The sequence below is a fragment of the Plecotus auritus genome (assembly GCF_963455305.1).
Source record: "Plecotus auritus genome assembly, chromosome: 11".
Lineage (NCBI taxonomy): Eukaryota > Metazoa > Chordata > Mammalia > Chiroptera > Vespertilionidae > Plecotus > Plecotus auritus.
In genome coordinates this window covers 37,624,146-37,686,102 of record NC_137777.1, presented here as the reverse complement: position 1 = coordinate 37,686,102, position 61,957 = coordinate 37,624,146, and the positions used below count along the sequence as shown (strand labels likewise).

Below are 61,957 nucleotides of genomic sequence, written 5' to 3'. Positions count from 1 at the left end.
GAGAGCTAGAAACATCGATGAGAGAGAAACATCGATCAGCTGCCTCCTGCACACCTCCCACTGGAGATGTGCCCGCAACCAAGGTACATGCCCTTGACCGGAATCGAACCCGGGACCCTTCAGTCCGCAGGCCGACGCTCTCTCCACTGAGCCAAACCGGTTTCGGCGGAAGTCTTTATTTCTTTACTGTGTGCTCTGCAAAATGCTTGGTTACCTGTTTGGCTAAGAGCTGAGAGTTGCTAATTCTGTTTCTCTCTCCAACCTGGGAGCTCTGCAGATCCACCCTCTCAAAGGTGCTGAAGAAGTCCTCTCTGAGAAGTTCCGTAGGCTTTAATGTGCATGGGATCCACTGGGGATCTTGTTAAAGTGCAGATTCTGATTCCACAGGTCTGGGGTGGGCCTGAGAGACCGACTTTCTAAGGACCTCCTGTGAAGCCCTCCTTGCTGGTCCCAGGGTGCACAGGGCGTGAGAGCAGAGAGTTCAGGTAAGGAGAGTAGATGTTCCTGACCTGGGTGCATTAGAATTATGAGGCACTCAGGTGCCTCCACACCCACCCCAGACTATTTAAATATGATTCCCTAGAGCCCAAGCCTATGTATAAAAAATACTCCTAGTGATTATAATATGCAGGTAGGGTTTAGATAGAGTGAAGTGTTTTTCAAATTGTCCCCAGACCGCAGGTCAGCAGCACCTGGCAACTTGTTAGACAGGCAAATTCTCAGCTCCCTGCCCTCCAACCACAACCAGAAACTCTGGGGTAGAGAGCCCAACAATCTGTTTGAACAAGCTCTCCAGGGCTTCTGAGATTTGATAGAGATTGAGAACCACTTCTGAACAGAAGAGGATTCTTGACGAAGTGCTCCTCCAAGAATTGGGTATGTGGTTCTTAAGCCTGGCTGCACATCAGCTCTGCTAAGCAGCTTGATAAACACCCCATGCCTGGGCCCTACACCCTGTTCCTTCTGATTCTGAAGACCTGGAGTGGTTCCCAGGAGTATATACTATACATGGCTTTAAAACCATCGGGCTGGTTAGTGGCTGAGCAGAGGGGCCTTCAATGTGAATGGTGGTCTGCGGGTTCCTGGCTTGCACCTTGCAGTGTTCACCCATTCACAGCACATTTATAAGATTCATCATGTGCCAGACACTATGCGGATAATTTACTGTTGAATACCTATTATGTACCAACCACTTTATAGATTCGTCCTACAACAACCCTGCAAGGTGGGCCTACTACCGTTTTACAGAAAATAGTCCCTAACCCGGGTTAGTCATGACTCCAAAACCTGGACTCCCCTTCATGCCACAGTGCTAGTCTTTGCAGACTTGGGGGCACCAGACTGTGGAGATACACTTGTAATTTTAGCAGGTATAACATTCAACTTCCAGTTCGTGTGTGTGTGTGTGTGTGTGTGTGTGTGTGTGTGTGAGAGAGAGAGAGAGAGAGAGAGAGAGAGAGAGAGAGAGAGAGAGGTGGTTTCGATCTTTAACTTATGCAAAGTGATGTTCTTTGTGGGTGAAGAAGACTCCTTATATGAGGGCAGGTGCTTGGAGTATAGGTAGTCAGATAGAATATACATTACCCAGTTAAGTTTTAATTTAAGAAGAATAGAGTTCCTAGTATATGTATATCTCAAATATTGCATGGGGCATACTTATACTAAAATTTATGTTGTTTGCTGAAATTCAAATCTAATTGAGTATCCTGTACTTTATGCTAAGTAAGGCCTCCGAATTGACCTCCTTCTTGATTCACTGGAGGGTGGCCACCTTGGGAAGAGGCGTGATCTGGGCAAGGTGGTTCTCCTCAGTGGAGTGATGTTGGTTTCTGAAAAACCACAGTAGGTGTTGCCTGATCTCCCTCTGAAATGTGTTGCTTTCCTGTTTAGCGAGGATGGCTTATTTGCCTTGTTCAATGCTTGAACTGTTGTGTGAGCATAATTTTTTCTTTTTCTTTAAGAAGAGGTAGAATTAGGCAACAATGCTAATGCAAGTTCCCATTTTCTAGCTTATTCAATTTGTAAAAACTTTTCATTCTGAATACTTTTAAACATATACAAAAGTGAAGAATCCTATATAATAAAAGGCTATATATGTAAATTGTCCCCTCGACTGGGAGTTCGACTGGCAGTTCAACCAGGGGGCGGGCCGGCCAGCCAACCATCCATGGCCCCTCCCCTGGCCAGCCCAGCCCAATCGGCCTGATCGCCCAATCAGGCAGGCTGGCTGGATCCCACCCATGCACAAATTTGTGCAATGGGCCTCTAGTATAGTATAATAAACCACAGCTTTCCATAACTCATTTTTATCAATGAGCAACTGATGGGCAACCTTTTTTTCCTTTATATCTTGACTTACTCCCATTTTATTTTAAAGCCAACTCTAGACATCATATATTTCATCTGCAAATATCTGAGCATCTGAAAAAGTCCCTTCTCCCCCAGATAAAGTCATTGGTGTTTAATACAGTTTTTTGTTTTGTTTTTTTAATAACTTAGAAAATGACTCTTGGCTGCCCTTGCTACCTCTGGTTTCTTGGTAAGATCCAAATTGCAAATCAGGTCTCTATGCTCAACATTATGGTAAATTTTTAGGTATTTAAACGGCTGGCGAGTTAATGACATGAGCAATCAAAGTTGCTATTAGCTCTTGATTTATGAAGCCACATGTTCAGCTTGTATGACGGATGTCCTTAACATCAGGCATGGTGGGTTCATTCATGTGTCTCTGCCCAGCGTTCTTCAGTCATGACCGTACTCAACAGATGGGGAATTTCATGGCCACAATGGAATTGTTTATCCTCTCATTGTTCCTATGTCAGCAATCAAACTAAATCCATTACCCACCAATAAAAAGATCAGCCTGCTGCCAGTTCAATGGGAGCAGTTGAAGCGATGTTGAGGGGATTTTAAGTTTTAGAGAGGATAAAAAAGAAATAAGAAGCCACATAAAAATTAAGATCAGAGAGAAGAATTTGAGTCTCTCATTTTAAAGCTGAAGGTTTTAAGGGAGTTATAAGGGAAGGCCTAGAAATTCAATCTTTTCTTTAACATAAAATACACTCTAAAAACCCCTGATTATAAATATTGCATAGCTTTTATTGTGTGTTGATGGCTTTATTATTTCATTTTCAAAATGAAAAGCACTCAAACTGGGCTTTGAAGAAGGAAATGTCAGATTCATAATGGAAAAGCTGCTAAGATGTTAATACATTACTACTGGTAGAAAGATTTTCTTTTGTATGGATAAACAGTTGTCTGTTTTTTATAAAGTTGTCCCTCATTGGCTCAGCTAGGGGGTTCTCTCTGCATTGATCTGTAAGAGGAAGCTCCTAAGTTCTGTGAACCCCCAGGCTGCCCTCCCAACTTTCCTAATGTTCCAGGATTTTAAAAAGTAGATCCTAGAACACTTTTTGCTTTTTTGCCTTTTGCCAGGTTGTTTTTATATTAGGATATAACAAGTAAGGGATGTTAGTTCCAACATTCATTGGTTATAACTAAGGATTTAGGGATGCAGGTGTGGCATTTATTCACTCATAAAGTTTGAGAACTTGGCCAATGAAAAATCAGATTGAATAGAAAAAAATCAGAATGGTTGTTTCATTTTCTCCATTCCTTTCTATTCTGCCAACTTCTGGATAACTTGCAGCAGCTTCTACATCAGCACTTGCTGTATTATATTATTGATTTCAGAAAGGAAGGGAGATGGAGAGACAGAAACATCAGTGATGAGAGAGAATAACTGATTGGCTGCCTCCTGCATGTCCCTTTCGGGGGATTGAGCCCACAACCTGGGCATGTGCCCTGGAATCGAACTGTGACTTCCTGGTCAATGCTCAACCATCGAGCCATACTGCATGGGCTCACCTTGCACTTTTATGGAGACTGTTTCTTTCCTTAAACATCATGAACCAACCTCTGCTAGCTTCAGACATTTCTTCTGCAGCTCCCTCACCTTCCCAGCCTTCATAGTACTAAAGAGAATTAGGGCCTTGCTCTGGATTAGGGTTTGGCTTAAGGGAATATTATGGCTGGTTCAATCTATCCAAACCACTAAAACTTTCTCCATACCAGCAATAAGGCTTTCTTATAATTTATGTGGTCACTGCAGTAGCACTTTTAATTTTCTTCAAGAACTTTTCCTTTGCATTCACAACTTGGCTAACTGGCACAAGAGGCCTGCCTAGCTCTTGGCCTATCTCGGCTTCCAACATGCCTTCCTCACTAAGCTTCATCATTTCTAGTTTTTGATTGAAACTGAGAGACATGCAACTCTTGCTTTCACTTGAACACTTAGAGGCTGTTGTAGGCTTATTAATTGGCCTACTTTCAATATTGTGTCTCAGGGAATACGGAGGTCTGAGGAGAGGGAGAAAGATGGGGGGACTGGACAGTCAATGGAGAAGTCAGACACACAACATTTATTAAGTTCTCCATCTTATATGGCATGGTTCATGGCACCCCAAAATAATTACAACAATAACATCAAAGACCACTGATCACAGATCACAGAAAATACAATAATGAAAACATTTGAAGTATTGTGAGAATTACCAAAATGTGACAAAGAGATATGAAGTGAGCAAATGCTGTTGGAAAAATGGTGCCACTAGACTTGCTCAACCCAGGGGTACCACAAACCTTCAGTGTGTCAAACTGAAGCGCAATAAAGCAAAGTGCAATAAAATGAGGTATGCCTGTATTGTTATTGTCTTTAGTTTATTATTGCCAGTTGTAATAGTACCCTACTAAATAGACCTCTGTGTTTCATAAGAGTTGATTTTTTTTTTTTTCCTTAAAGAGAGGAAGGGAGAGAGAGATATAGAAACAGACTGGTCATGGCCCGCACGGGCTCCATTGGGGATCAGCCCGCAACCCAGGCATGTGCCCTGAGCCAGTGACCTCCCGGTGCACAAGTTGACACCCAACTGAGCCACACCAGCCAGGCAAGAGTTGATATTTTTAAGTGTCAATAGTTTGGTTAAAAATACTACTATATGTCATGTTCCTGTAATTATTCTCTAGCCTCCTCCAAAACATCCCTGCCTGCAGAACCCCAATTCTCCTCCTCTCCCCAAATCAATGTTTGGGAAACGACTTTTTAAAGTACTGAGTTTATTGTAGTTGTTGAGATGTAAAAAATGAAAGAAACTATCCTGTTCTTACTCAGGCTGTCATTTCAGCCTATTTTTACCATTTGGACATCTCTTCAGTTATATACTACTAGAGGTCCGATGCACGATATTTGTGCAAGAGTAGGCCTTCCTTCCCCCGGCTGCTGGCACCGGTTTCCCTCTGGCACCAGGGACCCGGGCTTCCTCGTCCGGAAGGATGTCTGGTCTAATTAGCATATTACGCTTTTATTATTATAGATTTTACAAATATTATTTTTTCATATGCAATGCTTAATATAAAGTTCAGATTGGTCCCCAGTAAATGTTGCCAAAGCCACCATGGGACCACTGTGCCCAGCTGCAAAGCTTTGAGATTTTGGATTAGAGAGCAACTTAGATCCTTGGAAGGGATTTTGTTGGGGGGTGGGGTGGGGGATGGTTGTTTGGTGTCACTCACCTCCCTCTCAAGTGCAGCAAAACTTTCACTCACAGGTACAGATGATTCTAGAACATCCTTAGAGAAAAGGACATTTATATTTTCATGTGGCTTCCTTGGGTCTTTTTTCTTGGCCAGCAAAATTGAGGACCATGAATGTAATAACACAGATCATAGACTTAGGGGCCCACAGAGGGTCCTAGAAAGAAAAAAAAAAGTAAGTGACCAAGAAAAATAGACTTGGTGATCTATATATAGTTTCACTTGAGTCAGTAATATAACACTAAAGTAAGCTTCATAATTTTATTTGAAAATTTTAATTTGTTCATGTGAACTGTTAAACTATGTTGACATAATAGAAAAACCACAGCTGAAATGTGCAGGTCTACCTGGTCCTTTGTGAACTTTGTTTCATTACTTGTTGTTGTTGATTTGTTCATTTAAAGTTTTTTTAAAATATATTTTTATTGATTTCAGAGAGGAAGGGAAAGGGAGAAAGAGAGATAGACACATCAATGATGACAGAGAATCATTGATCGACTGCCTCCTGCATGCCTTCTGCTGGGGATCGAGCCTGCAACCTGGGCATGTGTCCTTGACTGGAATTGAACCTGGGACCCTCCAGTCCGCAGGCTGACGCTCTATCCACTGAGCCAAACCAGGTAAGGCTAAAGTTTTATTTTAGATTACAGTTTACAATCAATATTATTTTATATTAGTTTCATATGTTCAGCATTATGGTTAGACAATTATATATTTTATAAAGTGTTCTCCCTGATATTTCAACTGCCCACTTGGCACCATACATAGTTATTACAATATTATTGATTATATTGCCTATTCTGTACACTACTATTGGTTTTGTTTTTCTTTTTTTTGTTATTGTTATTTTTACACTACTATTGGTTTTGAAGAGAAGACTGAAGGATAGGTAAGCAGCATGTAAAACAATAGTGAGGTGTATATAATTTAACAATATAAATCAAGAGCCATAAAAATGTCCATACTCTAATGTAAAATTTCATTTGGGGATGAATTAGCTTCAAATTAATTTAGAGTCTGAAAAAATCTGTATACACAGTATTCATTGCTATGGTATGGAGAGGGTAAAATTTGAAAGCAATCTTGAAGCCCTATAAGAATAAATTATTAAATTCCTGTTCAATAAACTATTATGCACCTTTTAAATAAATGGTTATGAAGATTATGTGGCAACATAGAAAATACTGAAAATGTTAGTCCTTAAGAGCTAGATTACATCACCCAAATGAAAAAGATGGAAAGGAAATATATCAAATGATAACAGCTGTGTTTGGATAATGGCATAATGGTAGTTTTTTTTCTCATTTTCGCTCGTGCTTATTTTAATTAGTTTCCAATTTTATAAACTGTAAAACCAAGTAAAAGCACCATAATGCAAAAGCTAATATTTAAAACTAGAATGAATAAGATGAGGCTATTTTAAAGTTAGCTGTCCTCCTCATAGCTTCCTGAGGGATTTCACATGGGACAAAATCACCAACAGGATTTCAATTTGTGGGGCTTATGCATTTATTCTGAGAGTTGGTGGGGTGGTTGGAAAGACAGTGGGATAATAGCATGAGAAAGTAGACCCTCCTACCCGCAGCTGCCAGTAATTCAACCTAGGGCTTCAAGAACCAATTTCTGCCCAAAGGGTGGCTTTTCCTGGTGCCGGCCATTGTGATGGTGATGGCTGGGACGTGGCCTGGCCTCCTCAGCAGGTCTCAGGGGATTATGCATTTAATGGAGGAGCCCCAGCCCAGGCAGCTGTCTCAGACTTGGGTTGCTGGTCATCAGAGACACAGCGGCCTGTGCGGTGTTGACCCAGAGGTGAACAGTCTCCTCTCTCATACCCACTCCCCAGAGGCAACAGTCCCTCATTAGGGTACAGTTTCTAATCCAAACAACCATTAATCTTTCTCAGGGTTAAAAGGCCAGAAAAGCAATTATTTCTTGCTCTCTCTCTATTTTGATACTGTACCTGTCTGGATTTTACAAGAGCAGACTTAGTTCACTGACCACTGAAAACACCCCACAGCTGTGTCCACAGCTACGCAAACAATGCCAAGCCCAACACAGCACTCTCTATGCATAGAGAAGGGACAGGAGTGCAAAACCAGTCAGTTATTTATTGTGGCACTTGACAAAAACTGTAGAAACATGACTCATTTGAAATAGGTTAGTATTTTGTATCATGAAATAAATTTGGATGTGCATGTATTTTAAGTGACAATACCACCATAGAGGATAGTTTTTTAAAAAAAATATATATTTCATTGATTTTTTACAGAGAGGAAGGGAGAGGTATAGAGAGTTAGAAACATCGATCAGCTGCCTCCTGCACACTCCCTACTGGGTATGTGCCCGCAACCAAGGTACATGCCCTTGACTGGAATCGAACCTGGGACCCTTGAGTCTGCAGGCCAATGCTCTATCCACTGAGCCAAACCAGTTAGGGTGAGGATAGTTTTATAAAAGTAATATTTCACAAACTTTTGAATACTGTTCTTTAATGTTCCTTGCCCTTGCAACTAAATTAGTCCATATAAATGGAGTGGGAGACCTGAGGACTTTTTGATTTTTTAATGAAAATTAAAAAAAAAGGATTTGATTTAGAAAAATGCACTCAATTGTCTCAGAAACATCAAAGTGTTCGGTTTATGGAAATTGGCTTCATCTCCTACTTCACACTCTGTTAATAGCTGGTAAGTCAAGAAAGATACCTTTTTCATATACTTAAATTGTGAGGACCAAAAATGATCGGTATTAAGATAAAAAAAATATGAAGGCTTCCTAAGTCTGTTTCTTCATGCTTGACCTTTAAATCCTTCCTTTAGAGTCATCACCAATATGAATAACAAACACTCCTCCTGGTGAGTCACATTTAGACATCTGGCTGCCGGTAGTAAAGGCATCGAACACTTAAGAGAGATAGAGAATGCATTTTTATATCTCAAATTATTTTACAATGAACATTATTTAAATGTTATTTTCAAAATCTCAAGGAAAAAAAATCTTTATAGAGATAAAGTGGGTCTGGGAAGGTTGAATGGAACAATGATGCCCTGATGCAATTAAATAAATAGACATTACTTAGGTGATTATAACTTTAATTCAATTTAAAACGTGAATAATTCCACATGTACACTGAGATCTAGACCCCAAAGCTTGAGCAGACAGACCTCAGTGTGGGAACCCTAGTGGGGAAAAATGAGCCACAGAAGTTTCTGCAGGTCGGGAATAACAGGGAGGCAGACCATCACGCTCCTTAGATTCCATCTGCAAGGCTATCATCTGCAAACTACAAAACTGCTTGCTCTTGAATTAACTTATTCTGAGCACCAGGAACATTTTTCCAAAGAGGTAATTACCATGTAAAATTTTAGTGTTTTCTAATTTGAAAAGTTATGTGCACCGCTATGTTCATTGCAGGATTATTTACAATAGCTAAGATATGAAAACTCTTTTAAGTGTCCATTGACGGATGAATGGATAAAGAAGATTTGGTACATATTTACAATGGAATACTACCGAGCCATAAAAAAGATGAAATATTGCCACTTGCAACAACATGAATGCTAAGTGAAATATATGCCAGCTGGAAAAGTACAAAAACCATATGATTTCACTCATATGGGTACTATAAAACAACAAACAACCAAAACAAAACAAAAACAAATTCATGGATACAGACTACAGATTGGTGGTTACTAGAGGGAAAAATGGAGGAGGGGAAGAGGGCAAAATTAAAGCAGGTCAAATGCCTGGTGACAGATAGAAACTAGACTTTGGGTAGCAAGCAAGCTATAGTGTACACAGTTATTTAATTGTAACGCTGTACACTGGAAACTTATGTAATGTTATTGACCAAAGCTACCTCAATTAAAAAAAAGTTAGTGTTTTTCTCAAAAGAACATTTTCTTTGACAGAAGATCAGTCTCTAATATTTTATCCCTTTGTATTTGTTTTTACCTTTTAAATATTAGTTACTAATATTTTTATAAAACAAGATGAATCTGACCTAAAAGAGGAACGTGGTATTTTTCTTTCTTTTCTCCCCCCTCCTTTATGCTTGTTGTAACAAATCCAAACAATATAGACGTTTATAAAATAAAAAGTGAAAGTCTAAAATATAAAGTATTTTCTCTTAAGTCTCTATACCTCAAATTGTATTTCTCCAGTGATAACTTTTAGTATTTTGATGTGCATCCTTCTTTTCTATGTATATATAAACATATCTTTACATGTAATTATAAACATAAAACCGAACCATACTAATATATAGTTGTTCAGCAACTTACTTTTTTCCAACTTAGCAGTATATCATGAACATATTTCCAGTCATTTTACTTCATTCTTATTAATGGCACAATAGCATTCTATTATTTAATATACTGTAATTTATTTATCAATATATTATTAATGAATATTTAGGTTCTTTCAAATTTTTTGTTAGAAAAAAATGCTGCCAGAAACATTTTTGCCATATTTCTTTACACATTCATGTCAGTACTTTTACAGTATAAATTTCTAGACATGGATTACTGCACATAGGATGTGTACATTGATATTTTTGATAGTGAGTTTTTACCCATTTGATACACAAAGCAGGGACAGTATTCAGAATATAGGGAAGGAACACAAACCAGGATCCAATACTTTTGGGCATTTGTCTAACCTGTATTATGGAAGTAGCTTGACTTTTGAGCATCATGGAATCTTCTGCAGGGTAAATTTATATCACATTCAAACTGGTAACAGATAAGTTATGTGTGGAGCTCTGGCTAGATCCACTTCGATTTCAGAACTATCATAGCCAATTCTTTCAGTGAAAATGAAAATTAATACAGTTTCATTGAAGCTTCAAATAGGGCAGACAGATCCTCTTCTGACTGAGGGCGTGGTGCAAGTTTGGTGACCCTTTCCTGAAACAGTAAACAAAAGGAGTTACTCAGGGCTTTGAAAAGGCAGTTTGTAAAAGCTACTAGGTTATGCAAATTAACTTGGGCACAAGAAACAATGACTTTATAATAGTTCTATCTTTAAAGGTCATATTTCTTGTTTGCTTCATACTAGTTGACTCCCAACTCAAGAGTTTATCAAGTGACGCCTCTTTCCCACAAAGCTTTCTTATTTTATTTTTCAATTGCAGTTTACATTCAATATTATTTTGTATTAGTTTTAGGTGTACAGCATAGTGGTTAGACAACCATATACTTTTCAAAGTGATCCTCCACATTTCAAGTACCCACCTGGCACCACACATAGTTGTTACAATACTATTGGCTAGGTTCCCTGTGCTATACAGCTTTCAAATGCCTATGTCTTGCCTAGTTGTCCTTGCCTTATGCCCTGCCCATAGCCTTCTCCTCAAATGTACAGAACTAAACCAACCTCAGGAAAAACACCTCCTATAATGACCAAACCGTTTTGGTCAGCAACCTTGGCCAGTTCTCTGGGTGCGGAGAACACTGTCCCAGGCACAGCAAAGAAAACAGAACCAGGTCATCCCTGACTTCAAAGACTGTATATTTTGCAACTTGGACTTCAGGGATAGTCAAAAGAACTTCACTAGGACATAATTTTCAGGCTATGGGCAACAAGGGACTCCTTTTAAAATATTAACTAAGGCCAAAACCGGTTTGGCTCAGTGGATAGAGCATCGGCCTGCGGAGTGAAGGGTCCCGGGTTCGATTCCGGTCAAGGGCATGTACATTGGTTGCGGGCACATCCCCAGTAGGGAGTGTGCAGGAGGCAGCTGATCGATGTTTCTCTCTCATCGATGTTTCTAGCTCTCTGTCCCTCTCCCTTCCTCTCTGTAAAATATCAATAAAATATATTAAAAAAAAATAAATAAATAAAAAAAAAATAAAATATTAACTAAGGTTTTCTCTCTACCGTTGCAAACGAATTTGGCGACTTGCTTAGTTTTTCCATTGATTATTGAGACAAGTCAGCAGAGCTAGCCAGCACATGCTTTTGCTATTTATACTCTCATTGGTGGCTCCTTGATTTCTCTGGGACAGGAAATTAAAAGGTATTATAATGACTACTCTGTGTCCAAATTTCTGGGTCTAAATAAAATTAAAAAATGTAGCACTTTGGGTCTCTCGGTCTGTTCTCTTGTGCTGAGTGAGCACTTGTTTGGGAGCACACCGGGGGGAGAGGGAAGCTCCGTGAGGGCAGGGCTGTGTTCACTCCATGCCCAGTGCCTCCCAGAGTGCTCAGCACAGAGGAAACAGGTCCTCAACAGTTATTGGTTGAATTAATGAAGACGGTGGGAGGGGGGATATTGGCATGTCAAAATTCACACATACAAGGTAGAAGAACTCTGCCTCCCTGTCTCCCATTTTCATCATCTCAGAAATGATACTCAGACACTAAGGCAAAAACCTAGGAGCCATCTTTGATTCTTCTTTCCCTTCCCTGTGTGTTAAATACATCAGCAAGTCTGTTGGATCAACCTGCAAAATAAATCCCAAATCCAACCGCTTCTCACCTCCCATTCCACCACAGTCCAAGTCTAAGTCACCTCCACTCCTCTGTTCTACTTGAAAGGCCTCTTTTTTTTTTTTTTAATTTAATAAAAATGTTTTACCTTTTGCTCCACTCTTGCCCCCTAGAGAGAGGCAAATGACTAATGGCAGCAGGGCAATTTCCAATGTGCCCCCTCCCCTCCTGTCCCTCCTCTTCTCCCACTGTTATAAATCTGATCATACCATTCCCTTGTTTAATGCTCTCCAAAGACTTCCCATTGCAATTAGAACAAAACCATAGCCTTTAATGCCACCTTATCTGGCCCTGGTTTTCAATCCAGCTCTACCTCTTCTCTCATCGGTTCATCTCACGTAGTCCCACCATCCCCATTCAGTCCTATGACAATGGTGATCTTCACCCTGTCTTAGTCTTTCCCCTCTGCCTGGGGTGCTTCTCCCAGATCTTCACTTGGCTGCCTCCTCCTCCAACCAGAGGCCTTCTCTGACCACCTTTGTTGGAGTTCCCTCAACACTTCATGAAATCACCAGATTTCTTCCATACCACTTGTCAGTATCTAAAATGATTTTACTTGTATCTTATTTATAGGTTTTATTAGATGTCCACTGTCTGTCTTTCCTCACTGGAATGTAAGCTCCACGAGAAAGGGAAAGGACTTTACTTCCCTCCCCACTCTATCCCATACAATGGATTATATATAGTAAGACTTCACTAAGTCTTTCTTAGGTAACAGGAAGAATGAAAAGAAGGGAGGAAGTATACAAAAATTAATTCAAAATGAACCTAAATCTAAGAGCTAAACCTTAAACTTCTTAGAAGAAAATAGGGGAAAATCTTCATACCTTGGATTTGGTTATGATTTCTTGGATGACACCAAAAGCATAGGCAACAAAAGAAAAAGCAGATAAATTGGACTACATCAAAATTAAAAACTTTTATGCATCAGAAGACACTATCAAGAGAATGAAAAGATAACTAATAGAATGGGAAAAATATCTGTAAGTCAGATATCTGATAAGGGATTAATATCCAGAATATATAAACAATTGCTACAAAAACTCCCAGACAACCCAATTAAAAAACAGGCAAAGGATCCCTGGCCAGTGTGGCTCAGTTGATTGGAGTGGTCCTATGCACCCAAGGGTTGCGAGTTTGATCCCCAGACAGGGCACATATGGGAGGCAACTGATCGATATTTCTCTCTCTCCCTCTCCCTTTCTCTCTCTCATCAATGTAAGCATGTCCTTGGGTGAGGATTAAAAAAAAGGCAGCCTGGCCAGCGTGGCTCAGTGTTTGAGCATTGACCTATGAATCAGGAGGTCATGGTTCGATTTTCGGTAGGGTCACATGCCCAGGTTTCGGGCTCGATCCCCAGAGTGGGGCATGCAGGAGGCAGCTGATCAATGACTCTCTCTCATCATTGATGTTTCTATCTCTCTCTCCCTTCCTCTCTAAAATCAATAAAAAAATATTTTTAAAAAAGGAAAAAAAAAATAGCAGAGGACTTGACTAGACATTTCTCTAAGGAAGATAATATAAATAGGCAATAAGTACATGGAAAAAGCTCAACATTGTCATTAGGGAAATACAAGTCAGAACCACAATGAATTTCCACTCACACTCATTAGAATGGCTATTAAAAAAAAAGGAAAATAGCAAGTGTTTAAAAGTGTTAGATGTGGAGAAACTGGAACCCTTGAGCATTGTTGGTGGGAATGTAAAATGGTATAGCCACCGTGGAAAATAGCTTGGCAGTTCCTCAAAAAATTAAACATGGAATTACCCAAATAAATTGAAATCAGGGACCAAAACAGATACTTGTAAACCAATGTTCCTAGCAGCACTATTCACAAGAGCCGAGGTGGAATCAACCCAAATGTCTAGCTGCAGATGAATGGATAAGCAAAATACGGTAGATCCACACAATGGAATATTAGCTACAAAAAGGAATGAAGTTCTAAAACACTGAAGACATTATGCTAAGTGAAATAGGCAAAACAACAGGAATATTGTTGTATAATTCCACTTTTTAAATAATTATTTTATAATTATAAAATATTGTATAATTTCACTTTCACGAAGTACCTAGAACTGGCAAATTCATAAAGATAGAAAGTAGAATAGAGGTTACCAGGGGTTGGGGGAAAGGTAAAAAGGGGGTAATGGTAATATTATTTACCATTACACAATAGAGCAGAACTTTTATTTGGGATGATTAAACAGTTCTAGAAATGGACAGTGGTTATTGTTGCACAAGATTGTAAATGTACTTAATGGCACTAAATTGTATATTTAAAAATGGTTAAAATAGTTGATTTTGTTAGGTATATTTTACCATAATTTAAAAATTAATTTTAAAAAAAGGGAGGATGAATGGACAGATGGGAGAAGAATGGGGGTCAATACTGATGAGTATGGGTAAAGCCAAGATAAAATTGTACATCCCAGCAGATCTTTTAGAGACCCCAAAATGTTTGAAAATCTGTAGCAAGGTCCAGAGACTTGGTCATGGGGACCTATGTATGCCTTTGTGGCAGGGGCAAGAAGTGAAGAACGCTGTCCCATTATTGGGTTGATAATGGAGTAAGTTTTATTGGATGAGCTAAAAGGCCCTTCATATGATCTTGTTCATCTTTGGTGAAGTAGTTCAGGAAACTCAGAAGTGTTTTAGGCCAACCTGAGCTGATTTCATATTTCTAAACCCCCAATGACTGGTTAAATGGGGGCAAGGACATAACGTTTGTGATATATCCCCACACATATCATTGATGCCATATAAAAGCTAAACTCTCAGAATTAAGATGTGTTCTGCAATGTGTTATTATTTATAGACATGTAAGACCGAAGGACAACTGATTAACATGGGCACTGAAATAAATCCAGACTACTACTTTTAGCACATTCATAAAATAACATTTCAGCTGGCCTGTCTGCCAGGGAGTGGAAGTGCTCATTTTGGTAGACAGCTCTCTTCAGTAATGCAATGTTTTGATTTGAAATGTAAATGTTTCTTTCCAGAAGTTTCAGAAATCCAACGTGGGAGATTAATTTATTCTTGCCCGCTCCCCTTGCAGCCTGGCTACGGCGGTTGGAAGCCTCTGCACACAGGGCTGCTCTTTGCCGCTGCCAGTATGAGCCGCGGTGTTTGGTCAAGAATACTGGCCTGGTTGTTCCTTCCAGAGAAAAAACGATCCCTCGTTGCTGAACATAAAAGGAGCTTTATCAAATGTCGACTCCATGAAATAACCTTTTTTTGCAGGAACCACTATATTCCCTTCACTACTTTAAATCCTGTGATACTAATAAGTGAAGATTACTGTGCCTCATGTGTAAAATCTGAAGTTGCCACAGTATTCCTGTGAAGTGTTCACTGTTGCCAAACAAACAAAAAAACCCATGGTAGTTCTTCATTTGCAAGATAAGTTTATTTCTAAGATTCCTTCTAAAGTCCTGTGCATCTCTCTCTCTCTCTCTTTATCTATACCTATTTATATACCTATCTATATCTATATATCTATATCTCGCTCTATATTATAAATATGAATTTGACTCCAAATGTGATAGCTAATTTATTATTTTTTAAAAATATTTTTATTGATTTCAGAGAGGAAGGGAAAGGGAGAAAGAGAGATAGAAACAATGATGAGAATCATTGGTTGGCTGCCTCCTGCATGCCCCACACTGGGGATAGAGCCTGCAACCCAGGCATGTGCCCTGACCTGGTTCATAGGTCAACACTCAACCACTGAGCCACACCAGCCAGGCTGATAGTTAATTTAAATTAATAATGTTTCTAACATGATCGAAAGAGAAAAAGGCAGCATACATGTTGGGGCTGCTTTATGAATACAGCCTGAAGGAATCCTACTTTATGGACATGACTTGTATGCCAAAGATTCCATTTACCCTGCATCTTTTGTGGAACAAAAAACGTAGTTTTGTCTAATTAAAGTTTTGCTATCTGTATTTCCCAGTATGATATGTATGCTGAGGCATTCAGAAGAATACCTAATTAACTTGCTATTTTAGTAGATGGACTCAAATGTTAATCTGGAACAGCTTCTGAAAGTGGAAGTCTAAGCAAGGTAGAATTAAACAGTGAACACTTGCCAATGTGTCCTGATGCCTGGAAGATGCATTGCCACCAGCAATTAAATGGCCAATAATATCATACAGTTCCATCTGAAAATTATGAATACCATCCACAGAGGTTGACTAACACATATTACCAAACACTTTCCTGGGCTATGTAAGCAGAACTTTTCAGAGGACCCCTTGCAGAATGGACACCCTCACTGGAATTATACTGTAAGAGCCAGACCTACATCAAAATCCTAATGACCATTTGGTCTCTGGTCCCTGGACAATAGCTCATTGTCATTGGTTGAGTCCTATTCAACCTAAGGAAATTTCTCAAAAAGTTACCACCATTCAGCCATTAAGCTCACCTGGTATAGGAGGAAAGGGTTGCAGGTATGTATTCATTTAACATGTTTACTAGCCCAGGCTAGATGCAATAGAGGATGGATGACCAAAACAGACAGGTTCCAGGCTTTAGGGAACTTACAGTCTAATAGATTTGGATAAAATAATTGGAATCGTCATATTTTTTTGGCCATTTAGTCCCTTGGATTGTGGGTTAGAACCAAGAGTTTGTGAGTTAGCCTGGGAGCTTTGCTACACTATGAGACTCCTCTTTTCTCATTCATTTATATTTTTAGATTTTTAGATAAAATAGAGTCCACCGATTCTCAGTCTATATCAGGGAAACTGGTGTCCCATGGGCCATGTTTGCTTTGTACATTGGGAAATGCGGGAATTCAATACAAACATCCAGGTTGTGAATTTTTCTTGAAAACTGGAAGTTCTACCAACCCTGGGATCTGAATTTCTACTTGGATGTCATAAATTGTAGCTAAAAAGAGGCTTACCCAATGAAATAAGCCATGAGTTTTCCAGTTCACCAAAGTCCCCACCACTTGCCATTTCCTTAAATTACTTTGTTCATTGCTGCTACCACCCTGGCTCCTGTGGATATGAATGAACCCATATAAATACCATCTTAGATGAGCTGGGGGCTTCAACATTCTAAGCATTTGCTAAGTGGGGAAGAAGCTAGTGTGAGGCCCTTGCTTAACTGGAGTGGGGTGAGCAGGATGCTGTGTGAGGGGATATTCCAGTTAACTCTGTTCCCATTTCAGGGATACAGACCCATGACCATCTCTGGGCAGACATGCCTTATCTTCATGTCCTCACAGTGTTCAAGTGCTCCTGGCTTTCCCATTTTGGACAGAAGGACTAAGTGAGCACTCAGCATGGGGAAACAGCCGTGCTCCACAAATGGAGCACTCCAGCTCTGTGTTTTATGGTATTGTCTTGTTAGGATCTGATGCTATAGCACAAGGGTATCTGGGTATCTGATCCAAATGGGAGAGACGTCCAATGGGGGTTGAACTCTCTTCATGTGAACCCTGGGAGGGAAAACTCTACATCTATTAAAATTTTTCTACCTAATAAAGGATAGCAGTTCAGTTTAAATTCTTTATCAACATTTAAATAAGACCCAAAGTGATGCTGATACGCATATTACATATTTTATGTTTATGTATAAAATACATAATCCCCCAAATATGTAAAACAGTGATTTTGTAGTAGTCTTAATTTAAAGGCCATGTCTATTCTACACAAAATTGTAGAAATCTGTAATTCTTTATAATGGAAACCGATATTAGTGGCTCTTTAGTAACAGCTTCGTATATAGTTTTATAGGGGACTCTTAAAAGAGCAGAAATGGAGAAAAGGGAAATTTTGCCATACCCCAATGTAAATGTGGTTGTTTTTGCCTTGACTTTTTATAAAGGCTCCTTTCAGTTTCATCATAAAAGTTGCACACATGCCCCAGTTTTATGGAAGAGTATAAAGGTGAGGGAGCCTCGGCCCCATCCCCCTGGGGAAGGGGAGAGCGGCCATCTGGCGGAGGAGACCTGGGAGCCGCTGGAGGACCCCTGAGTCTTCATCTCCCGCAACGTGCCCCAGGTGGGACGCTGTCTCTCCTGCAGCAGCTAGAAGGGAGTGAGGATGCTCTGCATCTCTTACCTGGGGCAGCGTTCCTTTCACTAATGCGGGGATGTCAGCCTTGGAGTAGCCAATGGCAGCTAGGCCGTCATCCACGTCCAGATCCAGTAGGAGTTTCCGGAGTGCATCTGCCAAAACGGGCCCAGCATCTGCCATCCTGGCAGTGCGGGTGTCGGCTCCTGGAAGACACAAAGCGCTGACTGTAGACAGAGAGGAGGAAGCTGGCCCTGGGTGTAATCCAGTCACACGATAGCTGATATATAACCTACTGCTGGCTGCCTGACACGGAGGACAAGGGCACCAATGTGCCTCCGCATGGAGGCCGGCCCAGCGGGCAGCCCCACAGAAGACAGATGGGCCAGGCCAGTGCGGAGGAGTCCATTGGGGCGGCTAACCCGGCTCTCACCTTTCCAATGGGCTCCTCGCCCCTGTGGGGAGGGAAGACAAAGAACAGAGCCAAGGAAAGAGGCCCAGGAAGGAGACAGAGAAAGAAGGCTGGTGTTTGAATGAAGAAGAAGGAGCATTTGTGGCAGAAAACACAGCTTATGTAACTTTCAAGGCCTGGAATTTGCTGACATCTAGAGGTATTACATGTTCAATGTCTTTTCTCACAGCAGCCTTTATGGAAGAGACAAACCCTTTGCAAAAACACTTTGTGAGATAAGGATCTATGTAAGTATAAAAACGGCACCACTGACTGCCAAAAAGGAAGAAGATGACAAAAATGGATTATGTGTGGCCAGGGAAGGAAAGTATTTCCTTTCCATAGCTATAAAAAGTTTTGATTTTGGACTCTGTTACCAATGGGCAAAGCAGGTTCCTCTACATATTACAGAACTAGTCAGAAAGAACCAAGTACACGAAGACTCTCAGAAAATAGTTTTTAATATGTAGATGCTGATATTGGTGGAGGGGGAAGAAGGTTGACAAGCGTTGGAGATGTAAAAGGGCAGAACTTGGACATAATGAATAATTAATACACAAAATTATAGAGACATCAGTCTGGAAGAGCCAGGGGGCTCTGTCCTTAGGAAGGGTGGTGGTGAAAGCTCCCAGATGAAGGAACCTGATCCCCAACCCTTAGCACCCCTGACTCCATCTATTCCAGTTGAACACATTCACTGCCTGGAAGTGAAGCACTTTACAAATGGAATGTAGCATTAGTTATTATCCAGAATGCCTCAAGCTGTCGTCCAAGTCCACTTTCTCTGTAGTGTTCAAAAGGGGTCTAGAATGTACGTTTCACCTCCATCCTGAAGCACATTATTAAATCAATTTTAACCTCTCTCTTCTAGGACAGTGAGAACTGGTTTAGTAATCCTGAAAAAGGATAAATAGAACCAGATACGGGGCTGGTTGGTGGAGCAGCTGGGTAGGAAGGTAAACTTTGCCTGACAAGACCAGTCCATACTACACAGCAGCAGCTAAAATATGGAGTAGGTGGAGAGGCAACACACGATACGAGGTTTATGAGATTTTTATTTTCTTGGGATTGCTGCCATAAAATACACCACCAAAACCTCTGGGTTTTTCTATGAAGTGCTTTAGCAAAAAAAGAGAGAGTAGGAAAGTGAATACATTGGTATAAAACTAAGAAAACCTAAGATTACTTAGGGCAGTGGTTGGCAAACTGCGGCTCGAGAGCCACATGCGGCGCTTTGGCCCCTTGAGTGTGGCTCTTCCACAAAATACCACGGCCTGGGAGAGTCTCTTTTGAAGAAGTGGCATTAGAAGAAGTTTAAGTTTAAAAAATTTGGCTCTCAAAAGAAATTTCAATCGTTGTACTGTTGATATTTGGCTCCGTTGACTAATGAGTTTGCCGACCACTGACTTAGGGAATCAAAATATTAATGGCCACGTATAGAATAATATTAATCAAAATTTCCGATGCAACAAGAAGGAACTGGTGGGTTCTTCTGGCCTGGGTTTTGTCTCACAGAGGAATCGCTTTCTCAGTAATTTTGGTGGTTGTCTGGAATGTTAGCTGTATGTTCTCTAAGATTTTCCCATTTATCATCCATGTAGCCTACTATTTGGGATCCTGTCTATTTACACTGTTTGTATATTTCCAAAGGAGTCTGAGTCCCAACAAATGGCTGAACAACATCTCTAGTCCCAAAGGGAAAAGGAACACAAGATCCTTGGTAAAGGTGACATCACATTTCCGACAGCACATGCTGGAAAACCACGCCCTGGACCTCTTTCCTGAACATGCTGTAAGCACACATGTCAGAGTGAGAGAGGAGTGAGAGTGAAGAGGCCCCGCGGAAGGATGTCTGTGGTCATTCCCACCTTCTTGGAAATAATCTCTCCAACGGCTGGTGCTAGAGGAGTATAACGAAGTTTTCCTTTAGACTTTCCCTTCCTACCCTAAGCACAAGTAGGGGAATAAGATGTTTGGGCAGTTAATCAAATACTCAAGTACTTAAAAGACGTTTTGTCTTAGAAAAATACCAAAATTTTACTAAACTAAGCTATCCTGAATATAATTTTTTTCTTGTTAAGATTCAAAAGGCACTGCTGGAAATTTATTATAGACATTACTTATTCTACAGAGCAGCAAAAATATTCGCCTTTGGGGATCTTTTTCTACAGTTTCTAGCTGTTTAGACTCTCTATAATTGGGAATTAGATCCATTTTATTACCTATTAAACACACCAAAATCATTTACCACATTTGTAGTGTGTAAAGACATTCACTTTCCTTGGGGATGAAAACTGGAAATATGATTACTCCAAACTTAACATAAGCAATATTTGGTTCCAGTTCACTGTTACCAGATTATTAGAACATAAAATTTTAGCACTAAATTGTGCAGGTCAGTGACAAGTTATTACTAAACTACCTCAAAGCAACATTTTTTTTTTTTTTTAGTATTATCCTTTACCTTTAGAATCAAACCTAGGAAGTGCTCCACCTATGTGGGTCACAGGATTAGGAATAATGATTCGTACCCAATATTTCTGCCGTCTCCAGGTGCCGCTCAGGAAACATCTGGGCTGTGAAAGTGAACACCGCTGGGGAGGTGAGCACCACAGAAAGGCCATGAGGCTGCGGAGAAACAAAACATGGTGACGGGTGGGCCAACCTGCATGTTCTAGATATTAAATTACCCTGTACTCCGAGCAATCAAGAATTGACAAATACATTTGTAGCAATTGCAAGGAATATAAGACTTAATTAAAAAATGTATTATGATTTTACCACCAATGGGTGATCCACATTATAATCCTTTGCTTTATATGTCTTCACTAAGCCTGAAATTGGGTAAGACATTCCATGGCTAGAAAAGAAAGAAAGCCTTTATGTTGACATAAAGATATCAGAAATCCAAGATAATAGAAAGGTACTCTTATGGGAGAGCTCTTCACAGTCTCTAGACAATACCTTTACCTCACAAAGTTATCCACTTTGGTTTCCTTGCTATAAAAAATACTGTTATGTATTCAATATTTGGTGTTATTTGTATTAAAACCTCTGAAATATTCAAATTCAAATGCTCATAAAATTATATAATATGTGTTAATATAGAAGATTCTCCCCAAATACATTGGTTAACCTTATAATCTGGAAGAAATTGAGAATTCACTTTGAAGTTTCTTTAATACATTTCAGGGCATGTGTTTTTTATCTTGCTCTGCAATATTTTGGCAGTGTGTTCCTGCACAAGCTGACCATGTCAGTGGGAGATTTATAAACCAAGATGTGATACATCAGATATGTAAGCTTGACCTGCCAGTGATCTGTCCCACCAATGATCAGTACATCCTTTAGAATGTTACATACTAATGGAGTTGAATCACAAATGATTATTATAGTCTGAAAGACTTTCAAGAAACAGCACCATGATTTTTATTTATGGGAATATTTGAAGGGAGGGAGGGGAATGGAAAAACTATTTATATCCTCTTGAGTTCTTACTGAACAAATAGGATAATATTATAGTTTAATAGATGATTCAGGAGATATACATTATTAGAAGTTAATATCATTACAATTAATGTATTAAAAATAAAATATTTTATAACAGTAAAATGGCCTGTAAGTCTATTAAATATTAGATGGCTTTGTGCTTATTCACCAAAAAAATTTACATTTCATAGAAAGATGTAATATTTGGTAAAGTGTATGATTATCTATCCAATAAAAGGGGGGGTGGGCCCTAGCCTACCATCTTTCATGAGACAGATCAAAGGCTATGCGTCCTCTGAGTTGTTGGGTATTTTGGAATATGTTTTACATTTCTCAGGCTCCAAAATATTCAGAAAATTATTTCCTAGTGTGCCTTCCTGATGTGAAAGGGTTCATGTAGCTTTAAAAGGTACCTTTCTAATTATAGCCAATATTTTAGTTAACTTTTTTATTTTAACAGTTGTATATGTTTTGTAAGAAATTAAAGGAATCCATAATTCTATTTCCTCAAGATAACTATTATAGAATATTTCCTTCTAGTCTTTTATGTACAACTTTAATATATATGATCATACTCTGCATTCAGTTTTAAACAATGCTTTTGTTACTTAATATTCTTTGTAAACATTTTCCCGTATCATTTTGTATTCTTCTAAAACATTATTTTTAATAGCCTTATTTTATTCTTTGAGTACTGCACTTTGGTTAACCATTCCTAATCTGTTGGAAATTTAGGTTGCTTCCACATTTTTCAATTATAAATAACACTTAGGTGATTATCCTAATAAGGAAATTCATTGATCATATGGTATGTTTTAAGGCTACATTTTAGAAGTAAAATTAGTGGGACAAAAGGTAAACACATTTTTCAAACTTTGGGGAGATTTTGCTCAGTTGCTCCTCTCAGCAGCAGAGTTTAAGGGAGACCATTTATTTTATTGTACTCTCCCTAGCAAATTCTTAATTCTCCATGTTCACTGGTGTTCAATTTGAAGGCAATATACCAGTAAAGTTCTGATCAAACAGATTAATTCTGGGCTATTGGCAAAGACTGTAATCTCTTTTTGTGAGCGATTAGAAGAAAAAATACTGCATTTGAGGTTTTAAAAATCCCCCAACACATGGAGAGTATGTGGAGCAATCAGAACCCTCATCCACTGCTGGTGGGAATGTAAAATGATGCAGCTGCTGTGAAAAACAGTTGGGAAGTTCCTCAAAATTTAAAATATAATTATCAGCAATTTCACTCCCAATAGAAATGAAAAATATTCATAGCAGCATTATTCACAATAGCCAAAAAGTGGAAACAACCCAAATATCCATCACCTGATGAATGGATAAATAAAATGTGAAAAGGCAACACAATGGAATGTTATTTGGCAATAACATGGAATGAAGTACTGATGCAAGCATGAATGAACCATGGAAGCATTATGCTATATTAAAGAAGCCGGATACAAAAGACCAGATATTATATGATCCTATTTGTATGAAATGCCCAGAATAGGCAAATCTATAGAGAGAAAGTAGATTAGTAGTTGCTTAAGACTGGGGGTATAGGAGGATTGGCAGGTGAAGGCTAAGAGGTATAGAATTTCTTTTTTTGGGTGATAAAATGTCCTAAAACTGTTTGTGGTAATGGTAACTGTGACTATACTAAAAACCCCTGAATTGTACATTTTAAAAGGTGAATTATATAGTGTGTGAATTATATCTCAATAAAATTGTTACCAAAAAAAAAAAAAAATCCGTGACCCAATAAATTACATTAGAATTAAGAAAATATTCCAGGACCCTAAGTTAAAGATCTTCTTTCCATAACATATTTAAATATCACCACCTGTCCTAAGTTATAAACAGTTTAAAAATTTAAGAGCAGTAGCTTAGGTGAAGAAATAAAATCTCCAATTCGCTCACCACAGATGAACACCAGCATTTCCAAAGCCAATGCCAGCAAAAGCACTTGCCAAGTGCATGCTGGACCTTGCTTCAAGATCATCGGGATTTCTGACAGCCCTGTGGATGATATAAATTCCTAACAATAACATATCAGCATTGGCATTTCCTACCGAATAAAGAGCCGCCTTAGGGAAAGAGCTGGAAAAAAAGAAATGGTACCTGGTAGGAAGAAAAATTAGGCAAGTTATTCAAATGACATCTTGTCTTCTAAAGGAAAGCTGAGGGTAAACATATTTTCTCATCAATGGTTTCAGCAGAGGCATAATAAATATGCTGTCAGGCTGCGCATGTGATAAAAGTGCCAGGGGCAGCAGCGCACTGACCCTTGGATTGTGAGAGCTGATCTAGCCAAGTGCCCTGAGACTCATTCTTCTTCTTCATTTGTCAATGACCTTGACTGCAGCTGTGAATGGACTTAGAGTAAACATACACTCAGAGTGCACCGGGCCCAGACTGGTTCACTGCACTGAGTCCTTGTCGCCTGGGGCTGCCTGCAGCCCGCCCAGCCATCTTTCTTCCTGTGACACTGCCCCGATTGGACCCACTGGAGACCTCTTTTGTTATCTGTAGAAACTGCACATGTTATTTTAATATTTATTATTGTGGAAGTGGGATGTTATTGTAGGACAAGCTTTTGCTGGCTCTATTTGTCCCCGGTGCCACTTTGGAAAAGCAAATTCTCAGAGGCCCCTTTCAAATGCAGCTCACTGCTTGTGCTGGGGATGAAGCCTGAGACTGCCAAGCGAACCACTTCCCACTTGCTTTTTTGCGATTTTTCCTGGAGTTAAGGGTTCCTGTTATGAAATAAGAGTGCCACGGCGTTTCCCACACTTTCATTTGAAATGGTTAGGCGTTTGAGTCTCCTTTCCAAAACCCAGTGTTTGCTCTGTGTTCCCCGAATAACAAGGTAAAATAGTAAGTGATGGAGCTTCAGCCTTTCCTCTGTCCATTTTACCCCCTCACCTCCCACTGCTGCTCCTGCCTTCCGCTCCTGCCCAAACACACCGCTGACAGTTATCTGTATGCGCTTCTACCCAGTCAAATGCTTCTGTGCTTCCCGATGGTCCCTGGGCCTGAAATAGTTCTGTGTCCCTTCCCCGGCTCAGTCCCCTCTCCAGAGCAGCTTCCAGCTCAGGGCCAGAGGAGGCACCGTGCTCACATCTAGGCCTAACCTGCTGCGTGCTTTCCCTCCCTTATGAGACTGATTTTGCCGATGTCTTCATGTCTCAGAGATCAGCTTTCATCTCTAAGTATATATTTGCTCTCCCAGGAGCCTATTATGGCTATGCCATTCATAAATCTTTCATAACCTTTTAGGAAGCATTTTGTGTCTCCTGGGACAGACAACTCCACACATTTAATTCTTATATTTAGCTCCTCCGAGTGTGCTCACGGGGCCGATTCTGTGTGCCTTTGCCCAGGGCTCAGATGGGCACAGCCAACATCTGCCTCTGTGATTCTCTTGTCTGGCATTGGTAGCCAAATCTCAAAGGACATCTCTCCTCATCCTAGCTTTGGTTTTGAGGCGTCAATGAATGAACCTTATATCTGCATCCTTCATAAATTAGGGACTCCTATTTTACCCTTTTCAGACTGAAGGACCCAGCTTTCAGCTGTCTTTACCCTTTTCAGACTGAAGAACCCACTTTTTAGCTGCGCCCCCCCGCCCCTCAATCCCTCTCATCTTCCCAAAAGCTTTCTGAGGCTTCTCTATGTCCACTGACTGACCTTTTGGTGAACAGACTTAGGACATGTCAGGATCTGGCATGCTACATTTTACATAAGGGTGGAATGTGGTTTTTCTGTTCTATTTCTATTCCCTCTGGGTGGCATACCTCTTCAGATACTTCGCGACGATCCGCAGTGCGTGGACTGCCCAAATGTCACTGATTGGGTTGCTGCCCTGGTAGGCTGGCCGAGAGATGGGATTTGAAGGGCAGGGGCTCCGCATGTGGTAGGGAAGGGCAGTGTAGGATTCCAGGGCGTGGCTAACAAGAAATATTTAAAATACATAGATTGAAAATGTGGTCTTCCTTCCCCCCTCCATTAAGATTACAAACTGTCTTGGGAATGTACTCACTCCACTGTCGATATGCTATGTGGTACTGGTAATCATAATGCATTCCACTAGTCAGCCCCATGAAGTCCTAACAAGGGGAATTGCCTCTAAGGTTGAATTCATGGGTGTGTCCATCTTCAGAACTGGCCACAGGGCCCCAGGGGCAGATTCCTCAGGGCAGGTGTTCTCTTCCTTGGAAAATACTTAGAAAGGCAACTACCATCATTCTTTCTTCTGAACTCCCTCCCCTCCTTTGGATTGACAGTGAAGTCTTTAGGCCTATAAGTTATTCACTTAAAGGTAACTGCTTTGGTCCATTATAAATTTATTATGTAGCTTCCAGTTAAGGAGGGTAATCTTATTTCCAAGTTGTTAGGGGATGACTCTTCAAAGTACTGACAACTTTGACCAGGAAAGAGTTGAACACAATTTTCTCCAGTTTTTTTAGCAGGCAGTGTAATGTAGTGAAAAAAGCAGGCCGTGGATTTGGAGACCTGGATTTAAATCCTTACTCTGTTGCCTCCTGCTTGTGTGAACTTCATTCAACAGCTATTAATTGAGTACCTATGGAGTGACAGTTGGTTTGCAAGGGGCACGGACAGATAAGTGAGTAAGATGGTTCTGCCCTCACCAAGCTCACACTGCACTGAGGGAGACAGGCATGTGAAGAGAGGGGTGTGTCAGAAGCAATGTACAGGCCCCCCAGTGGGGGAGAGCAAAGGACAAAGTGGTCAGTTGTACTTGAGGAAAGGGAAGGCGAGGGTCAGAAAGGGTTCCATCAGGGAGAGAAGGCTCCAGTGGAATTGAAAGATGAGTTATCCAAACAGATAAAGAGCAGAGCATTGGGGACATTCCAGGGCCAAAGGAATTTGGACATTGGATAGCAGGGGTTGAAAGACTTGTAAGGTAGAGGTGTGTGAGTGTGTGTGTGTGTGTGTGTGTGTGTGTGTGTGTGTGTGTGTGTGTATTGATTCTGCAAGCTTGGTGAGGCCAGCATGGAAGACAGAAGGAAGGACTATGGGATGGAAACAGGCTGACTGATGAGGAGACTACTGCAACCGTCCAGGTAAGAGCTGGGAGCAATGAGACCTGAGAGGAGGGAGCAGATCTAAGAGAGATTCTGCTGGCTGGTGTGCGCATTAGAGAAAGGAGATGTCCATACTCAGTCCTGCTGCTCACTACGTTAAGGGACGACTCAGGAGAAGAAGCCGGGGGGCATGTTGGTGATGGTGGTGGTGGTGGGGGGGGCTTATTGGAAATTAAAAGAATTATCAGATTTTATCAAATTTCCATTTAAAATACTGTACCACCGAGGAAGAAAATGATACTGCCATGCTACAGATTTTGAAATATGTTCTGATTTGAGATGTTAGAATATGAAAAAAAATGTGTGTGTGAAAATGGATGAAATAGGGTAATTCGGGACATGCTGAATGTGAAGTGCCCCTGGGACCTCCATGAAGCCACTGGAATGAATGGCCTGGAACTCAGAAGCGAGGTCTATGGTAGAAGCCACTGATTAAGAAGCCATCGCACACTGAGCTGAAGCCGAGGGAGCCCGCAGTAGACTATGCGTAAGTTACTAAACATCTCAAAGGGAGTTCTCACCTGGCACAGAGCTGTGGTGAAGTGATATGTGTATAAAGTGCTGATACATTGTGCAGGGTCCAGCTCAGGGGATGTCAGCTCCCCTCCCTGCCTTCTTCCGTGCTGTGGCAGCCCTGGGCATTCCCTGGTTAGCGCAGCCACAGGCATGCCAGCTCTGGCTGCTCTTTTTGCCATGTCCCTGTGGCCACAGCTGTGGCTGGGATGGTCCATCCTGAACAGCAGGTTTGTGGCTCACCCAGGCCTCACTTATTCACTAACCTACTCACTAACAGCGTCCTTGTTTTGATCTAGGAAAGGGAATAACGACAGTCCAAGCTGGGGTTGCCGTGGCGTGCTAATCAATGAATGCTTAGTACTTCCAGTAAGAAAATACTGCATTCTTTCTAGCTGGTGTTGAGCATGGGCATCTCTCTGAACCACTGGCACAAGTGCCACAAGACCGGGGGCAAGAGAAAGCCCTATCACAAGAAGTGAAAACATGAGCTGGGACATCCTGCTGTCGACACTACGATTGGCCCTTGCCATACACACCCAGTCTACGTGCGGACAGGCAACAAGAAATACGGAGCCTTGAGGCTGGACGTGAGCAACTTCTCCTGGGGCTCAGAGTATTATATGCACAAAACAAGGATTATTGGTGTTGTCTAGAATGCATCCAACAATGAACTGGTCTGCACCAAGAACCTAGTAAAGAACTATATCCTGCTCATTGACAGCACATGGTACCCACAGTGGCACGAGTCCCACGAGGCACTGCCTCTGGGCTGCAAGAAGGGGGTCAAGCAGACGCTTGAGGAGGAAGAGATTTTAAACAAAAAGCGATCAAAGAAAATTCAGAAGAAATATGATGAAAGGGAAAAGAATGCCACAATCAGCAGTCTTCTAGAGGAGCAGTTCTGACAGGGCAAGCTTCTTGCATGCATCACTCCAAGACCAGCCTTGGCTGAGGAGATGGTGATGTATTAGAGGGCAAGGAGCTGGAGTTCTAGCTGAGGAAAATCAAGGCCCAGAAAGGCAAATCAATCCCCCTCCTATCTTAGCTCATGAAATAAAGGTGCTTATTGTTCTTCAAAAAAATAAATAAAAAAGAAAACAAAATACTGTCCATAGACCCAGGTACCGAAAATGCCCCTCCAGGTACCTACCAAAGCACATCGAAGCCACTGTTGGCGACCACCCGGTCAGGCATGTGCAGGGTGTGCAGAGGGTCAATCAGTCCCAGCGTGGGTTTGATGGCTCGGGAACCAATGCCTAGGACAGGGATTTTCCATGGAGGCTATAGGCATGGACTTCATTTAAAAACATTAAATAATGTGAGGCTAACAAATTATCCTAAAGGATAAAAATTATGAGATAAGAGTCATTCTCTTGCAGAGAGGCTGCAAGGAGCAGTGGAGAGAGATCTGGAGTTAGAAACCTGGGTTTTTCAGTGGAGAGGAGGCTCCTTGCAGTTCACAGGAGCCAAGTATGTGTGTCTCTTCCCAAGGGCAGGTTGAGTGACATCACTGATTATGGTGGGAATATTTATACCACAGAAATTGGCAAGTGCTACAAACCAGGGCTTATTTAATTATGAAATACCAGAGAGCTGGTTTACTAGCTCATGGCTGGTGTGGGTCTTTGCTCTGCAATTTACCATGTGTCTTTGGGCAAGTCACTTAGTCTCCCTGAGTTCTCCATGAGATTAGGTCTCACTGAGCTGTTGTAAGGATCACATTACATAACATCATGGAAAAGTCTTTTAAAAATTGTAAGGAGGAATTTTGGTGTTGGTAGCTATTATTTCTTGATGTCAAAGTATAATGTACTTAATTTAAAAAAGAGAAGTTACTATAAATATGTGATTGAATGTCAATTTATTATGCTACAAAGGCCTGAAAGAAGGATACTGAGCCAGACTCAAGTAGAGGGACATTTTTACCACCTCAGCTGAAAGTCAGAAAAGAAGATAGGCTAAAAAGGACAAAGGAAATGGAAAGCAGAACAGTGGTTATTTGGGAATGGGACTGGAGAGTTGATCTAGGTTGATGTTTTATATCTTGATTGGGGTAGTAGTTACATGGGTGCTTATATTTGTCAAAATCCATCAAACCAGGCTCTTAAAATGTATGCATTTTATTATATAAAAATTATATCTCGCCCTAGCTGGTTTGGCTCAGTGGATAGAGCATCAGCCTGTGGACTAAAGGGTCCCGGGTTTGATTCCGGTCAAGGGCACATGACCAGGTTGCAGGCTCGATCTCCAGTAGGGAGCATGCAGAAAGCAGGCAATCAATTATTCTATCTCATCACTGATGTTTCTATCTCTCTCTCCCTCTACCTTCCTCTCTGAGATCAATAAAAAATATTTTTAAAAAATTATATCTCAATGAAGTTAATTTAAAATGCAAAAAAGATGTCCAAGAAAGGGAATAACTATTTATCATTGACATACAGTCACTAACTTGCACAGAGAAATAGCCAATCAAGATTCATGGCATTTCAATATATTTTCTAGGTAATTCTCAAAAAGAAGTTCATTAGATTGTTTCATATTTTCACATGTACTTAGAAAAAGAAAGAAAATGTGTACATGTATATACCATTCCCTTAACTATATAGCTCCTTGATTGTTAAAGATTAGGATTAAATAAAAGGGGCTAGGTTTGAAAGGTAAAATAACTTTTAACAAGGGCAAAGTTCTTACCAATTTTTACTTTCAAAGGCTCATAGTCAAAAATAGCAACTCCAGTAGTTTCACTTCCAGTTCCTGAGGTAGTTGGGACTTGAACAAAATAATAAGAATTATCAACAAAGCATCTAAATAAAGGTCAGTGGTGACACTTAATTCAGCCTTAGGACATAAGGAGCTAAGTTAGAAGGAAGCTTTGCTGCCCCCATTGCTTGTCTGGTGTGTATATCTCTATTAACATGCATGTATACTTCACATGTATGTGTGTGCCTGCATTAACATGCCCTTACAATAATATGATGCCAGTGTCAGCATTAACATGCATTTTTAACAGGTAAAATGTCCATTCTGTATTAACATGCATGCATGTATAATATGTATGTGCATTTTGACGTGGATATGTGGTATCTGTATCTGTGTTAACATGTATGGATGTTGTCCACATTTGTATTAACACACATGCAGGTTTAAAGTTTCTGTATTAACAGTGAGGAGCTCTGGGAACCTCAGGTTCCTCTAGCGCCAGAGCTTAAGCAGCTGCAGTTGGATATTCAAATGCAGGCTGTGGGGCATCTCTAGGAAGAAGACTTGTATTTGCCTCTCTGAAAGATGTCTTTATTCCCTCTTGGCAGCAGGCACAGTAACGCTCTGCCTTTGCTGGGCTTGCGGTTTTGTAGTTCTGTCAAGTTTCTAAACTTTACTAATCACCCTTCTGTGTGATGCTGACACAGTTTCGCCAGAGGGTTCCATTTGCCAGACATCAATTATGCTGCTCCCTGCTGATTGCTCATTCCCATCAAAACAGCTCATCTGCCATTAACTCACTCCTAATCCATCACAAAACCTGTTCACGGTGAGGGTAGAAGAGGGGAGCAGAGAGAGGACAAGATGTTTCCAGTGACCAGTCAGTACATTTTAGCTATAAAACTTTAAACAGTAATCTGCTAGCAGCTATAAAATGAGAGGGAAGAAAAGACAGAAAGATGCCAAGGCCGGTGTGACACAGACAAGTTCTGCTGATTTGGGTTTGCGTGTCTGTGCCCCGTGAGCAGATGTCTCTCAGAGCGATGCGGCCGTGCTGGCCACATGTCCCAGGGCAGAGACAGAGCCTCAGGTCAGCTGAAGGGCCATTATGTGGAGGAAAGGGTTGAGTCAACACCAGAAAAATAATAGTGAATATTCCCCTTAAATTCCACAGAGGCTGGCAAAATGGGACAAAACAGAGAGGGGTTTAGAAGACAAAGCTGCCTATAGAGGGATCTAATAATACATAAATGATGACCTCCCCCTCCCTTTCACATAGTGACTTCATAGCTTCAATCTGCAAACTTTCCTACCACTGACCCAATTGTCTATATTGGTGCAATAATGAAGATCAGAATTTTAAACATAAATGAATTGCTATCTGTTTTGATCCCTAAACAAGGTAGTACACTGAAATGAAGAAATCGGAAAGTTTTAGAAACACATACCCTAAAATTCCTGGCTTGAATATTTCCTAAGGCCTTTTGCCAATTGCAAACCAAAACGAACGAATGAACGAACAAACAAACAAAAGACAGTCTTTACCTGCGATCAGAGGCTTAAGAGGCACAGACACAGGCTTTCCCTTCCCAATGGGAGCACTGACATAATCCAGGAAATCAGAGTGAGGGCTGGATGCGTACAGATTAGCGGCTTTACAGGTGTCTATGGTGGAGCCACCACCCACAGCAACGTAGGCATCAAAAGCTCCCTTTTTGGCAAACTCAATAGCTTCCATGAAACTGTGAGAAAGAAAAACAGAAACGATTGTCATATTTTTCAAACATAAACTGACATGCCACTAAGTAACTCTTGGGGCAAATTTTAAACAACAGTGGTATGTGTTGGCTTCTACTTAAAAAACAACAATGAAAAGGTACCTTCTATCGGTTGGTTCCACCCTCACATTATCATAAACCTTAAAGTTTATGCCATTCTTCACGAGAGAATCCATAGCTATTCGTACAGGAGGGAGCTGGGAGAGGTTCTTGTCTGTCATCAAACAAACATTTTTAGCACCCATGTTTTGTAGGTCCTACAATAACAAAAATAATTTATAAGTTGGGTTTGATTACACTAGAAATATAATAGACACTTCTGGCCAACTTAATATTAAACATTTAAATATATTTTTATTGATATCAGAGAGGAAGGGAGAGGGAGAGAAATAGAAACATCAATGATGAGAGAGAATTATTAACTGGCTGCCTCCTGCATGGCCCCTTTTGGGGATGGAGCCCAAAACCTGGGCATGTGCTCTGACCAGGAATTGAACCCATGACCTCTTGGTTCATAGGTCGACATTCAGCCTCTGAGCCACACTGGTCAGGAAATATTAAAGCCTTTAAAAAACAAAGGCCTGATCTCTTGTGCATTTTCACTTGTTTTAGAAGATATGTAACCTTTACAGTAGACTCTAGAAATCTTAAATACTTGCCATTCCCACTTCCTTTGTAACTCCTGCTCCATATCTAATATTTGAAACAGCCATCTGAAAAAAAAAATAAGATTTGGGGGATGGGTGAGTTGGAGATTGGCCATTTCATTTCTAAAAGCCTGAAATGGCTCCTCATTGCCTATAAAATAAAGTATATATTCTTTATATATACTTCTAGGTCACCCCATCTGGTCTCAGACTCATCATCCTTCTTTACGCACTGGAATTACTTATATTTTCCCAAACATATCATGAACTCTCAATTGTTGCCTGCCTTTCCTTGTCTCTACAAATAAGTTACCTCTCAAATTTCTTCTTATTTTCCATTTTAAATGCTGATTCCTCATGTATTTTTCACCCCATACATTCATCCATCCAACCATTCATCTATCCAACTTTTTTTGCATGCATGTATCCATCCATCCACCCACCCACCCACCCACCCAGTTTTCCACCCACTCAATGCTACTAAGTGCCTGCTATATTCCAGGCATAGTTCTAGGCTCTGGTTATACAATTAGGAACAAGAGAAATAGCCTCATAATGTTTACAGCTAAGAGAAGAACTTTTATACTGATAGGATGATGGGTCACTATTGGCCCAAAGACATGTTTTGTTTGATCCACATTATGTTTAGATTTCTTCTGTTTTAAATTGTCTCATAACTCTTAACAATCAGGGTAAAAATGTCCAGTGTGACTATGTGATCTCTCTTGAATAACTTCCCAGGTGGCAGCAATGGGGTTGAGTGGAGGTTGTACCTTTCAGATGGGCCTGTGCTCCCAGAGAACTCATCACTGCCCTCACCCAGCCTGCTCTTGGACTGGTTAACCGTCAGGCCACTGGAGACATTTAATTTATAAGTCCTGAACTAGGAGGAGACAGGGACTTAGACAAGTAATTCTGTAATTACAGTGTGATAAAAATTCATCAGAATTAATTGTTCCTTTATTCTTGTGTCAAAAGACTACATGGACCCCTTTGGGGATTATACTTACAAAGCTAAAGAAGATTTAACGTACAACATATGTAAAGCAGTAAGTTGCCTAGAACTGGGGATTTGTTCTATTTCAATGGCTGTACAGAAGACAGTATCTAGACATTATTTATGTTATCAGAAGATTTATAGTCCATTATTCTAACAGGGTACTTTTCTAAATAGGGCCAGATCAAATAGTGAGATTGGGGGACATCAATTAATAGCAGATTTCAAATGAGATAATAATGCACTAGCAAAATACTCTAGTTGTATTTTTTTAGGTCATCCATAAAAGAAAGAATAGACTGATTACTTTACCTCAAAGGCATAATCTGTTGTTTTTCCAGAAGGTGAAAGCCCAGGAGCTAGAAATGTAAAACTTAGTATCAGAGTAGGCCTCAAAAACAAGGCAAAATATTATTTGATAGTAAATTGATATTCTAGCAGTGAACATAAGCATCTCCCCTGAAGCCTTACCTAAAATATATTTTTTAGGTTTCATTGTTGTGTATAAAATTAAAATGAAAACCTGCAGTTTAAGAGAATGTAATGCTAACTTGATGCTGATTGTGTGAAAATAAAGTTACTTAAAATATTTTATCCATTGAAATGAAAATATACTTTTGAAAACATAATGTGTAAAGTTCTTCTAGAAAAAAAATCTTCTAGACTCTAGAGCTGGGTTATTGTTAGAGAACAACTATTAGTAAATTCATTAATCAGAGTCTTGCTTACATTTCTTATAGCAATTGTGACAATTTGTTTCAATTAATATTTTTCCATGGAGGTTACTTATCACAGTAAGATATTTCTATTTCTCAAGCTTGTAAGTATAAAAATTTTAGTTTTCTTTGTGAAATTTAATAAAAATTTTTACAAACTAATACTTCTTTGCAACAGTTGTAATTAGGGAAAAAAATTTTGTCATATTGAAACAACAAGAGGGCCCCACTAAATGAACTTTATCCTTGTTTTTATCTGCTTATTTTTAATCAGTCCTGGTAAGTCATAAGATTGAAAAAAAGAAAAGAGACCACAACTAGACAACGATCTAACTCCAGTTTCCTGAATGAAAATCCAAAGTTCTTTGATCTCTATAGGTTTTAAAAAATAATATATTACTTCTGTGACAAAAGTTTAGGAAAACACATAAATTGGATCCTATTAAACCGTGAAGTGAACTTTCCCTAAACTACTAATTTTATTCACCAAATAGGAAATTCCTGAATCTTTGTTGAAACCCAGTCAGAATGGGATAAAACCAGCTGAAGACAAAATTCTGCACATGTTCACGAGGGCCTGAAAGGCTGGGAATGCTTTGGCTTGGTAGATGGCCATTAGTGAATGGGAGGTCCCTTGCTTGTCCTGAAGGGTGAGTCGCTCCACGGGCAGGCAAAGCACTTCGTTTCTGTATCTGTTCCACTCCCAGTAGGCTTCTCTGAGGTTTCGGCTTAGGGTCCTGTTTGGTTAGGCCCCTTCCTTTTCATCCCTTGCATAACTGTTTAGATTTGACCTTTTCTTTTAAGAGGTGAAATCAGTGTTTGTGCCAATAATTCATGTGACATGCTAAGGACACGCGGAAGCTACAATGAGCTTCCTGCTGCTCCGTGGACAATGGAGTTGGTAAGGATTAAGATGTTTGTGAGAATTGAAAACTTTGGTCATTATTTTTAATTATTAAGAAATAGAATTCTATTTTAAAAATTAATATATACAAAATTTTCCCTTCTAGGAAGCACCTTGGTCTTTAGCCCCTTTCTTTTTTGAGATGTATTAGAACTTTCCAAAGATTTCATCTTAATGAATTCTGTTTGATGCATTGAATCTTAAGATCCTATCTGTGGCATCCTTTTTAGCCTTGGCAAATAATTCTATTTAAAACAGAAATACATTAAAAATAGCATTATATATATATATATATACCAAACACATAATCTGTAGCATACATTCAGCTAACATCATATAATTAGAACTACATATTGCCAATTTCAAGTGAAAGGCAGTCATTTTCATCAACTTCCTTCTTATATCCTTTGATTTTCTTGCTTTACCCTTTGCCCAAATGTATTGGAGTGCCAACTGTGGAAATGGAAAGTGTGGTTAGTTTAAAAACACAAAATATATTATTACCTTGGGAGTAAGTATGAGAATGAGTTGGACACTGACATCTAGGAAAAAGAAAAGAAAAAAATGTAAAGTAAAATTAGAAAACCAAAAGGTAAGAAGTCTTAAAATAGTTTATTCTGTAGCCTTCGTGTTAAAATGCTAGCGAAGTATTAGCTATTGGCAAACACTGTACATAGAAAAAAATAGACACCACCATGGACAAAAAGTGGACTCAGTGTCTTTCCAGTGTTGTAAGCTCGCTCTTTCTTAATAAATCCCTGCAGGAGCCAAGATGAACACTCTGGGACACAAGTAAGTTAAAAATGGGGTCTCTGGTCTGGGTGAGGTCTCAGCTCTTACTAGGTTAGGAACTTTAACCAAACTGACCCAGGTTAACTACTCAGGCATCTCATTCCCCCTTTCTCTGTGTTCTCCCATTGTCCTCAAGGGGTTTAATTTTTCTTCAAAAAGGTTCTGGGCCTGTTTCCCTGGCCTCCCTGGGGACCACCTCATGCCTCCATCCTTTCTCTGAGACCACTGCTCAGGCTCCCTGTGCTTGTCCACTCTTGCCTAAAATGCACTCACACCTGTCCCTCTACCCTTGCTTTCTGTATCCCTTCCCTGTCCTAGTCACCTCCTAGTTCTTGGGCAGTCCCTTTCTGGCTTCCTTTGGTCCTGCTTTCTATGTCTGAGTGTTGTTGAGAAAGGGTTTTATTTCTATTTATTGTCCAGGGGGCCTTGTCATAGTGGGGTCCCTATAGATAAGTGAGTGTATAACCTCCCCCCTGCCCCATTCAAACATCAGAGGGGAAAGAAGGAGAAAGAAAGAAAAGGGTTGAACTCAGTGGTAGTCAAGATCTCAAAAACGGAGAATTGCAGTAAAAAATTACATGGGAGGTGAGTGTGAGCGCTACCATGAATCAAGGCTGCCATCTGGTGGGCACCACTGAGCACACCAAGTGCTATGGGGTTCCCTAGAGCAAGCACGTCAAACTCAAAGGCTAACACGGGCCAAATAAACAAGGTTTAAGTTTATGTGGACCGCAAAAAAACCAAAAGCTTCAATTTTCATAGAAACGTAGTTTTATTTTGAAAAGTATAGTATAAAAAAAATACAAGAGCAATGATAAAATTAATGTTTTCTTCCTGACACTTGGCATCTCTTCTCTGCTACTATCTTTTCTACTTCGGGGGAAATCTTGTTCACAGTGATTCCTTGCAAAACTGACCCAAGGTGAATGTTAGTAATTCTGGATCTGACAGGAGACTTATTTCCTTTCATAATTGTAAATAACTGCTCACACCGTTATATTGGCTGGGCCACAAAAATATTCGTTGTGGGCCACAGGCGGCCCATGGGCCAGGAGTTTGACATGCTTGTCCTAGAGAGCATCCCAGCTGGTCTGAGCCAGCTGCAGACTCCCACAGGAGAAATGAAAGCAGGCAAGGCCAAGGTGAGCTTTACGCCCTCCAAAAAAAGAGAGGCAAAGGGGGGGAAAAAATCAAACTCAAAGCTTTCTAATGCCCAGGATCATGGGAGCACATGCTTCCTCCCCACCCCTTCTCCTCTTATTTTATATTTTTCACGTTCTGAGGCTACCTCAATTCATCATTTCTACTCCGTATTTGTGCTTTGAATCCCATCTCCTCTTGCTTTCTGGGGGCCTCCATCAGCCCTATATTTCCTAGTCCTTCCCCTCCCTTGGTCCTTGCCATATCATGTTTAAGAGTTTCATGCTTAGAACTCAACCTCCTTTCCCCTTGGCTTGCTCATTCTCTGGTTCTCTGCTCCTGACCTACATCTGCTGGCACCATCCTTTCCTTGCATCCCGAAATCTGCTGCTGTCTTCCTAAGTCCCAGCTTTCCTGTTGCATCCTCACTTCTCTGACCTCATCCTAGCACCTTGCTCTCATAGCATTGAACACTGTGGGCCACCCCTCCCCTAGGTGGCTGAAATGCTCTTCTTGGCTTCCAGACTCCCTACTCACCTCTAATTATTCTGCCCCTGGCTTCTTTTTCACTCTGCCCATTGCTTAAAGGTTGGCTTCTATGCAGGGCTCACCCTTCACCTTTTATAGCCAACCATGCATCACGGCTCCAAGTATTTCTCTAGCCATATCCATCCACTGCTTTGGGGCCCTCTGCCACTCTCTGGTTCTAGTGTCATCTCTCATCTGGATTACTATGACGTTCCTAACAGGCTTCTCTTCACTCGCTCTACCTTCACTACACTGTGGTCAGGGGCATATTTCCAAGGATGTTGCTCCCTTTGATGGCTCATCACGGCTCTTAGGATCAACTTCAGATGTGGCCCTATCTCACTGGTCCTGCTAACCTCTCCAGCCTGGCTCCTCATCACCCTCCATCTCTGGGGTTGAGCTCTCAAAAAATTAACTTGGTTATTTTCCTTTAATCAACCACACACTCTCTCTCTTGCCTCCAGAACTCTGGTCTGTTATTTCCTCTCCCTGGAACTTACTTTCCCCCCTCTTCTGGGTAACTAGTGTTCTTTCTCGGGTCAATTCAGATGTCAATTTCCCTGGGCAGAGGCCTCCTGGTAGACACCCTCTCTCTGTGATCCCTGGTACTGCACCTCCCTTCCCATTAAAACTATTATCACACTGTTGTTGGTGCCCTTTTCCTGGTTGCATTTGCCTTGAGAATGTAAATTTTGTGATAACAAGGCAAGAGCTACCCTTTTTCATAACTTTATTTGCAGTGGCTAGCATAGTGCCCTTTTCTTCTAGGCTTACAGTTTGCCAAGGCCTTTCTCAACTTGCTCCTGAACTCCAGAAAAATATATTCAGGTCCCTGCTGGGGGTCTTCATCTGGACGTACCTGAGGCATGTCCAACTCAAAATGCCCAAGTCTTAGGTCATCATCTTCCTCCTAAAGCAAACCCTCTTCTAGGACCTATCTTGGTAAATGGCCCCACTGCTTACCTGATGCCCCAGCCAGAAACCTCAATTTCTTCCTTGTGTCACTAAAAATAAACAAAATCTTGCTGATTCTAACCAACTCCTCAGTATTTCTCATATCTACTCCTTGTACCAGCTGCCTCCCCTGGGTATCTGAAGCCATCACCTTTTAGCTGGAGCACTATGATTACCTCTAGTGTTTCTTCCCCACTCTGCAATGCCATTCACATAATTCCAATTATGCCACACTCCTTTGCCATGCAACCACTCTAACCACATGTTTTACATGACACTGGTTCCAAGGAATGGTGCTGCTTGATAAAAAGTTCTATGTTGACACAGGTTTAGAATAAAGAGTTTAAATACAGCTAGCCCCTCCCCCCCCCTTTTCCGCAGGACTTCTCAGAGCCCTTTCATGTGCAGACATACATCCTGACTCTACAAGAGAGCTATGTAGCAGTGAGCAGTTTCCCAAATCTATTTGGCCATGTACTTCCTTTGTCGTGGAGCATTTCAAGGTGCAGCTTTACAGTGAGAATTATTGCTTCCATAACTTTCCATTATCCACATGACACAAACTCCTTAACAGAGGATGCAAACAAGGACTGTGAAGCCAGAATATCTGAGTTCATATTATGGCTGTGCCATTCACTTAGCTGTGTGACACTGTACAAATTCTTTTTCTCCATGCCTTTATTTACCTGTAATATGAGCATCTAATACAGTATTGCATAGGGTTGTTGTAAGGATTAGAGTTACTATTAATAATGTGTGTAAAATGTGCAGGACAGTGCCTGGCACATGGTAAGTGCCCAATAAATTCTATTTCCTATTCATGGTCTTTTACCATCCTCACTTCCTCCTCCCGCCCACCCGCCTCAGCTGGTCAAAACCTCCAGTGCTCCATCTGCAGTCTCCCCATCTTCTCCAGCCTCACTTCCTCCTATGAAGGGAGGTCTAGATTTTCTACATTTCTTGTCTCTGGTGCTGCTCTCCTTTTACCTGAAATTCCTCTTTAGTCCCCCTCCCTCCTTATTTACCTCCACCTCTTTGCTTTAAATGTTCCATGTTTTCCCTGGCCCACTATTGCACTTGCACATTCAACAAGTATTTTACCAGGTGGCTGCTATGTACCCGACATTTCCTTAATGGAGAGCGAGTCAGGCATGTCATAGCATTTAATGTACTGACATCAAGTCCATCTTTCTCTTCTATACCCTATCGGCTGCATTCCGCACAGGCCCCTTTTATAAACCTTGTCCCTTCATCCAATATCCTATTAGATTTTAAACTGCTCCAGAATCTTCCATCTTTGTATCCCCAGCTCCTAGTGAGAATTATTGCTTCCATAACTTTCCATTATCCACATGACACAATTTTTGGCAATCACATGCACCCAGTATAAATGTATTTATTGGATACAAGCATTTGTCTCGGTCACTGTGCCAAGCCCCTCCACTGCCTGGAACGACGTGGGACCAGGCGCTGCTGTCTTTGGGTCTTAGTTTCCTTAAGGCCACATAGAACAGGGTAAAACTTGCCTCCCAACGCGGTGTGCGGATGCGAGGCACAATCTGTGACTCGCAGTCCCACCCGGGGCACCGTGGGCGCGCACTGCGGAAGCCCCTTCCCCAGTTCTTGAAAGTAACCCGAGGACGAATGCGCAAGGCGGGGCGGATCACACCCAGGGGGTCTGAGTGGGCACGGCGGCACCACCGGGTCCCCTGCCCGCCCGCCGGCCCCCGCACTCACGCTGCGAGCCGCAGCTGCTTCAGGAGGTGCGCTACCCGGGTGCGGGCTGCGGCCATGGCTGCGCAATCCTGTTCCCCGGGCCCCGCCCCCTCCACGGGCCAATCACCGCCGCGCCCTCCTCCTCCCGCCCATCCGCCTCAGCTGGTCAAATCCCGTGGTTAGCACTTAGGATGGCTCAGGGCCACTTTCCCAGGAGTCAAAACCTCCAGCGCTCCAACTGCAGTCTCCCCACCTACCCTGGAAATTGCCAGAGGTAACTGCTCCGTGGGGTCTTGTATACTGGAGTCTACTTAAAACCCGCTTTCATATGTGGGGAAAGGGGAAAACAAGGGTATGCTTTTCCCAGTAATTTCTTTAAAATGCTACTCTTGAGTTCTTAGAGTGTTTTCAGAAAAAATTAAGACACTCCATTTAGCTCTAGCAGGTGTTGCCCCATGGATAGAGCAATGGCCTGCAGACGGAAGGGTCCCGGGATCAATCAGGTCAAGGACACATACCTGGGTTGCAGGCTCCTCCTAGCCCCCGCCCAGGTGGGGTAGTGCAAGAGGCAACTAATTGACTTCTGTCTTTCCCTCTAACGAAAACAAACAATATCCTCGGGTGAGGATTAAAGATTAAATGCTCCCTGAATGGCTTGGCTTTTGATGAAGTTGCTCCAGGATTCCATTAAAAATGGTATACTCTGGGAGGGCTTAGCAGCCCCAATGTACCATGTCCAAGTGGGAAAGTTGATCAATGATCAACTTGGAAAAGTTCAACTTTAGAAAGTATCCTAAGTAATGACTGAACAAGGTCTTAAGTAACCTGTATGAAATCTATTTTCTTTCATAGCAATTTCTAAAGTAACCTTATTAAAATGAGACAACACTGAAAAAAATGAATTTCCAATTTTAATTTCCTATCAACTGTCAGACCAAACAGCAGAGTATAATGGCACTCAGCTCTGTAATAGCAGCAAGAAAAGACGCCCTGGATTTGAGATCTACTATGAATACTTTTCAGGAGATATTTATTAAGGAGAACAAGAATGGCAATAAAATTTCAACACCTAAACAAACCAGCTCGAGGCCAATTTGAGAAATGAATCAAAAGATACTGTTTCAATTAAGAATTTTGTAGGCTGTCTTCCCAAAACAGCTATTTGAAGCTTTAAAAAAAAAATTGGGGACATAAACGTTGAGAAAGATTTAAGTATTTTCTGAATTAATGACAATTACCACCGTTATTCAGTTATACCCAAACTTATCATTTACAGCAAGCAACTCATTATTTTGTGTTGAAAAGCAGGAAATCTTTTTTCAGAAAAACCAATTATACTATACCTTCAATATTGTATCTGATACTAAAAGAAGTATTTTTTTCACAGTGGTGTTGCTAAAATCACAAGTTTGCTGCTTTTTTAGAAAGTAAAGGAAAATAATATGTGCCAGATATCCAGGTCACCGGCTTTACTTAACAATAGCCAAACAGTGAAAAGCAACATTAGATACAGACACACTTTTATTAAATAACTTCACAACAATTACTTTTAAGGTCAGTTCTGAAATCTTTGTGTGCTCCCAGCTACTTTAATACACAAGCTTGTTACAAAAATAAAGCTGAAGTCATACTATTTTGTCTCTGAAATATGAACTGTCCCTCATACCATATCCAAAGTTAATAATAAAAAAAATACATCCTTTAAATCTCCAGCCAAAGACATGGTTATTGGAAAAACATTAATTTGTAAAGTCCAACATTTTCATAGTATCTTGAGGGGAGGGTAATCCTATCCCTTCAACCTCAATGAAGGCGGTGGCCACCTTCTTATGCATCCCCCTACAGGACTTAGACCTTAACATTTATAGTTCTTGGTTTACAGGTACGCAGGTCAGAGGGTCAACTTTACTTCCTCTTCTTTCCTCCTTGGTGTTGCCCTCCTTTCCTCTTGCCACCCAAGCCAGGCGGCCCGGAATTCATCTTGCCTCCCAAGCCTCCTTTCCTCTTACCCCCCTGGTTGGGCGGACCCCCTTTCCTCCTGCCCACAGGACCCTGCCGGCCCCCCTTTCTCTTGCCCTTTTGGCTCATTTTTCTCCTCTTGGCCGCCTCCTCCTGGTCTTCCTCCCTCATCTGCTTATTGGTGGCCCTCGTCACGTCCAGCTGAGTCTTTTTGCTGTTCATGACTCGCAGCATCTCCAACTGGCTCTTTTTCTCCGCTGCAAAGTCCCCGAAAAGAGGCTGAAACTTCCTCTTCTTGCCGGAGCCCCGGGGGGCCTTCTCCTTGGGCAGGCGCTCCTGAAAGCGCCCCACTGAAGCGGTGGAGACCTTGGCCACTTGCAGGGCGCGGCCCAGCTCCTGCTTACTCTGGTGTCCCGTAGGGTGCATACCGGCCGAGCTGGGGAGCCGCATCTTGTGCGCGCGGGCTAAGTTACGCAGCCGGTTCAGCTCGTTCTTGGCCACCCGTTCCTTCTTAGCCTGAATCCGCTTGGCGAACTGGTCCTCCAAGGGGTCGGCACTACCGGGCACCTCGATCAGCCACTCCTTGGTGTCGTCGCGGGCGCGCTGGTAGCCCCAGCGGCGTCGCCACTGGCCGCTAACCTCGTCCCACACCAGATTGGTCTTCTTTTTGGGACGGATGCCCTTGAGGCGCGCGAATTGCTGCCAGCGTGTAAGCGGCCGCGGCCGGGGCACTGGCTTCTCGCGCGGCAGGCGAGTGGTGGGCTCCGGCAACCGCGCCACCAGCGCCTCCTCTACGCGCTCCGTGGGCAACTGCCACAGCTGGTTGATAAGCAGTTGCGTGTTGTCCCGCGCCAAGGCCCGCAGTTCGGCCTCCGGGGTGGGTTCCCCATGCCGCAGGCCCGTGGGAGGATTCCGGTCCGAGGCCAGCAGGTTACCCAGGTCGAACTCCAGCTCCAGCTCCTTGTGCACCGTGATGCGCTGCAACTTGTCGGCTTCGTCCCGCTCCGCCTTTGCCAGCAGCTCCTCCACGCTCTGGCCCTCCATGGTCCCGGCTCCGCTCACTAGCTCCAGTAAAACAATTCAAATTACTTTTCTGCCAGCGCCGGCTGAAGCCGGGGCAACACAACCAACCACGTGCAGGAGCCCAGACGCTCATCCCGGAAGAGAAAGCTTCACTTCCGGAGCAACCGGAACTGGCTCATAATCCGGGCGACTGGAGGAGAGGCCGGCAGAGGGCAGTGTTGGAGAGTAGATGGAATTCGAAGCGGCCCTTTTGGCTCCTGCCCGGATGGGGCGGAGCTGGTGCGAGAACCCGGACTACAAATTCCAGGGTCCAGTTGGGACCGCGGCTCCTTGGAGGCGCCTGCGCAGGTGGGCGGTGCAAGTTCCTGGGCGCACGGAGTGTGGGGTTCCGGAACGGTTCTGTTACGATATCGGTGAAAATGTGTTCTCAAGATGTTTAGCCAGTCAGCCCTTTTTGAGACTGGACAGATTATATTTCACCAGAACCCTGACCCGTTTGTGGAGGTCCTGGGTTAGGGCCGAGAAACACACTTCCCACAGACGCGTGGAGCTAAGTGCAGACTTGGTTTGCCGTGGGCGCGAGCGGGGTTGACAGACCGCCGGAGCGGTGGGAACCCACCCCGCTGGCTGAGCCCGGCAGCTCCGAGTCTGGGCTGCGTGCTCGCCTGGCTTGTGGCAGAAGAGCGCCAGGCTCTTCCGTTGGATTGCCTGATTCCAGTCCTGACGGTGCACCCACTGTTTGACTTTCATCTTTAACTTCTCTGGGCCTATTTAAAAAATATTTTTATTGATTTCAGAGGTGAAGGGGGAGAGAGAGAAAAACATCCAACGATGAGAGAGAATCATTGATGGGCTGCCTCCCCCACACCCCCACTGGGGATAGAACCCACAACCCTGTCAGTGACCTGATTGGAATCCAACGCTGACCTCCTGGTTCATGGGTCCATACTCAACCACTGAACCACACCAGTCTATTTTAAAATCTGTAATCTTCCAGGGCTAGTATAAAGATAAATTGAGTTAATATACAAGGGAGATTAGACTAGGGCCTGGAACTTGTAAGTGCCCAATAAATGTTAGCTGCATACCAGTTATTTAATTTTCATAAAGACTGAGAGCTAAGCTGAAGAGGCAGTTTTACACCGTGATTAAACACTAGGATCTAGAATCAGACCTAGGGTTACTATAACCACCTTGGACAATTGTTTAACTTAAGTCCTATTCATAAGTTGATGAATATGAAACAGTTTCTGGTACATGGTAAGCACTCAATAAGTCTTAGCTGTTGTTAGTCACCATATTCCTCTGATGACAAAGGAAGGCTCAGGGAGGTAAAATGACTTGTCTAAGGTTGTACAACAAGCATGTCAAACTCAAAGGCTAACACGGGCCAAATAAGGTTTAAGTTTATGTGGACCGCAAAAAAACAAAAGCTTCAATTTTCATAGAAATGTAGGTTTATTTCCATAGAGACATGCTGAATACAAAGGGCTGAAATAAGTGAGTAATCATTAACATAAAATAGAACATTTTAATAAAAAATTAATATTTTTTCTTGAACATTCACTTAGCAGACACTGAATAACTGCACAAGTTAATAAGCGTAATGCAAATAAACCTATTTTTCTTGTTCTCTGAAAGCGAAATATTTCCTGTTGCACACACCAAACAAGCCAGTACAAGACTAATGACGTGGCAATTGGCTGCTAAAACATTCGCTGCTATATTAGTGGAGAGAAATGGTGTGCCTGCACGTAAGGGAAATGAATACAACATGATAGTAATCAGTCATTAGCGAACATTGTAGTTCGTTATTAATAATTATGTATAACAGGATATTGTAAAAATTTAAGTTACGAAATTTTTATTAAAACGTTTTTTACATGTCATTATATTGGCTGGGCCGCAAAAATATTCGTGTGGGCCTCATGCGGCCCGCGGGCCACGAGTTTGATATGCTTGTTGTACAACTAGGAAACGTGGGAGCAGGAGATAGCTTACTCACAGCTTTAAGGTTATTTACATAATCTCTGTAATGTCTTCAGGCTCTTGACACTCTAAAAGTGTGGTCTCTGGACCAGCATCATAGCCCCAGCTGGGAGTTTGTTAGAAATGCAGAATTTATGGCCTCATCCCATATGTAATAATTCAGAGCCTTCATTTTAACAAAATCTCTAGGTGATGAGTATGTATAGTTGAGTTTGGGAGGCCCTGCTGATTGTGGGGTTGAGGTTTTGTTTTCCTTTAAAGGGAGTTTGGAAGTAGTGAAGAAGTGGTTACGCTGGATAATTAACCCATAGAAATGGACATAATTGCCATTAGGAAGTAAATTCATTTGAGTTTCTGCTAGAGAGGGCTTTAAACACAGCCTCATCTGTCATGTATGCTCCCTGAGTTTGGTCTCTTCTTGAGCTCACTATCTTTCCTCAGCTGTCATTTGTTCATTCACTCATAAACATTTAATGAACACATTTAATATATATATATATATATATATATATATATATATATATATATATATATATATTATTGATTTCAGAGAGGGAGAAAGAGATAGAAACATCAATGATGAGAGAATCATTGATTGGCTGCCTCCTGCATACCCCCTACTGGGGATTAATTGAACACATTTTATACTTCAGGAATTTTGCTAGAATCTTCTTTTTTCCTCTTTTCTAAAAGCATTTTAGGATTTTCCAGGGTTTTTCTGAGCCTTTACCTTAACACTCAGCACCATGTCTTTAATACCAACTATCTCCTGGGCCAAGACTTTTAACCTTAAAGCTTTTGAGATTTGCCTTAGGAGAGAGTTAAGAACATTGATAGTTGCTCTGAACTTGGCTTGGCTTCTGATTCATTCACACATATAACAAACATTTGAATGACTACCATTTTCAAAGATTATTGAGAACAGTGGGGAAGAAAGAAAGGTAAAGACAAATTTACCATGTGGCATAATTGGGCATTTAATAGGAAGTACACCTAGGTAGAATTTATCTCCCCTATCAATCTGAGCTAGGAAAAAAAAAATCAGATGTCAACATATGCTGAATGGTATGAATTCTCATTGGATGAAATGCTACTTGGTGTGAATCATACAGGTCAGCTCTTAATTGAACTTTAATTGTTTTATGCTCAATGGTTTTTAGTCCAAGGGGATTTTAATTTTTTTGATGATTGGAGATTGATTTTTACTTCCACTTTGCTGAGCAGAGTACTGGATGTGTAATAGATACTCAATACATGATTGTTTGAAAGAATAAGCCTAACAGATTTTCTAAATTATGAAAGGATTAATGTTGGCTGTGTTAGATTCAAGGTGAGCAAAACTGGTAAGGTGGGGAGTTAGGGCTTTAAGAAAAGTCTTTATTGAGGCAAGAAGGTAAGTGGTGATCTCCAGCTTGCATTTGTATCATCTTTATATTAGACAACACTGCAGTGTCAAGAAGAATAGAGCTTGCCAGGGATATGCAGATGTATGTGAAATTATTTTAATAATACAGCAAATGGTTGCACATATTGTCTTTTCCCTTTGTTGGTTTTTCCCTACCCGCCCCCCCTCTTTGTTGGTTTCCCTTCCTCCTTTGTTCCCATATGTCAGAGCTCTCAAGTTTGGTATTAGGCCCTCCTTCTTTTCTCTTTATACATGCTCTTTATGCCATGTCATCCACTCTCTTGGTGTCAGCTAACATTTTTGTGCAGATGGTTTTTAGAAGTATATCTTTATTTCTTTCCTTTTCAGAGCTTTAGGCTCAAATCTCCATCACCTGCTGGGCTCTTCCACCATACTCTAAACTCAGTATGTGTAAGGTTATATACACATCATCTTCCCTTGAATTTCTTTTTCATTGTCTATCCATCCACTCCAATTTGTTTATAGAAGCTTTTTATGCCCAAGGTGCTGTGCAAGGCATTGGGAATACAATAGTTAGTAAAAATAGGTTCAATTGAGGTTATTGTCATTTTAGTCTAGTAACTTAGGCTTGAAACTGGGATGTCATCTTTGACTTTTCTTTTTCCATCTCCAAATCCATTCAGGCAAAGTCCTGTTAAATTTGTCTCATATTGTGCCCTTTCCATTTCTTCTACCATGACCTTACCCCTAGACAGGGTCTTTTCCATTTGCTTCTCTAGATCCTCCCTCCACTCTGCTCTCTGCCCCTGGCATCCAGCTGGGTGTAGCAGTGACAAAAGATCAGAGGGTGGGAAGAGAGTAAGGTGAAGCCCTGTATGCCTCCAGCCCTCTGCACATTGCTATTGGTTGTCTGGTTCTTCTAAAAGGCCATAGCTCCACTCAGGCAGCTCTCTCCTTGCAGCCACCCTCCCCCAGCTCCTCTAACTTCTCCCCTGCTTCCTGTAGGCCTGGGAGTGGTTACAGCTCTTGCCATTGTAGCACTCTTATTTTTGAGTTTTCTTAAACTCTGCCAACATTTTTGTAATATTCCCATTGTTGATCTCTTTTTAAATTACCCAGGTTGACTACTACATTTTTCCTTCCAGGACTCTGACTGATACCCAGAGATCTATCCCAGAAGCATCCTTACAGTTTCCTGCCTCGGCTCTCTCTACAGGCAGGTTATGAGGATTTATCTTCCAGAGACCTGGCCAAATCACTTTACTCAAAAACTCCCTTCTCTACCCAACAAAATATGATTGTTCTTGGTGTTGGATATTTATGATCTAGCCCCAAACAACTCGTTACTCACATTGTATGATAGTGCTGCTTATGCTTATTTTCTAAATATTTCTTTTCCCATTTTTTTTTATCTTAGTTTTCTACAAACTTAAGAACAGTTATCAAAAAAAAGGCAAAAATTACATGCAGGAAAGAAGAAGCAACAATTGCATTTTTGTAGCAACTATTGAGACGTTTTCATTAACAAAAGTAAACCTATAGGGAGATTAAACCCTCACCTTCAATCAGAAACAGGAAAGTTAAAGACACGAAAGAAAGCGATACCTTTCACCTTCCCTCAGAACATAATTACTTTGGCCAGTAAAACATTTTGTAAGCAATTTCTTCATTCTTTTGATATTGCATTAATTTGGTGAAAGGGTTAGCTGGAGAACACAAGGCTTGAGCCTTACAAAATCTAACAAATGTCAAAGGGAAAGCTCGTTCTGTTAGCCTAAGCCTTGCACAAATATGCTCCCCTTGAGTGGTTATTTTACAGAAATTCCTGAAGACCCCTCCTTCCCCCCCAAGAAAGGACGTCTGGCGCCAGCAGGACAAAGGGCAAGGCCTTCAAACTACGGACCTGATAATGTGGGTCAAGCTGAAGCCCCATCTGCAGCTCTCCCTGAACACACAAAAAGCCTGCTCCCTCTCCAATTCACTGTTGGCTCTTTCACCTGCACCCAGGTGACTGGAATACATATCATTTTGATTACACTGAGTCTTGAGTCCGTTCTGTGTGACCCTGGCTCAACCCCGAACCTTTCACTTAGATTTACATGCTAAATGTTTTTCAGTTGCCTCTTTTTGGTAGTGGAAATTTTTAGGGATAATTCAACCATTCTTTCAACATAGTTATTATTTTTGTATAGGAAATTCAATGTGCCAGTATTTTGATAAAGTAGTAAAAAGGGACCCTTATTCACGTAGTTTGGCAGTACCTGAAGGGAAAATTTAATTTAGAAATTTCTTAATCAGAGACAAAAATCTGTGTATTCATTTGTTTTAGTTTTAGTCAGAAATCTGTACAAAATATAATTATTTTTAAAAGGAACAAAAAAAGTGTAGCATTAAAATTGTGTGTAGATAGTGTAAAAGCAGATAACACACACGCACACACACACACACATACACATACACACAAACAAACAAACATACATTTGCCTAGAAAGTACTTTGGATTTTAGGATAGTAAAAATGATGGTAGTATTTTCTAATTGACTTAATTTGTTTTGCTCTCTGTAAAATACACAATGATTTCTGTTTGTGTGTTTTTTAAATTGGCAAATGGCAGTTTTCTTTATTTGCCAAATCTTACCACTACCTATAAGATAGGTAAGCACCACTGGCTGATGGTTTTCATTCATAAGACTTCATCACCAAGACCCAAGGGAATGAGACTGGTGTTAGGCTTCAGATTTTACATCTATAAGGAGTCCAATAAGAGAACAAAAGATTGATATAAAAAGGAAAACTGAAGTTTCAGAATTTTAGGGATATTTGTACTCAAAGAATCCAGTTATCATTTTCTATTATATTTTAATTTTTGAAAGTAAGATTACAATGAGTAAGAAGTCCTTTTGTATATTCTTAATCATAAAATACGAATGGCTTTTGCAAATAACTTTAGAGTGATTTATTCTCAATTAGGCAACTGAGTCATAAATGCCTTTCCTCTCAGGAAAGCAACTTTGTTGTCACGCAACCTTCAGTTTTTCTTTGCAACCATAGATTATCTGTGAATATACATTAATCACATTTTCTTTTAAATTTCCCACATAAGCAATATTAATAATATACAGCAAGTTACTGCTTTGCCAAATAAACATTAATTCTTAGCCTCTCTTTATCAAGCATTGTTTCTGAACACTATTGATCCATTATTTTTTTAGAATACATCTATGAAAAAATATTAATAGAAATACTGAAACTATAACTAGACTAGAGGCCCGGTGCACAAATTTGTGCACGCGTGGGGTCCCTCAGCCTGGCTGGTGTTCGGGGCTGATCAGGGCCAGCTGGCTGGGGGGAGGGACCGCAGGAGATTGGCTGGCTGCAGGAGGTTGGCTGTGGGAGCACACTGACCACCGGGGGGCAGCTCCTGTGTTAAGCATCTGCTCCCTGGTAGTCAGTATGTGTCATAGCTACCGGTTGTTCAGTCGACCAGTTGTAATGGTCGCTTAGGTATTTTTTTTTTTTAAAATAAATCTTTATTCAGATTATTACAATTGTTTCTCCTTTTTCCCCCCATAGCTCCCCTCCACCCGGTTCCCACCCCACCTTCTGCCCTTACCTCCCCCCCACTGTCCTCATCCATAGGTGTATGATTTTTGTCCAGTCTCTTCATGAACCCCCCATACCCCTTTCCCCCTGAGAATTATCAGTCCACTCCCTTTCTATGCCCCTGATTCTATTATATTCACCAGATTATTCTGTTCCTCAGGTTTTTAATTCACTTGATTTTTAGGTTCACTTGTTGATAGATATGTATTTGTTGTTCATAATTTTTCTCTTTACTTTTTTCTTCTTCCTCTTCTTTAAGAATACCTTTCAGCATTTCATATAATACTGGTTTGGTGGTGATGAACTCCTTTAGCTTTTTCTTATCTGTGAAGCTCTTTATCTGCCCTTCAATTCTGAATGATAGCTTTGCTGGGTAGAGTAATCTTGGTTGTAGGTTCTTGCTATTCATCACATTGAAAATTTCTTGCCACTCCCGTCTGGCCTGCATAGTTTCTGTTGAGAAATCAGCTGACAATCGTATGGGTGCTCCCTTGTAGGTAATTAACTGTATTTCTCTTTCTGCTTTTAATATTCTCTCTTTGTCTTTTGCTCTTGGCATTTTAATTATGATGTGTCTTAGTGTGGTCCTCTTTGGATTCCTTTTGTTTGGGGTTCTCTGCGCTTCCTGGACTTGTAAGTCTATTTCTTTCACCAGGTGGGGGAAGTTTTCAGTCATTATTTCTTCAAATAGGTTTTCAGTATCTTGCTCTCTCTCTTCTTCTGGCACCCCCATAATTCTGATGTTGGTACGCTTGAAGTTGTCCCAGAGTCTTCTTACACTATCTTCAACTTTTTGGATTTTTTTTTTTCTTTTTGCTTTTTCGGTTGAGTGTTTTTTGCTTCTTTGTATTTCAATTCTTTGACTTGATTCTTGTGTTCCTCTAGTCTGTTTTTGGGTCTCTGTATAATATTTTTTATTTCAGTCAGTGTATGTTTAATTTCTAGTTGGTCCTTTTTCATATCTTCGAGGGTCTCGTTATATTTATCGGCCTTTTCTAGGATATTCTTGAAAAGCCTTATAACCGTGGTTTTGAATTCTATATCCAGTCGTTTGTTTTCCTCCATTTCTTTCATTTGTGATCTGTTTCTTTGACGCCGCATTTTCACTGCTTCCCTGAGCTGGTAGGGTCGATTTGTGTGCTAGGTTTCCTATATGGCCCAGTGGGTCGGCCTCCCCAGTTAACCTGAGGTGGACACTCTTGGTGCACCCTTTGTGGACTGTGTGTACAGCCTTGTTGTAGTTAAGTTTTGATTGTTGTTGGTATCACTGGGAGGAATTGACCTCCAGGCCAGTTGGCTGTAAGGATCAGCTGTGTCTATGCTGGGACAAGTTCAGTACTGGAGACAGCCTTATAGTATTAGACTTGCCAAATTGCAATAGCCTCTGTGTTCAGCTTGGATGGGGTGGAGTCTCAGGGCGGAGCAGACAGTCTTGGCTTCCCATCAGCCTTGCCCTTGCGTGCACGTGCGAGCCTTTGTGCGCACTGGCACGCACGCGCCTTCAGACCTCTGCCTTCCCCGGCTCCCGAGTCTCCGCCCGAGAGTCCAGATTCCCCCCCACAAGAGCGTGGGTCCCCAGGGGCTCGCCTGGAACCGGGGTTCAGTGCAGTCAGAACTGGGGCCCAGTGCAGTCAGGAGCTTCTGACTCCCTTCCACTAGGGAAAGCCTGTGGCAACCTCCGCAGCCTTTGTGCGCACTGGCACGCGCGCGCCTTCAGACTTCCGGCTTCCCCGGCTCCCGAGTCTCCGCCTGAGAGTCCAGATTTTCCCCACAAGAGCGTGGGTCTCCAGGGGCTTGCCTGGAACTGGGGTTCAGTGCAGTCAGAACTGGGGTTCAGTGCGGTCGGGGGCTTCCTTCCCACTTCCGCCAGAGAAAGTCAGCCAGACTCTCAGTCGCCCTTCCTCTCTGCGCACACAAAGACCCTTTTGCTGTACCTCCAATTCTCTGTGAGCTTTTCTCTTTCCTTCTAGTTGTAGAATTTTCACTCAGCCAGCTTTCCTGTGGTTCTGGATGGTGTCCGTTCTGTCTTTTAGTTGTAGTTTTGAAATTGTTGTGCGAGGCAGCAGTTTAGGTGCTTACCTATGCTGCCATCTTGGTTTCTCGTCGCTTAGGTTTTTATATATACAGATGTAAGGTAAGTTCTATAGCCAACACTTTCCTTTTTCTAGGTATTTTTACTTGTCAAAGGAAAGAGCCTCTTATTGGCAAGGAGGTGTGTTGTATCCTTATTAGAATCCAAGAATGCACTGCAGTCTCATCTAATTCCCTGAGCCACTTGGTAATGCACAAAATTCAGTTGCCTGTGAAGTGTACACTTTCCACAAGGCCCAAATAGAACTTGTTATTTAGAATCCTATATAATAAAAGGGTAATATGTAAATAGACAACCAAAGCATAATATACTAATGTGTGCTAAGGCTGCTCATCTGCTCGCTATGATGTGCACTGACCACCAGGGGCAAACGGTTAACTGGTTGACCAGTTGCTATGACGTGCACTGACCACCAGGGGGCAGATGCTCCAACTGGTAGGTTAGCTTGCTGCTGGGGTCCTGGCCAATTGTGACTGAGCGAGATGAGCCGGACATGCCCTGGAGCCCTACTGCGGTCCCTCTCCTGCCTGATAGTGCACTGGTGGGGTCCCTCAGCCTGGCCTGCGCCCTCTCACAATCCAGGACCCCTCTGGGGATGTCGGAGAGCCTGTTTCAGCCTGATCCCGCAGGCCACTCCCCTTGGGAGGGCACCAGATGCAGGGCTCATGGCTGGCGAGCACTGCTGCGGCAGTGTGAGCCTCTCCCGATCAGGACTGATTGGGTGCGAGCCTGTGGCAGGCACAGTGGGGCTGGGATGAGTGGGAGCAGCAGGTACGAGCTGCAGGCAGCATTGCACTGGGTTTTGACCCATTCTCTGCAGGCCACCCAGAGTGGGGGGTACCTGTGCATGAATTCATGCACCAGGCCTGTAGTGTATAAATAATGTTCCTGGTATTTTACAGTGTTTATTTCACTTGCCTCATCCAAGATAGTGTTAATTTTCAGTTGGGGAAACTGACTTATTGTGGTGGGTCCCAGGTTCCCTTCTCCAGAAAGCCTGTGTATTTAAAAGGAGATATTAGGTCTCAGGCTTCAGTTTATTATTATATTGGAAGTAAAAAGTTTTGACTAGATGGTCTTTTTGATTCATCTCTGTGAATCAGTATTATACTATTGATTCTTTTGTTAAAAATTTTATGCTCTTCAGGTGTTCCAATATTATCTATACTAATAATAGAGGAATATGCAAATTGTCTGGGATGCTGTCATAGTAACAGTAACGACCCGAACATTAGACTGCATGGGGCGACAAGGCTGGCAGGGGGATTAGTGAGGAACGACCAAACAACTGAACAGCAGGCTGCATTGGGCAGCCAGGTTGGCAGGGGGGTTAGTGAGGGATGACCAAACGACTGAACAAGCAGGCTGTGAGGGGTGACCAGGCTGGCAGGGGGGTTAGTGAGGGATGACCAAATGACTGAATAGCAGGCTGCATGGGGCAACCAGGCCAGCGGGAGGGGGGCAGTTGGGGGTGACCAGGATGGCAGGGGGGTGCAGTTAGGGGTGATCAGGCAGGCAGGTGAGCAGTTAGGAGCCAGCAGTCCTGGATTATGAGACTGCCGGGATCGGGCCTAAACCAGCAGTCGGACATCCCCCGAGGGGTCCTGGATTGGAGAGTGTGCAGGCTGGGCTGAGGGGGCCTCTTCCCCGTGCACAAATTTTGTGCACCGAGCCTCTAGTTTTCTTATAAAGTGCTTTACTGTTTCTTTTTTCTCTTTTTAAAATTTATTGATTTTAGAGAGGGGAAGAGGGAGAGAAAGAGAGAAACATCGATTTGTTGTTCTACTTACTTATACATTCATTGGTTGATTCTTGTATGTCTCCTGACTGGGGATTGAATCCCCAACCTTGGTTTATCAGGTGATACTCTAACCAACTGAGCTATCTGACCAGGGCTCCTGGTCATTGATTATAGTTTATTTATTTTAAATTATTTGATTAAAGTTTTTGACTAATATATTTTATTTTACATCCTCCCCTATCCCTGAGTCATTTATCTCATTCCCGGGCTGATTGTATGACTTCACACAGTGGAACAGTTCCCTGCATGCATAAGGAGACTGTGACTACACAAGTGCTAATCAGTTTTTAATAACATGGAGGCTAATTATTGTGTTTATAGGTTATTCATGATCTTTTCTTTTTTCTTTAGTTAACCATTAAACTACTTTGAGAATTGGAAAGTAGGGTAGAGAATGAGCAAGGTATAGTTCACTTTTCTATTTGTTAGTGATTCTGGAAAAATGTCTCCTAGGGAAAAAGATAGAAGACAGATTTATAAAATTTTTATTAAAATATTTATATTTTATAAGGTCAGGTCTGAGAATGAAATATTTTGGATTGGCTTTATCTATGTCTTTCCGGGCTCAAGATGTAGAACTGATTATATTCTTTGATTATTATAGTTATAGAAAAGTTTTAAATAAAACTTCGAAGTTAACTTCCTCAAATAATAAAATTGGGGCAGTTTTGTTTTTTCTTGCTTGGTGTTGCTTCAGAGAAAACTAATGAGAGAATTTCAAAATATGAAAGGTAAAGTAGAATAAAATATAACATTTCTGGTATGTTTGGTAATTATCATTCTGAGAATGATTCTTGGTGAATTCTGGCCTGATTACCTGGAGACAAATTCCCCAAGGGATCATCACCCCATCTGAAAAATGGGCTAACATTATTTATCAATTTTAGAGCTCTGTGAGTTGGAGATAAATTATTCAAACACACTTTTGCAAAGAATACTAGAGGGGTAGTCAGGATACAGGTTCTGGCTCCATCTCTGCCACTCTGTAGTTGTCTGTGGCTTTGGTAAGTCACTTCATCTTTCTATGAATCAGTTTCCGTATCTTGAAGTGAACTTCATTAGCTTCTCTCTAGCTCCATGTAGCATTGTGTGCTTTTGTTAAGATGGCCTCAGGAGAAAAGAGTGGGTGATGGTGAAACATAGACTTGACCACAGAGGATCTTTTTTTTTTCTTTCTTTATTGATTAAGTTATTAACATATGTGTCCTTATGCCCCCATTGCCCCCCACCCCCTTCCACAGAGGAACTTTAATTGGGATTTCCAGGGTGAGCTTCAGAGAGACATGAATCCCCTAATGTTTTATGCAAACATATGTGGTGATGCATGTGTATTTTTATGAAGAGAAGATTCCCACTCCTCCATAAGATTCTCTAAGGCATCTCTGACTCTCTACCTCTCCCCCATAGGTTAAGAACTACTGTACTGTAGAAGAGGGAGATAAATGAAGGTTAGACAGTGTAATTGGTGAAGGCTTTATGAAAGAAAAGGAACTTGAGTTGACCTTTGAGCTTGAATAGAGTTTGAATAGATAGGAGGAGGAAGAAATGTGTTCCAGGGTGATAACAATATAAATAAAGGCATGTAGCCAGTATTTGTGGAGCAAGTACAATGTATCAGGCATTGATATTATTTATAAATCCTCAAAATAGGCCTAGATATTACCAATATCCTTATTTTATAAAAATGACTGAAATCACAAGGGTTAAGTAACTTGTCCTAGGTCATAAAGTTAGTAAATGGTAGAACCAGAATTTGAACCTTTGTAGTCTAGTAAACCAGGCACATAAGCACTATACCATAGAGCTTCCTCTATCTAGTCCATTAGAAGTTTGGTTTGCCTAGGATAGATGATTTGTATTGGGTATGACATAAACTTGGCTAGATAGGTAGGGCAGTACCAAATGTGGAGTACTTTTAGGATAAAGTAGAATACTTTGGATTTGATGCCAGAGGCAGTAAGGAGCCATAGAAGATTTTTAGACCAGTGAAGATATAACCAAAAGGGTATTTTCTTAATTGTATCATTTACATCTTCCCTGTTTTTACTATCTTCTTGATCTATCAATTACTGAGAGGTATGTTGAGATCTTCTGTTTTGATTATCAATTTATAAAGTATAATTCTACCAAATTTTCATTCTATATTTTGATATGTTATTAAATAAAATGAATATTTAGATTTACTAAATCCTCCTGATGAATTTTTTATCCTTTTATCATAACATAGTGATCATCTTTATCTTTAATCATGCTTTCAACAGTACTATAGTTATATTGCTATTTTTGATTAGTATTTGTCTGATTTATTTTATTTTATTTTTTATTTCCAAACTGCATCTATCCTTTTGCTTTAGATATGTCTTTTGTAAACCCTGCACAGCTGGATTTTTTGGTGTTTTTTTTTTTTTAAATTAAATCTGACAACCTATGACTTTTAAATAATACATTTAGACTATAGTTATTTTGATTACTGATATATTATATATATTTATATCTTATTTTATGCTTTCTACGTACCTTATCTTTTCTATATCTATTTTTCTCTGCTCCTGCATTTTATTAGCTTAATTGAGTTTTCTTTCTTTTTTTAAATTGATAAATAATTGACATATGACATTAGTTTTAGGTGTACACATAATGATGTGATACTTGTATATATTATGAAATAATCACCACACTAAGTCTAGTTAACATCCTAGTTCATCATAACTGACTTAATGAAAATGCTCCTGTGGAAGAATTCAATTATTTTCTAAGTTTTTACTAGAGCATTTAGAGATCCCTTTGAGGCAATTCTGTGAATTATCTCATATAGCTGCTGTAAAAAGAATTATACAACATTAAAAATAAGATAATGTTATATAATTTTATGTGTAAATATATATATAGCTGGTAAAGATGATGAAGACAAAAATGTAATAGTCTCTAAATATTTCAAAATACATATATTTTGAAATATTTAGAGACTATTACATTTTTGTCTTCATCATCTTTACCAGCTATAAAAATAAAGGGGAAATGGCAGCTGCTACTTCAACAAAGGATATTTTACCAAATATCCTTACCCTTTTCTTTCCTTCCTCTTGGAATCTTATTTAAAGCTGTTTTCTTAAAACATGCAACAAAAATTATTTATTCTCTTGACAATATATTTAATAACAGACAATTTAGCAGACACTATTGATACCTTCTAAATGGTAATTTCTTCTAGGCAAATAGTATTGAAGACATTTTGTTACATTTTCTTTTTGTTCTTGTTTACAGCTCCCAGGTTAGCCATATACGTAAGCACACTGCAACTTTTCTAAGCCTCCGTGACAACATCTCATGCTATTTGCAGTCTTGAAAATGGACACATGGTAGGATATCTTTTAAAAAAAAGTAATTTTATTGATTTTTACAGAGAGAGGAAGGGAGAAGGAAAGAGAGAGAGAAACATTGATGTGAAAGCAAAACATCAATTGGCTGCCTCCTGCACGCCCCCTACAGAGATTGAGCCCACAACCTGACATGTGCCCTGACTGGAAATCAAACCCACAACATTTTGGTGCATAGGACAACGCCCAACCAACTGAGCCATACCAGCCAGGGCTTGGTAGGATATCTTAAATTTTTTTTCCCTTTTTTAGTTTGCATAGATCATGAGTTAATAAATACTTGGTGGTTACCTAATGCAACAGAACTCCAAGTACTATAGAAAGACAACAGGGTGCCTGTATTGCAGGGACTGTTAACATAACTGAAGAGAAAATGACATCATGGAAAGGCATATAGAAAGTGTGGCAGAAAGACAGAGAGAAACATCAATGTGAGAAAGACACATTGATTGGTTGCCTCCTGCCTTGGCTAGGGCTGGGGCCAGGGAGGGAAAAAGAAAGTATGGCAGAACTTCCCAGACATTGTAATGTGCCCTGGCATGGTATTTGCTCCCTTACCATCATATCTCAATACTGGTCCTAGTGCTTTTCATGGCCATGTGCTTCCTACTTACCACGTGTAGAAAAAGAAAGGAAATCATGTAGTTTAATATTTTGAAATAAGATTCAGTGCCTCCCAGGAGGAAGCAAGATTTGAATGAAGTGTCATATGAATAAAGTGGAGGATAAAAGTTTGAAGGGATATCTCAATATTTATGAAGTCCTTTTTTTTAAAAAAAAATATATTTTATTGATTTTTTACAGAGAGGAAGGAAGAGGGATAGAGAGTTAGAAACATCGATGAGAGAGAAACATCAATCAGCTGCCTCCTGCACACCCCACACTGGGGATGTGCCCGCAACCAAGGTACATGCCCTTGACCGGAATCAAACCCGGGACCCCTCAGTCCGCAGGCCAACGCTCTATCCACTGAGCCAAACCGGTTTCGGCTATGAAGTCCTTTTTGATCTGTTTAGTAGTAACCAGTGGAAAATGAAAAAAAAAAAGATATAACTTACAAATTTGCTATCTGTCAGGACTCATAGCTCATGAATTTAATTAGAAAAAGTCAGTGTTTCTCTATTTAATACTGCTGCTCCTTCTGGTTTACATTCAGGGAGGTGGAGTGACTTCCCTAGAAAACCCTGCCATCTTTCTACTATCTTTGGACTGAGTCTCCATTGTGCTTTCCTCCCACCACTACCAGAGTCCAGGCCAGAATTAGTGCTTAGGACAGTGCCAGAGAGTCATCAGAGTCAGCAGTTTCTCACTGCACCATTTTTCCTCCCCAGTCCTGGGCCCTGTCTTCTTTGGATTATAAATGTCAGTTCTGACATGCTGTGGGACAGTGACCTCCAACTTAGACTCTCTCATAACCACGTGATTGTGATTCCTTATGCTCTCTAATTTCTGTTCTGAACTCTCAGTCCTTGAGCACTATTGCTGAATTTAGGTGCAACCTATCAATAAAATTTATTAATGTTTTATGCAACAAAATTATAAAAATATATATCATTTTAAAATTGAAATAAATGAAAGGGACAACTATATTTTAAAATGTAAACCTTTTGTCCAACCAATAAATACTTGGTCATTGTTCTGAAGTCAGAAATACTTAGAATTTTGGAAAACAAAACCTAGAGATACTACAGATTTGGGTTTTATGATTTAAAAATGGCCTAAGTGCTTTCTAAAGATTCTCTAATACCAGATTCTCCATAGTATACCAAGCCAAGTAGCTTTTTCTTTTTCTTTTTGACATAGATTAAATATATAGTTCCATGATCTTGAACCCATAAGAACAGTAGATCTAGGTTAAGAATGGTAACTCCAGTACCTAAAAGGACCAATACATGAATGAAGCCCACAGCTACCATGTATTCTGACAAATATTTGTAGAGATACTTGGGTTTATGGCTTCCCTGGTCCAGAAAATTTGAAAATATTACCTAGTTACTATAGGTTAATCTGGGACTAAAATGATTAGTCAAGAAACCTAAGTGTTTGCATAGTCTTCTGGAATTAGCATTTCCCTGAAAGGGTGGGTACCTGGGTAATATTTTCACATATCTGCTGTGTTTGTTTCTCTGAGCAACCAATTACTTTGTCAGGACTTTCCAGTTCATCAGATTTTAGTATAGTCTCATTTGCTCTTAAACTTCATCAGCAAGCAAAAAAATAGAAAAAAAAAAAAATCAAGATTACAAAGAACTGAAAAACTGTCATGGGCATATAGGTTTTTAAATATTGACCCCCGAGAATCAGATATGGCTGAGAAACAGCAGCCTCTTTTCTGAACCATCATGCTCATCCGAAACCAAGTTGTTATAACTCATAGCAAGAGAGATCCATCTTAAAGGCTAATGATCAGGGTTGCTATGGAAATGATGCAGGCAATGATTCAGAAGATTGCTCAGAAATATATTTCCTTGAATATTGATAAATCCCATGAAACATGTGTCAGTTTGTGGTAATTATAAAATGAGTTGGATATCAGCGATTCCTAGTGACTCTGCCCTCTGTCTGTGCCCATCATGTGTAGCCCATACTTAAATGCCATTATAAGGATGGAAGTGGAATCTTTCAAATGACACTATGCCACATAGTTACACAGAGTGGGTGATTTTCAGATTTGAATATATGTGAGAATCCCTGAGAGTGCTTATGACAAAAGTCAGTGTTATTCTTATTTTTTTTAAATTATCACACTCTTTTATTAAAAATACATAACTTTTTCTTTCACCTTCTGCATATTATGGTTAGTCTTTTAACACTAATTAAACACGCACCATGTGGTAAGTAGTAAACAGAATAGTGTTTCTGTTCTTGTGGTGATGGGCTGAGAAACTTGGTTGAAAACTCAATAGGAAAGCTGAAGGTAAATTATCTGATGTTTTAATATTAACCTTATTGACATTGTACTTTCAGGGAAAGTTGTGAAACCTCTTGACTTGGAAATATGAAAAAGAGATAAACAATCTTTTGGCAGAAGGAGAAAATAGATGAAAAATTGGTTTTATTCTGATTCAGGGGATCTGCAGGCCATGTTTTGAGACACTTTGCTTTAAAATGGAAGGTTAGGAAGCATCATAGAGGTTTTGACTTTCTTTCTTTCTTTCTTTTAAAATAAATCTTTATTGTTCAGGTTATTACAGGTATTCCTCTTTTTTCCCCCCATAGCTCCCCTCCACCTGATTCCCCACCCCACCCCACCCCATGCCCTTACCCCCCACCACTGTCTTCATCCATAGGTGTAAGATTTTTGTCCAATCTCTTCCCACACCCCTCACACCCCCTTCCCCCTGAGAATTGTCAGTCCACTCCCTTTCTATGTCCCTGATTCTATTATATTCACAAGTCCATTCTGTTCTTCAGATTTTTTATTCACTTGATTTTTAGATTCACTTGTTGGTAGGTATGTATTTGATGTCATTTTGTTGTTCATAATTTTTATCTTTACCTTTTTCTTCTTCTTCCTCTTCTTAAAGACTACCCTTCAGCATTTCATGTAATCCTGGTTTGGTGGTGATGAACTCCTTTAGCTTTTTCTTGTCTGTGAAGCTCTTTATCTGACCTTCAATTCTGAATGATAGCTTTGCTGGGTAGAGTAATCTTGGTTGTAGGTTCTTGCTGTTCATCACTTTGAATATTTCTTGTCACTCCCTTCTGGCCTGCATAGTTTCTGTTGAGAAATAAGCGGACAGTCGTATGGGTACTCCCTTGTAGGTAACTAACCTTTTTTCTCTTGCTGCTTTCAAGATTCTCTCTTTGTCTTTTGCCCTTGGCATTTTAATTATGATGTGTTTTGGTGTGGTCCTCTTTGGATTCCTCTTGTATGGGGTTCTGTGCGCTTCCTGGGCTTGTAAGTCTATTTCTTTCACCAGGTAGGGAAAGTTTTCTGTCATTATTTCTTCTAATAAGTTTTCAATATTTTCTCTCTGTCTTCTTCTGGCACCCCAAAAATTCGGATGTTGGTATGCTTAAAGTTGTCCCAGAGGCTCCTTATACTGTCTTCATATTTTTGGATTCTTTTTTTCTTTTTTTGTTTTTCTGGTTGGGTGTTTTTTGTTTCCTCATATTTCAGATCTTTGGTTTGATTCTTGGGATCCTTTGATCTACAGTTGAATTTCTGTATATTCTTTATTTCAGACAGTGTATGCT

At 40.9% G+C, this 61,957-nt stretch overlaps 2 protein-coding genes across 5 annotated transcripts; both read right to left on the bottom strand.

The window, feature by feature from the left end:
• Positions 1-9,893: 9,893 nt before the first annotated feature.
• Positions 9,894-40,657, bottom strand: ADHFE1 (alcohol dehydrogenase iron containing 1). Of its 4 annotated transcripts, none has more exons than XM_080646198.1 (14): positions 40,569-40,657; positions 35,922-35,959; positions 34,110-34,156; positions 32,813-32,866; positions 32,256-32,410; positions 31,921-32,117; positions 30,367-30,444; positions 28,826-28,931; positions 25,849-26,001; positions 23,972-24,070; positions 21,347-21,425; positions 21,097-21,193; positions 18,163-18,320; positions 9,894-10,496 (listed from the first exon to the last, which is right to left on the bottom strand). In XM_080646198.1, exons 1-14 carry the CDS (start codon positions 40,622-40,624, stop codon positions 10,413-10,415), a joined length of 1,401 nt encoding a protein of 466 aa, XP_080502324.1. In that variant the 5' UTR covers positions 40,625-40,657; the 3' UTR covers positions 9,894-10,412. The 4 variants fall into 4 exon arrangements, with proteins under 4 accessions (XP_080502324.1, XP_080502322.1, XP_080502323.1 ...); XM_080646196.1 differs by having other exon boundaries at positions 9,898-10,496; positions 23,972-24,151; XM_080646197.1 differs by lacking the exon at positions 30,367-30,444 and having other exon boundaries at positions 9,898-10,496; positions 23,972-24,151.
• Positions 40,658-41,446: 789 nt separating this feature from the next.
• On the bottom strand, positions 41,447-43,660 carry RRS1 (ribosome biogenesis regulator 1 homolog). The gene has a single exon (XM_080646398.1). The coding sequence runs from the start codon at positions 43,548-43,550 to the stop codon at positions 42,453-42,455; it is 1,098 nt and encodes a 365-aa protein (XP_080502524.1). The 5' UTR covers positions 43,551-43,660; the 3' UTR covers positions 41,447-42,452.
• Positions 43,661-61,957: the final 18,297 nt, after the last annotated feature.

Bases quoted from the DNA above. Each gene is read 5' to 3' on its own strand.
- ADHFE1 (XM_080646196.1), bottom strand. From the start codon at position 40,624: ATGGCCGCAGCCCGCACCCGGGTAGCGCACCTCCTGAAGCAGCTGCGG. The intron at 32,867-34,109 runs GTAAAGTAATCA...TTTTTTTTTCAG, and splicing joins CAACAGATTATGCCTTTGAG to ATGGCTGTTTCAAATATTAG. The intron at 26,002-28,825 runs GTAGGTACCTGG...ATTTCTTGTTAG, and splicing joins AGTGGCTTCGATGTGCTTTG to CCACGCCCTGGAATCCTACA.
- RRS1 (XM_080646398.1), bottom strand. From the start codon at position 43,550: ATGGAGGGCCAGAGCGTGGAGGAGCTGCTGGCAAAGGCGGAGCGGGAC.